The 53,822-nt window shown below is 40.9% G+C and overlaps 3 protein-coding genes across 5 annotated transcripts; all 3 read left to right on the forward strand.

Annotated features, from left to right (window-relative positions):
• The first annotated feature begins 7,898 nt into the window (after positions 1 to 7,898).
• On the forward strand, positions 7,899 to 9,681 carry LOC142379343 (cysteine-rich protein 1). Its single transcript, XM_075464486.1, has 4 exons — positions 7,899 to 8,089; positions 9,042 to 9,136; positions 9,234 to 9,288; positions 9,394 to 9,681. Exons 1-4 carry the CDS (start codon positions 8,047 to 8,049, stop codon positions 9,402 to 9,404), a joined length of 204 nt encoding a protein of 67 aa, XP_075320601.1. The 5' UTR covers positions 7,899 to 8,046; the 3' UTR covers positions 9,405 to 9,681.
• A 3,154-nt stretch (positions 9,682 to 12,835) lies between these two features.
• pi4k2b (phosphatidylinositol 4-kinase type 2 beta) lies at positions 12,836 to 26,909 on the forward strand. The gene is made up of 11 exons (XM_075463545.1): positions 12,836 to 13,393; positions 19,471 to 19,622; positions 20,096 to 20,176; positions 20,546 to 20,665; positions 20,910 to 21,041; positions 21,740 to 21,893; positions 22,106 to 22,170; positions 22,491 to 22,593; positions 24,301 to 24,434; positions 24,537 to 24,596; positions 25,592 to 26,909. The coding sequence occupies exons 1-11, from the start codon at positions 13,039 to 13,041 to the stop codon at positions 25,763 to 25,765; spliced, it is 1,530 nt and encodes a 509-aa protein (XP_075319660.1). The 5' UTR covers positions 12,836 to 13,038; the 3' UTR covers positions 25,766 to 26,909.
• A 6,302-nt stretch (positions 26,910 to 33,211) lies between these two features.
• On the forward strand, positions 33,212 to 48,905 carry epn3b (epsin 3b). 3 transcript variants are annotated; one of them, XM_075463569.1, is made up of 13 exons: positions 33,214 to 33,636; positions 33,715 to 33,764; positions 39,122 to 39,349; positions 39,534 to 39,692; positions 39,809 to 39,892; positions 41,696 to 41,987; positions 42,302 to 42,420; positions 43,161 to 43,247; positions 44,322 to 44,445; positions 44,570 to 44,740; positions 44,882 to 44,977; positions 46,891 to 47,184; positions 47,286 to 48,905. In XM_075463569.1, the coding sequence occupies exons 3-13, from the start codon at positions 39,281 to 39,283 to the stop codon at positions 47,576 to 47,578; spliced, it is 1,788 nt and encodes a 595-aa protein (XP_075319684.1). In that variant the 5' UTR covers positions 33,214 to 33,636; positions 33,715 to 33,764; positions 39,122 to 39,280; the 3' UTR covers positions 47,579 to 48,905. The 3 variants fall into 3 exon arrangements, with proteins under 3 accessions (XP_075319685.1, XP_075319684.1, XP_075319682.1); XM_075463570.1 differs by lacking the exon at positions 33,715 to 33,764 and having other exon boundaries at positions 33,212 to 33,636; positions 44,573 to 44,740; XM_075463567.1 differs by lacking the exon at positions 33,715 to 33,764.
• The last annotated feature ends 4,917 nt before the right edge of the window (positions 48,906 to 53,822 follow it).

Here is a 53,822-nt window from a genome sequence, read left to right on the forward strand (position 1 = left end):
TGTGTGTTTGTTCGAACAAGAAAGGCATGAGAAAGGGAGACAAAGAGGCAGGCTGACCAATATGGACAAACACAAATAATAAACCAGAGACAAAAGTGACACATGAAAAAGACATAGTGACAAAGAGAAACATGAAAAGATTGAGAGTGGGGTTCATACTGTAGTCATACACAAAGACTGAGAGAGAAAGGGAGAGCAGAAAGAAGAGGAGGCCAAGCTTTCTGTGGCTTAGCCAGACTGGAGCGGTGGGACTTGGCTGCCTGTGGACCCTTGGCTTCTGTATTAAAGTAAGGAAGGGAAAAAAAATCACAGTCAGAAAATGAAAAGGGTAACAAGCTATGCCAAGAATGCACAGGCAAGAAGCAACACATTAGGTTCTTTCCTTCAGCCTGGCTTTCTGTTTCCCCAAGCAGATCTGAACAATAGGTGAGAACCAAGCATTATAAAGTCAGAGCCCTGCTGAGTGGCTCATGTTGACTCTTGAAGTTTGAAACCAAGTATAATGATTGTATTATCCCCTAATATACAGTTTGCTCTTTTGTTTCCTCAAGAGCTTGAGAGTTGGTAAAATCATTATATGCTATTTGGCCTTGCTGTATCATCTGAAATCAAAAGGAAACTTTAAACACGTCTTGCATCTTTTTAAGCCCATTTCGGTCCATTACAAGTGTTACTAAACTATATAATGAAATATAGATCTGTGTAAAAATAATAAAAATCAACTTAATCTGTATTGCACCGTTAAAAGCACAGTGACAAAGTATTTCACAGAAAAACATTAATCAGATTCACAGATCAAAAGATACATGGATAGGACAGCGAAGATATACGAGGGCACTCAAGAAACTTGACCTTTAATTACAAAAACGACAAACAAAATGCAGGGCATTTGATCTATTCTGAATTGAATGGTCATTTCTGTATCAAAATCAGTAAATATCCATGAAGCAAACACATTTCACTAAATCAAAATTGGATTCCTCTGATGTGCCTCAACTAAAACCTCCAGATTTCATAGCAGGCCATCTTTGATATATCTCAATAAAGCAGTAATGATACAACAGAGATTAATAACCAAAGGCATTAGGACTATCGTCTGGGAACTTTAGTATCAATAAAACACTTCATGGCAAATTATCTAACATCTTTTGGGATATTTCTGTTTGGAACAAAATGACTCATCATTAGGATGGTAAAAATCTGTTAAAAAATCTCAGTAAGTCATCTATTGCTTTTGCTCAGTTTTTATAAACAGCTGTTGAAGTTGAGGGCATGTCATGTCATCATTGTATATCAAGCTGCATTAAGTTAAGGTTTTGGCACACGTTTTAGTAGCTATTGTAAATGTGATGGCGACAACATATCATCTGTAGGGTAAAACTAACCTGTCTTAAAACAGTCTAATTCCACCTCACGTTCCCAATTAGTGGGTGAACACTCTCTGCTTCAAAATGACAGAAAGACAACACTGAATGCAGAAAAGCAGCATCACCATGCATTTACAGAGGCTATATTAGATTGTTAGTGCACAAACACAAACAAGCTGACACAAATCCTACATTGCGTTAACTTCTGTTCATTAAAGGGATAGTTCGCATCTTTTGACATGAAGCTGTATGACATCCCATACTAGCAATATTATTTATGAACATTTTCTTACCTCCCGCTGCGTCCTCTGAGCCGAGTTCCAGCCTCGTTTTGGCGTTGATGAAGGTAGTCTGGCTAGTTGGGTGGGGCCACAAAAATAAAGCGTTTTGCTTCTCAAAACAATATGCGTTCAAAAGAGTAATACATTTGCATCACAAAATCGTTCATCCAGAAAAAGTCAGACCTCACAATCGCTTGGCGCTATTTTCTCTCTCCCTTCGTATCACTGCTTGCTGTGTAGACAATGCAGACCGAAGTGCACACCGAGCAGTCTCCTGCTTCCGAGCAGTAAACACCGTAACAGGTGCGGCTATTGGCAGATGGCAATCACGGAGTGATACAAGGGAGAGAAAATAGCGCCAAGTGATTGTGAGGTCTGACTTTTTCTGGATGAACGATTTTGTGATGCAAATGTATTACTCTTTTGAACGAATATTGTTTTGAGAAGCAAAACGCTTTATTTTTTAAGTCCCAGCCAACTAGCCGGACTACCTTCGTCAACACCAAAACAAGGCTGGAACTCGGCTCACAGTACGCAGCGGGGGGGGGTATTAATAAATAATATCGCTTGTATGGGATGTCATACAGCTTCATGTCAAAAGAGGCGAACTATCCCTTTAAGACAGCTTAACCCAAAACCAACCGTAACCATAACCAGTTCCCTAAACCTTGGCTTAACCTCAATTCACACCTTACCCCAAACCCAAGGACCTGCAAATTGTGCTTTGCCTCCCATGAGGTGTACTGGTCCCAACAAGGTCGATGATTTTATTGTACAATATCCAAAGAAGGTAACAAAGGGTAGCACATACACACACACACCAATAAACAATAACATGTCTCCAATGGCTTTAGCACAGATCTCACAAAAACAATAGAATATCCCATAATGCAATCTCACTGACCCAGCCACTCATGGCTACTAATCATGTAGTAATGGTTGCCATGCTATAATCATATCACTACATAGAGGCATGAGAGGATTTATGGGCTTTGCTAGCTTAATAGAGAAAAACAAGGAATTAAATTTCTGACTGTTCCATTCACTGATACCCTAAGTAGAGGATTATAGCCTTTAGATCGTCTGACTCCAGGAAGGCCGTCACAGAGGGGAATATTTGTGAAAAACACACCAGTGAAATGGTTCGCCACACATCAGTGCACAGCTCTCTCAAAAATATTCATTTGACTCTCCCTAATTAGCACCCATAGTGCTTGTAATAGCAAAGATTGAGACTTAGCTTTTTTGTGGTAAGTAAGGTGTAAACCCCTTGTTTTCCCTTTCTTGGCAACCTGTGGTTATCACAGAGGCAAGGACACGCAATGCTGAAAACTTTCTTTTTTTTTCACTTCAGCAATAAAAAAATAAGAAGAAAGTTTAGAAAAAGGTGTTTTCTCTGTACCTCAAACAGATACAACAGTGTAAATCACCATGTGGTCCTTTGGTTATCTTCAGCTGTCACATGTTTGAAGTGTTGCTTGCTTTTCTTCGCCATATGTCTTGTACTGTGAAGCTGACTGTGAGTATGCAGCTGAGATGCAGACCTAAAGCCGTGTCATATTCTGGGCTTGGAGGAGAGAGGAGGATGCCAAGAGCTGAAACGTGATGACTGGTGACTGTGAGAGAGTGAGCGCGAGGAGGGGGGGGGTATCTTCCAAAGGCTTGTTGTTGCGGTGTGTAGTGTATGTTCATGTGCATGCACATGTGATCAACAGTGCATTTACAGTATGTGTGGGAAGACAGAATCCTTCCAGCCGTTTTCTTTCTCCAGCCTCTTCCTGTGTTCCATCCCCCCCCCACCCCTTACCACCACGCATACAGCTCTCAAAGGAGGCGTCGCACCAGAGGACACAGAGGAGAGGAGCCAGTATTTCTCTGTCCTCACAAGCTTTGACTCCTTCCACCACTCACTGAATGTTACTATAAATCCTTCAGCTCACGCAGACACATTTTCCCATATCTCTCCATCCACTGTGTGTTGGAGCTCTTCGTATGACTTGGCAGAAGTGAACCATGCGTAAGTGCGCGCCAGTGCGGGAATGTGTCTGTTAAGAGTTTTGGCAGTTTTCTCAACACGGCCTTACCAAAAGATCCACTGGGAAATGTGGTTTTAACGCCCCCTCTCTTCTCTCCTCTTGTTTCCTTGCTCTCTCCATTTCACAATTACACAGCCTTTGTTTCTCCATGTTCATCTCTATTTTTCTTTTTAATATTCTCTAATTTCTCTTAATTCAGTTACATTTTCCTCTGAATCAACCTGTGGAACTCTTTTACTGCTCCTCACTCTAATGACACAAGTCTCTGCTTTCGTGTGTGTGTGTGTGTGTGTGCTCTCTATTTAAATCCCAACATCATAATTTGCATCAAAAAATCATTGTGAGCTGTGCATGCATACAAGCCTGTGATTCAGTATGTTACTCTCTGCTGTCCACACACAATGAATGCTGATGGAAAGACATGATAGGTTATCCTGTGGGGAAGGCTGGTCAGATGAAATAGCTACTTGGTATTCCATTCCTCTGCAAAGCATGACACACAGGAGAGGGATGCTGGCAAATATGCAAATGAGGAAATACTTTATATATTTAATAGCCCTGTGAAGTTCATCAGCTTCAGAAATGATACGCACAAGTCATTTTGATGAGGAACTGGGAAAATATACGTCAGAACATGACATTGAAACATATGTGAATGAACTGTATGTATATTTGCACATGTATCATCTTAGTGATGAGATTAATTGACTACTCAATACTAGAGGTGCAATTTTAACTTCTACTTTACTTAAAGGAGAAGTTTGTTTTTTTTAAACCTGTGAGTGATATAAATATCATCCGAAGGACGCCGACTTTCACCAAACTGTTATCGGTGAGAAGATGAACGTATTTTATGCCAGAAATAAAGTCCGTCCAGGTTTAAAAAAAAACAAACCTCCCCTTTAAGTAAAACCCTATTTCCCAACGTGCTGAGATGCTGTGTAAAATGTACATGAAAACAGAATTAAATTATTTTCAAATGTCCTAAACAAATATCTTATTCACAATAGAACAATGAAAATATACCAAAAGCTTAAAATCAGACAGTTATTATTTCATTAAAAATATTTTGACAGCAGTTACACGTCTCAAAAACAATGAGCAGGAAGCAGCAAAGGGCAGAGAACATAAGTGGTACTAAAAAAAAACAGCTGGAGAAACATATTACAACTAATTAGGTTAACTTGCAGCAGGTTAGTAAGATGATTGGGTATAAAAGGAGTACCTTGGAGAGGCAGAGTGTCTCAGAAGTAATGTTGGGCAGAGGTTCAGTAATCTGCCAATTCTGAGGCAAATTCAGAAGAATGTTCCTCAATGTGAATATTCCATTATCTGCTATACATATTATCATCAAAAGATTCGGAGAATCAAGTAACATCTCTGTGTACAAGGGACACTGCCGAAAATCAGTGAATGTGTTTGTTGAAAATTTGTGGAAATCAGACATGATTCTGTCATGGAAATCACTGCATTGGCTCAGGAACACTTCCAGAAATCATTGTCTGTGAACACAGTTCACCGCGCCATCCACAAATACAGGTTAAAGTTCTATCATGCAAAGAAGAAGTCATATGTGAACATGATCCAGAAACGCTGCCGTCCTCTCTGGACCAAAACTCATTTAAAACTTACTCAAAGTGGAAATCTGTTCTGTGGGTAGACAAATCAAAATTAGAAATTCTTTTTGGAAATCATGGACACCACGTCATCCAGACTAAAGAGGAGAGGGACCATCAGTGCTCATTTCTGATATTATGGAGGTGGATCAGTGCCTGTGGAACTGTCAACAGGAAAGTCTGGAAAGGCACCGTCAGCGCTAAAAGATATGTACAGGTTTTTGAGCAACATATGCTCCCATCCAGATGGTGTTTTTTTTGGGGAGGCCTTGTAAATTTTAGCAAGACAATGCTAAACCTCATACTGCATCTCTTACCACAGCTTGGCTTCAGGATAGAAAAGTCCAGGTATTAGACTGGCCTGTCAGTCTAATACTGCAGTTCAGACCTTTCACCACCTGAAGATATTTAGTGCAACATGAAATTCAAAATACAGTAAATAAGGCCCAGGACTGTTCAGCGGTTAGAATCCTATATCAGACAAGAATGAGACAATATTCCTCTCCCAAAGGTCCAACAACTGATCCTGTAAGTTCCCAGATGTTTACAGACATGGTGAACATGGTCCTGAGCTTGCTTTCTTTTAGATGTGTTGCTGCCACTATAAATATGAAATAGTAAACCGTCTCACTATCAGCATGTGATATGTTTTTTTTATGTTCTATTGTGAAGAAGGCCACCCTCCCTGAGTCTGGTTCTGATGTAGGTTTCTTCCTGTTGAAAGGGAGTTTTTTTCTTTCCACAGTCGCCTTGTGCACGCTTAGGATTGGATCGAAGAGAATATTTTTTAAATTGGCTCTCTATGAATGTGACCAATTTGGAATTGAATTAATTTGATTGGATTAGATTATAATTGTATTAAAATTAATTGGATTCTAATTGGCTTCAGTTGGAGTTTATCTCTAAAGTGCCTTAAGATGACATTATTGTGATTTGGCACTATATAAATAAAACTGAATTGAACTAAATTTAATTTAATTGAGTCCCAAATTATTTTGGAATTAGGGTTGTAAAGTATTTTTCATTCTGTCTAACTGCATTTCAAAAGCAAATATCAGACTTTTATATTCCACTGCATTTACTGGGTTAGATGGTTAGAAAGTAGGTTAAAAGGGTTTATAGATTTTTATCTTTTTGCAAAACATCATTCCTAAAATTAGCCATTAAATTGCTTGTTCTCATCTATCTATCATACAAACACCAGCCTTTAATCGTTGTCATTCATTTTCAGGTTTGTCCCTTTAATTCTTGTTTATAAAGGCGCATCAATCCTGACTTGAAAAGGCAACTGACTGTGTGCAAACATAGCCATGAACTGAAAATATCAGGTCTGTCATCTTTACCACAAGAGCAAAACATACCAAATAGCTTCTCCTCCTAGCTTGGGCTTCCGCTCATAGTTTGTTAGGGTCTCATTTCATTGCTTCCCCCAACATATTAAAAAATCAGCTATACATTCACACCCAGCAACTAGTCAGGACTGGTTCTTCCGATGTTCCACGTGAAACATACAGGGCACAGGACGTCACCTTTGTGACGCTACAGGTGGTGCTCTGGTGATTTTAAACAGAAATCCTCAACCATAGCATTGGTGGCTGATTTTGCTCACGATACGTCTTGTAACACATTTAAACACATCTTATGGACATTTCTTTTTGCAAAAGGGGTATTTTTTTATTACTATTTATTTTACTTAAGTTCAGCATGTTAAAATTGTACTTCCCCTCTGTTGTATACTCTGTTTCAGTCATTCCACGGACGTTGTTGGATAGAACCAAACAGACATTTGCCTGTCTTCCACAGTGACTTCAGCAGCTCTGTTCTGCCCTGTGAAGTTCATCATAGTTCATCCTCATTGTCCTAGCTGAGCTGAGGCTAGCTAGTGTCTCCAGCCTTGTCTCTCTTGTCTCTCATCACCCCCACCCCCCCGTCCCACCCAAGGTCTGCTTCCATCACCTGTCCCAAGGGGATAACTGTCTCCACACCCCCCCCATCTGTCCCTCCGCCAACCCGGCCTCTCCCTGCCTCTCCCTCTGCTATTTTGGATGCAGCTTCGTTTTGTGATGTCACTGAGGAGAAGTACAGTTTTTGCATGTGTGTAAATGGGTGTGTGGTGTGTGTCAGTGTGAGTCAGCGAGCGGGAGGTGTGCATGTGAGTGTGAGTATGTGACAGGGAGACAGAGAGATAGGGGGAATAGACAGGCAAAGGGAAAGAAAGGCACAAGTGTTAGGTTTCCATCTTCAATTCAGAAGCTCAATTCCTTGTTTTTAATCTAGAAAAGAGGGTGAAAAGAGCAGGAAAGGGGAGAAGATGGTTGGGAATCTGAGCTGCTGACAGCTGTTTTTGTTCCTGCTCTGCTCACCCCTCTTTCTTTGCTCTCTTTAGTGCTGGGTACAAATACTAGTTGTAAAGATATATACGGACTGTAAAATAATAGCTGTTTAAAAGGCTTTATATCTTTTACAGTGTATAAAGGGTGTGATTGGATATTCTACCTGGCTCTTTTTTTTTCACTTATGATGGTATTCAAGCCTCAAATCTCAAATTTGACTCACTTCCTGTGACGTTTTGCCCACCACATCCTGGATTGACTTCACAAGATGCTGACACTCTCACAGTTTAACGGTTTTCCTGTCAATTTTCAGTTCATACTCATATGCTCTTGTAGGGTATATTTTCTCACAACACTTACTTAAGTGCATACACACACACACACATTCGCTGTGTGATAAATAATTACATACAATGGTAGGCTATTGTCCAATCTGTGGGAAGCCTGTCTACTTTGGTGAGTCTGACCTCTTTAATTTTTTACGCTCTGTCTGTCTTCCTCCATCTGTCTGCTTCAGTTCTCTATTTTTTTCTGTCTTTCTTTTGATTTGGAGAGTTTTGTCGTCACCTGTAACTTCAGTCAAATAGAATGGAATAAAATCAAAGTAATGAACAGATGAAAAAGGTATTTAGAGCACTGTTCGAATGCATTTTCAGCAACGAATATTTTTAAGGTGCAGCTCATATCATCAAGTGAAACCTAATTTGACCTGACAGTGGGATTAATATTGTGCTCACAAAAAACACCAAAATCACATTCATGTTAGGAATCACACCTGTGTTTCTTCTGCTGTAAAGTAACAAAACCTTGTGCAAAAAAGAGCAACAATGTCCGATTCATACTAAAATGTTTTTTTTTTATTCATGTTCTGTTCCTAAGAAGAGAAAAGAGGGCATTTCTCTTTCTCTTTCAAGCACACACACACACTAATGCACGCACTTGTATCCATGATGGCAACAGGATGTGGGTCTAATCAAAAGACCTTGCACGCTGCTATCTGGGTTTCCTCCTTACCTACTGTTTCTTTTAGTTCCACGCACAGAACTCTCTGTGAGCTGCACAACAGCTATAAGTCAATTTTATTCTTTTACTGCAAGTTTCACTTGCCTGCCCATGTGGAAGATTCAAATTTTCTAATGTGACCTGGCCTACTTACCTCTTTTCTCCTAGTATCACAGTATCTGGCCTATTTTTTTGCTGGTGAGGGCAATGGTCTGTATATTCTGAGCCAGACACCTGAATTCCTTTAAATTTGGCATTTTTTAGAAAAAGAAATTAACTTAATTTTTTAAATATAAATCTTGACATGAAGCAACTGAAATACAGACTATGTATGTGCATATACAAAATCCCTCTCGCATTACAGCTAATCTCTAATTCACACCGTCCTCGTTTTCATTCGATGCAGGTGAGAAAAAGAGGTCCTTAGGGAGGGACTACCATCCTCTGTGCCTGAAGTGTCAGAAGTGTAACAGACAGCTCACAGCTGGACAACATGCTGAGGTATATAAGGACAGCAAATGAGGCAAAACATTAGGTTTGTGAAATCAGTGAATGAGTAAGGTGGTGCTGTAACCATGTGCTGCTGACTGTGTTTCAGTATGATGAGAAGCCATATTGTTCACACTGCTACATGAAGATGTTTGGCCCGAGAGGTATACTGCCAACTCACTATGAAAACACACATACACACATACACTGGCACCCTTCTGGGCATGCAATTTCTGAATGTCTCTTTCTGTATGAATCTTTCTTGACAGGTAACAGGTGACCTTAACAGATGTCTCCATGGCACGGCACGTCATCTTTGCCGTAGAAACAAGACTGACACCAAATGGACAAATGCTGACATTCAAAAGAGACGGTTCATGTGCCAAAAACGTTCAGGAAATAATACATAAGAGTGATAGACTGTAGTCTATCATGATAAATACATTTTCATTTTTTTTCCTGTTGTTACACTTGAACAAATTGAAATATCTAATGTGTGATGACCACTTGTATATCCCATGTGTTTATTCACTTCTATTGTCCACAATTAATATGAAATCAATGTTACTTTTTCTTGAAATATAACATAAAACCTTACATGTCTCAGTGGTGGAATTTTTGGCTCTGCAATCAACGACCCACATGCCGACATTTTTGGACATTTGGGGAAGTCGCATTTTCTCAAAAACCAACAAAGACTCTAATCACAGACAACACACATTTAAATGAAAAATGAGTTGAGCTTTAGAGCTCTCCTTTTCTCTCCCTCATCAAGCAGCCACGGGGAAAGAAGGCGGAAAGAAGCAGCGATGGATAAGGGTGGTTGCTGTTGGCACAGTAAACCAGATCTTCTGCCAGCAGAATCTGCTGGAATGGGCGCTTCAGTGAGGCAAAGGCGGATCTCTTGTGCTCTCACACATCCATGCATTCATGCAGCGTGTCTGCAGTGTGCCTTGACTGCTGCAGGGGATTGTCGCCCAGTGGTGGATGAAGTACGTAGTTTAGACACACACTATTTCTTTCTATCCCACACACATAAAGAGAGAAGACCATGTGCTGATGTCCCCCCCTGTTAAGTGTCTTACGTCACATGAATAACATTTCAGGATTGTCCTTGAAGGAGATATAGGTGGTGAAATTGGTGGAAATTGGATCAAGAAGACTGAGACAGAAACGGTATATAGCATAGAGGGAATACACTGATGGGACAGGTCTAACATCCAGAAGAGAGACACCAGTGAGATGCATTTGTTTCTCCTGTCTACCACTTGTCTTTGAACCTGTCTGTTTCCCTCTCATCTCATGAGACCCTTCCCTCTTCTATCCCAATCCCACCTCCCCTCCTTTTGTCCCTCCTCCTCTTTCCATGTCTCCTTCACCTCCTAACCCCCCTACCTTGATATATCACATGGCTGCTGTGATACCAGCTGGCTGACTGCTCATTTGCATGTGTTCCAGCTACACTGCCTTATTAGAGGGGCCGATGGTGGCGGAAGGGCCGGGTTATAGTTGGAGACGGGCTCAGGGATAAGGGAGAACATGGTGCTATGGAGACCACTGGGTGATTGTTGGGTACAAGCAGTGCTGAAAGAAAATAACCAGAGCCTGAATAGATGGGGCTGAATGCAAGCAAGCAAGAATATTACTATTGTTAACTGGTGAATCAATGGAAAACTACAGTAATTATGCCTATGTTCAAATCTGCTTTTTATGACAGATTCACCAGTATCCTTTCGGCAGCTTAAGAAAATGTTACAAAAATGGATCCCTGAACAGATGATATTACATTTGAATACTACTTCCTTCTCTTTACATCCTTTGCAATTTTAGGGTGTTGAATCTTTACACAGAAAATTCTCATATGACTTATCTACATTTTAAAAATAAGAAGCGACATACTGGAGAACTGTCTGCTTCAGTGGTCAACTACTCTGACAGGTTATCTTAGTTATGATTACATCCTAACGTTAATAAAACTGTTACTGTATGCATGTTTCTTAAGGTCCGTCAAGACATCAACACCCAGATGTTAGAGTATGGAGAAGACAATCAGTGGTACAAATTTGAAAAAAACGTGCTAACAGACTTAAATTTAACATTGTGAGTTTTAGATAATTCAAGAATAATTTAGAAACTGAGGCCTAATAGTTTGATTATCTTTCATATCAATTACTGTCTCCCCAACTGGACACAAACAGGAATAATTACACTTCAGTCAGTAGATAGACTCTAGCTAGACTCTTGGTTGAAGTCAAACTCATATCATCATTGTAATGTTTTAAATGGATAGGTCCCTAACCTTCGAAAACATGATGAAAGATATTTTACATGTGTAAAAGATTTTGCATGGTTTGATGCACCCTCAATTGAATGAGTTTATCAAAGAAAATCTAAACTTGCACACCAGGACCTAAACCGGAGGGGATTGTAATATAGCCTACAGAGAAGTGCCTTTGGGTAGTCAGTCTTTCTGAGCAGCATGTACCAGAAGTACTATACCCACAGAACTAAGGAACATTACAGTTTGCAGTTTAGACTTCAAATCAATAAAAAAGATAGTTGCTAACTAACGTTTGTTATCATAATTTAGAGTGGCGTGTATAGTCTCTGCCAAAATCTTTTCATTTGTACACGTTTTGGTGTTTTTTTTAGTTGATTTCATTTTGTTTGTCTATGTTAATGAAATATGATCTGGTATATGCTGTTTTTTTTATCAGCTTGTTTGTTATTGTTTTATCAACTACACTCATGTGCATGAAACTGGGATGATGACTGCACATGAAAGTAGCCTGTGTGGCTAAACCAGGCTTTAATCCAGCACAGACGGAAGACAATCAGCATATGACATGACCGACTGAAATACTAATGCAAATCTATGTGCAGCATTCGTCCCTAAATAAATTTAAAAAAACAACAATAACAAAATAATGTAAATCTGGTTAGGTTAATATTGAGGTTTAATTTGCATTAACCCAACTTGGGTTCAACCTAGGAAACTAATTTGAGTAGAAGTGTTCATTATCTTATGGGCAGCTGGAAAGGCCTGTTTATGGAGTCAGTCTGAACATCAGAACATACCATTTGAGTAAAATATGTTATAAATGGGAACCAGAATTTATGTGTCAAAGGGGAAAACTATGAACAGAATATTTTGCGAGGGATTCCACACGCAGTTATTTCAATTGGTGTTTTACTGTCGACATCTAGTGGTCATAGAAGGTACTTACACATCTCTGTTTGGGAGGCAAACTTTAACGTGAATGGGTGAGCTGTTTGACTATAGTGACAATTATTTCTGTTTGTGTGAAATAATTTTAATTTTAGTAACGAATTTGTCAGTCAGACAGACTAGAACCCACTACATTAATACTTAATTTAACTGTTGTAACATTCATCAGTGTTTATTGGTTTAATCTATGATCCAGAAATTTGACAAATCACAGAGAAAAAAACACAGAAAAAACACAGAAAATATTTAAATTATTCTCCCCGGAATTTACATCCTCTTCTTTAAATCTGAGGTGGACAATTAGAACAAGATGTCCATGATAGGAAATGTTTGAAAGATATGTTTTTACCGGGTGTCCTTAGAAATACTAAATACTAAGAAATTGCTGACGTGTTTAAACAAACCCCCAAGTACGGACTTTCCAAGTAGCAGTTGAACGCAACTTTCAACGTTCCGTGCGGAGCATGCGCATGCGCATGAGGTTAAGAGGAAGCAGAGGCAACAGACCTGAAGGATTATGTGGACAAGTCGGTGAGAGGAAGCAGCTGCTTTACAGCTATTTAATTTGGATGTACGTGCTCCTGGAAACATGAACGTCTCTTTAAGTGAAAAACTGAAAGCTTGACGGGAACTCGGTGTATTCTAATGTACATTTATAACTGTATAGATTGAAAACGGAGCGACAATGATGTCAGAGTGCGACCCAACAGATACTGAGAGCATCCAGCCCGTGCTGGACACCGGTGCAACCGCAGTGCCTGAACTGGAGTCGAACTTACACGCCACTGACCACTCAATGGCATTATTTGACAATAACCGAATAGGACTGGGGCTTGCGGCCAACCCCGGAGTCGCTGTTCGTATTTCAGACTCTTGTGAAAGCGTCTTGACCGAGCTGGAGACGGAGGGCTCCGGCGAAGAGGCGCTGTTGTTGCCCTGCTTAGCAGGAAGCTCATCGTCCCCGAGAAGTGTTCGAGAGAAGCGGAACAGGCGAAACAGGCACAGCTCGTCATCGGATAAAGACGCATTGGCCTCTCCAGGTGACTATTTGGAATTAAAGTGGATAATTAAACAATAGGGTTAGGACACTCGCATTTGCAATGCGCTTTATATGTCAGTTTTTAAAGCATATGGCTCAAGGCTACACCTGCTGATAGTGATTACTCAGAGATAACAGAGTGCAACGTGGTCATATTGATATGATGTTATGTAATACCTCCGGGACACATAGACCAACTCATTTACTCCCACTTCGGTTGGCTCCTACAGGACACTGACCTGTTGCCCTTATTGCATTAAAAAGTAGACTCCAGTCAGCTTATTTTGCAGTGGCTTGACACTTTGACCCGGTGACCTGACACAGTATCAGGCTATTAACTGCGTGATTAACTTTAAAATGTCCTCTCTCCGAAGACTTGCATTCTTGTATGTTGCCAATACACAGTCAGCATGAAGGTGTCTTCCTCCGCAGAGCAAAAACCAAAAGACTGACTTCCTGCCTCTGTGTGGTTTATATAACTTATCTATTGTCAATATTGCCTCTTCACTGATAGGATTTATTTTGGAAGATATAAAGAACAGGCTGATCCAGTCGCCATGGAAGCAGAACATGCTGCAAACTGGATTCAACAACACTCCCCCCTGATATCGCCCACCGTTTTTACCTGCAATCCTCTGTATTCATTCTCTTTGTGTTGCTTCTGGCTGCTGAAATCTAAATTTGGATCAATTTTAATCAGTGGCAGAAATGTAGGCCACACATTTTGCAACATCAAACTTTTAATGGCAGGTATTCGTTTCCACATTTATGTGGCCCTTCAGCACAAATGGCGTTTAGATCTAAATGACAAAATTCCTTCAGAAAGTAACAGTCCTGTACTCACAAGGGCTCACATTTTCTTAATGGAAACATTAACTTCCACACAACTGAAGCTTCATTCAGCTTTGAGTCCAGGTACCGTTGTGGTAATTTTTTTACCAAAAAGGGTCAAAAGAAGCGAATAGTGTTTGTTTATTGCTCATTTGAATTCTTTGAGCTTGCTTTGACCTAAAAAGCTGATGTGTCAGTGTCTCCAGACATCATAGATGTGACCTGATTCATACTGACATCACACTTCTGGTGTTCAGAGCTCTGAGTGTCCTGACACACCTGCTGTGAGAAGCTTTCTGAGTCCCATTAACCGACCTGAACGTCAGAGAGGCAGATATTAAATATGCATCAGGCCACTGTGAAAGCAGACACACAGACACTGTTGTCCAGTATAGTGCTTGATGTCAAAGAGGGAATTTGGGAGAGAGGAAGTACCTTGTGTGTGCTTTTAGTCTGGCTTTGTGTGGATTTTGGTTAATGGAGATAGGCAGACGAGAGCCCACAATGATATCAGAGACTCTTCTCACCGGTGTAATGAAGTGGAAGCTTGCATTCGTCACCACACACAGACAAACGGACTCAATCTATTATTGGATATTAGATTATGAGGGTGAAACACCTCTGCTTTGTACACACAGAAATCTTGCTGTAAATCTGTCTGCAGAACTTTATTACAGTCCCATAATGAAACTGTTTTATAAGTTTATTTTAGAGTTGGCTTCCCTATAGAGCACAAAGTTGCCTTTATGGCCAACCATAATGTGACAGGATGTCATTTATTCACATTGGCCCTCATTTATCAAGCCGTCGTAGAAAGCATCATTGATATGAGCGGAGAACTCGTCGTACACAGAGGCTCAAGTGAGATTTACAGAACATGCGTACCACACCAATCCCATCGTAAGACCGAGCGGCTGTTGATAAATCCGGCGGCTGAAATCCATCGTAATGATCCTAACCACGCCTTCTACAAAAGGCCGCACCTCTAGAATTTGCGACATGGATAGACGAAAGGCGGCAAAGAAACGCTGTCAACGCTGTTGACAGCTGGGACGGCTGTCAACAGCGTTGGCGATGTAAATCGCAGACCGGACGAGTTATGTATTTTCCCCTACTGTGATGGTCAATAAAATGTGATAAACTCCAGATTAAATGAAATCTAAAATTGAACGATGTTTTACTTTTTCTCCAATAAGAACAGGAAGAAGTGGTCCGATATGAAATTTGCCACCAAAGAAGGTCGCAGCTCTCCGACGCAGCATGTCACAAACAGGGGGGGGGGGGGCTCCGATCCAGGTTTGGATTCGAGTGCCTTGGAGGAGAGGGTGGCTGGCCTGATCGGAGCTACGTCTTTTTTCCTTGAATAACAGAATGCTTACCAAAAGTCAGAATAGCTGAATACGTTCCTCTCTCCTCCTGAGCGCTCTTGGCTGTGCAGGCTGGTGGTAGGGATCTCTGGGTACGGGGTCCTCTGGATGTACATCTGGAAATGGCACTCCATTTTTTTGGGCAATGTATGGAGAACCCCGCATGCAATAATAATATTGCATACCTTTTCGGGTGTATATAGAAGGGTTCCCCCCGCAGCCGAGAGACAGATCCACCTGCCCTTTAGGAGCCCTAACCTCTCCACAGTGGCACGCGTACGCGTATGCGCAGTGTTAAAGCGCCTCTCCTGTACGGCTCATAAGCCACTCATCATTTTCCCAAAAGAAATCCTGCCGGTCCCGGAACACTCTCTCGCGCCTGATGCACGCGTTCAGGTCCTCTAACAAAGCCAGATCTGCCATCGTTTCGCCATTACCGCGCCGCTAGAATCACCTCTTAAATAGGCGGTTGAATAATGAGCCATCACTCTTCCAATTACGGAGTTGTACTTGTTTAATTTATTTAATTTGCGTTTATGTTTATATTTATGTTGAAGTCAAATAAAACATGGGCCTTCTTTGAAGTGATAAGTTTGTAATTTTAACCTAGAGATTTGTTGCGACTCATGAGGCACGCACTAGTGACGCTGCTGTCTATGTATGCTATTGCAGTCACCGCAAGTCAAAATGGAAAAGTGCGTACACGCCCTCAGACCTGTCGTGGCGATTTCATCTTTACTGCGCTCACGATGGATTTGATAAATGCCAACCTTTGCGCAGAAAAGATCGTACACACGACCTACGCATGTTTTTCGTCTTACGCAAGTTTGATAAATGAGGGCCATTGTGTTGCTCCAAATCAACCTCAGTGATTTTTTAGTTGGAATCTTGTTGGGTGAAATCAGAGGCTTTCACAGTGAAAGATGGACCTCCCAGGGAGGCAATCAAATAAAAAATCAGTAAGGACTCAGTGAAAGAAAATCAAGAACCAAGATTATTTCGGGTTAGAAATAGCTCAAAGATACACTCACCGGCCACTTTATTAGGTACACCTTGCTAGTTAAAGCTGCAGTCTGCAACTCTTTTTCAAGCATAATGCCTGGAACTGTCCGGGGATTCTGAAAGTAGTACATTAAATACCCCAATACAAAAAAAAAAAGAGTTCTCTAGGTCCCCTATATGTCCCGCTAGGTCCCTCCAAAACCAGCAGGTTTGTTTACAAAATTGCAGACCGGACCGGTATAAGGTAACCAATCAGGTTATGAGCTGGGCTCTGCTGCCTGTCAATCACCGATTGTGCACGCACGATACAAGGTAGGCTCATCCCCACGCTTATTTATCTGGACTATTGAACTTCATTACGGGCTTGTCTACTTACTGTGTCTTCCATGATCGCAAATGACAGGTGAGTTGATGAATGAGGAGTCGTGTAAGCGCATCTGGCGTGCACGTCTACGTGCACGAGTTCTCATGTGTTTTGATGGGGCGGGACAGGAAGTTGAATAACTTTTTATTTTTTCGTTAAAAAATAAGCATTTCTTGCATTTTGCGACTACGGAGGTCACCGTTTTCAACTTCAAGCGTTCTGATAGATCATGTAAACTCTTAAAATGCCAAAAATTAGGACTTTACGTATGACAACAACAAATCCTGTAGACTGCAGCTTTAAAGGTTGGACCCCCTTTTGCCTTCAGAACTGCCTTAATTCTTTGTGACATACTTTCAACAAGGTGTTGGGAACAGTCCTTCAGAGATTTTGGTCCATATTGACTTGATAGCATCACGCAGTTGCTGCAGATTTGTCGGCTGCATATCTATGATGCAAATCTCCAGCTCTACCACATCCCAAAGGTGCTCTGTTGGATTGAGATCTGGTGACTGTGGAGGCCATTGGAGTACAGGGAACTATCATCATGTTCAAGAAACCAGTTTGAGATGATATGAGCTTTGTGACATTATCCTGCTGGAAGTAGCCATCAGAAGATGGGTACACTGTGGTGGTCAAGGGGATGGATATATCTATATAGATATATACATTAACACGTTAGATTTAAGATTAAGATCCGCTTTATTATCATGTATACACACAAAATTTGTCCTCTGCTTTTAACCCATCCAGGTTGGCATCTGTTGACACACACACACATGCACATGGTCACACACTCGGAGACAGATGCCAACCTGGAGCGGTGGGCAGCCATGAAGCGCCCGGGGAGCATGGAGGGTACGGTGCCTTGCTCAAGGGCACCTCAGCCATGACAAGGAGGTGGACTGACACCCCTCCAGCTATCAGTTCCACCAATCTTTTTGAGTGGCGAGAGTGGGACTCGAACCGCCAACCTTCCGGTTATTGGACGACCGAATCTAACCACTGAGCCACGGCCGCCCCGATTTGACATATTTATAGGATGTGCGTAATTTTGCGTAAGACGGTTGAATTTCCATTAATTTGCGTTCATTTTCATTTCCATGTCATTTATTGCGCTTTGGTTTTTATAACCATTATCTGACAAAATCACCATTCAAATAACTTATGACGGTTGACATCAATCAATAACCCGATTTCTCTCAATTCAATTCAGTTCAGCTTTATTTATATAGCAGAAAAAAAGATGGTGGTCCAGTTAATGGCCCAGTTAAGTGGAAATCATGCTTATAGACAACCAGGAGTTGAGCAAACTGAGCTCTCAAACTAATGGAGTGTGGAGCGTGTCTCCAAGCTGTGCCTGAAATGTGAAAACACCTGGTCTAAACCATGTGTGGTAATAAATCAGGAGAGCAGGCTGTTTGTTGGGGGTTGTGTCAGAGACCAGGTAAAAGTTCTGACTGAGATGCTAATGTTCTGAGGGCTTTAGTTTTGTGTGAATGACAAAAAATGCTCAGTTTTAAGTAAAAGTCAGAATTTCATCTGAACAGATGTCTTTGTTAGGAACTTGGTGGCCATGTGACTAGGATCAAAGGACCTCTTTAATTAATCCACATTTCCTCTGTAATATTTGCATATGTATTCTCTTCTTCCTATTTTTAATTTGCTTCTCCCCCCCCCCCCTCAAGTGAATTAGCTTCAAAGCTATCTTTGTCTTTCCTCATCTTTCTGTGACGAATGGCACATAAACTGTTCGCCTGTCCCTGAGCTCACCCTCCTCCCTCCCGTGCCTGTTCTTTCATGTCTTTCTGCACTTTCTGTAACCTAAGTGTGACTGATGCAGAGCATATGAAGCCTCCATCAGCTGACTGTTTCTTGCAGGACTGAGAAGTTGGAATGTATCACGTCGTGTGATTGGGCCATGAAAGGAATAATTAGCGCCCCGTATCCACCAGAAAGCTGTCATTACACTGGATCTGCAAGGCAATAGAAATGTACATTTTGTGCCAAGTGACAGGATCGCTCAGTCGCTTTCACTCCAGAAAGGTTTGGATGTGCTGACCAGGTGGGGCATCTCTGTGAGGACTTGGGGAAAACATGCAGGTTTAAAGAAAATTGGGATTTTCAGTTACCCACAAATGTGAATTAGTTTTTTGAGTATTAGTCCTGATGGAGACTTGTCACCCGTTCTGCCCCTCAGTGTGCGATGGGAACAGCTGATGTGTAACATGACATTGCTGACTATTATTAATCCTTATAATTTGTCTCATATTACAGTTTTTCCAGGATGCAATATGTGAACAATTTGTTTGAACAATGCATTTAATTGATGACTGTCTCACGTCTTTCTGTAGGGGCTCTGTGGACCACATAAAGGTCACAGAAACACGTTAATGCCACATTTTACATGAAGTTTCATGATGAAGCAGAGGACATTAAATTGCTGTTTAAATGCAGCATGCAGCGCTTGTGTACAGAGTGAACACAGAAAGCCTAAATATGTTTCCCTGCCAGGTACACACAGTGGAGACTTCAACCATTTCCCCGACGATCCCGAGTTTGCAGATATTATCCAAAGGGCGGAACAAGCTATCGAGAGTGGCGTCTTTCCAGAGAGGATTTCCCAGGGTTCCAGTGGGAGCTACTTTGTCAAAGACCCGAAAGGGGTGAGCTGGGGATAAAGTAATGGCACTGATAACAGAAAGGAGAGAAGGAATTTACGATGGACTTCATTTAGAGGGAGGCTATGATTTATTCGAAAAAAGAAAATTAAACATTTAATGCCTTTTTTTCCTCAGAACTCTTAATATACGAAATGGCAGCCATTCAAGGAAAATTGCTTTCTCCTGATCTCACATTTATACCCCTAAATCAGAAATCCTCATGTTTAATTTTGCTAAATGTGTGACATAACAGATAGTCAGCATGAATGATTAGCCTCACAAGTGACTGAAGGGAAAGTATGTTGACCTCTAAGTTGTTGGCAGCATCTCTGTACCTTTTCATTTGTGGCTCGGTGTCCTTTGAAAGAACATTGAATGGTAGTAAAAAGTTTATTGCTGAAGTTGTGTCGTGCCGGTTATATGTATTAACAGTGATTTTTATTCTATTTTGTCACCGTTCTCTTTCCCGCCAACAGAAAATCATCGGTGTATTTAAACCAAAGTCAGAGGAACCGTATGGTCACCTGAACCCAAAATGGACCAAATACTTTCACAAGGTACGCTGTGTCCCATGTCCCCTGTCTGTTAATACTGTTTGTGCGTAAGCAGGCAGATATACTTTTTACAGTTTTTGTAATTTGATTAAAGGTTCTGTGCTTGCTTTGTCTTCTTGACCCATTTTTAAATCATGAGTCAGCTATCACAGTTTGTGTGTAAGAAACTCCTGATATGACATTTATAATCCTTTTTTAAATACTGGTGTTAATATAATTTATGGTGCAAAACATCCTGTTAAAACGGACAAACACATGATCTGTATTAGATTTCAAAATGCATCAGATTTTATTTCCCTTTCTTGTCAGAGCACACCGTATGTTTGGAGTAAAGCAGAAGTGATGTTAACACCTCCTTGTCTCTATCATTAGCTCTGCTGTCCGTGTTGTTTCGGCCGAGGCTGCTTGCTTCCTAACCAGGGTTACCTCTCAGAGGCTGCTGCCTCTCTGGTTGATACTAAGCTTGGTCTTGGAGTGGTGCCAAAAACCAAGGTGTGGCTCAAAGTACATGCATGGTGTTTTTTTTATTTTTTATTTTTTAGTATTTTCTATCCGAATATACAATTACTGCTTTCTACCAGGATTCAGACTGAAATGATGTAATCAACCTGAACGAATCTCTATGTGAAATTGATTTGTTCTGTGTCTTCTTTGTTTTTATTACCAGTTAAAAGATAAATTATCACAGCTAATCGAGTGTTAACGGCTCTTTTTTCAACATTTTCTTTTATTTTAGGTGGTGTATTTGGCGAGCGAGACATTCCACTATAGTGCTATCGACAGAGCAAAGTCCAGAGGGAAGAAATATGCCTTAGAAAAAGTCCCCAAGGTGGGACGACGCTTCCACAGAGTTGGCCTGCCTCCCAAGGTAAGAGACTGTTACACATTAGGTGTCTAATGTCACCAACCTTTACTTTTTTACTTTGAGCCATTAATGAGGGAGATGAGAAATTAATCACTCCTTTTTTTTATTCACTCCTGTGAGGTGTATTTCCTTTGATTTTTGTTTGTATTGTGTAAAATGCTCAGTAGATATATCCTTTAGGAAGGCCTGCGCTAACACAGGATAAATGTTAAACCTCTGTATGACTGACTGCTCTGTTGTTGCTGTGAAATCCAAGAGTTGGTATCTCAGTGAGCTGCTGCAGATGCAGCCCTGCTGGTTGAGGAGAGTAACAGAGGTTTGACCACAATGTGTTTGTGTCTCTGGAACAAACAGGGCTGTTGAAATTAAATGGTCAGAGGAAGCACAAATGCCAACGCTGCTTTAAAATGTGCTGGAGGATGCTGAATGGATACATTTATCTCTTAGTATTAGTTTAAACTTAATTGTGCAGCAGTCTCACATGAGATAACCTTCTGGGTTTTCTGGTTGCTTTTTTAGATGTTGTGAAAAGGTGCCTGAAAAGAAAAATCTGCAGGAAGTGTATGAGGACTAATATTTCAGCCTATTGACATCAGTTTCCCTCTACCATCTGCCTGTTTCCTGAACAATGAACATCTTAGTACAAGTTGAGCATTTTTGTTATATTGGTGTATCACATACGCGTGTATGTGTGTTTCCAGATGGGCTCGTTTCAGCTGTTTGTGGAGGGCTACCGTGAAGCAGACTACTGGCTGCGGCGCTTTGAAGCAGAACCTTTACCAGAGAACATCAGGAAGCAGCTGCAGTCACAGTTCGAGCGGCTGGTGGTGTTGGACTACGTTATCAGGAACACAGGTGTGGGTGTCTGCTTTGACACAGTTGGTGTTCCTGTCTTACGCCCCCTGCTTTGTGTTAATGGAAAATAATGATCATACAGGGCATTTGCTGTCGGTGTCACACGTGTTTGAACTGTACAGTTGCCTCAGGCACAGCTCAACATTGCCTCCTCCCACATTTTTGACTCTTACCTCTTTGTTATTTTATTTTGTGTTTGTCTTCCTCCTCAGACCGAGGGAATGACAACTGGTTGATCAAGTATGAGAAGCCAGGAGAAGGAAGTGAAGGGCAGAAGGTGAGTTTACATTAGCATATGATTAAGTGCACACACAAAAAACAAATATTCACATTAGTATTCATATGTCATCATACTGTCAACTCATATTTTGTGTCGGCAATGTGATGGTTTACGATGACCTCTGTTAACAGCAACAAGAATACCATCTATCATCAATCATTTAGTCGTCTATTGACAAATGAGTTGAGTTATAATTGATCTCTCTAATTAATCAGTCCCTTGAACAGTGATCAATAATTAGCCCAGCCATTATTTGTTAATAAGTCACTCAGTTAAAGGTGCTGTGTTGCCTGACCCTCTTTGCCACTTCGCTGTAGGATGCAGAGTGGCCAGAGAACAGTCCAGACTCCTGCATCAAGATAGCAGCGATCGACAACGGCCTGGCCTTCCCCTTTAAACACCCAGATGAGTGGAGAGCATGTATGTTTGTCTCCGACTTGACTTTTGGTTTCTGTCTCTGATTTAACTCGTTTGAAATATCCTCCATTTTGTTTTTTTCATTGCTTAAAAAACCTGAGTAAAGCATATTAATTAGTGACCTTTAAATCTGCACCCATCAGTTTTCTTATGCACAGAATCAGGCTAGTGAGGCTTCATGTTTACTGTTATCATTGTTATCTAGTGAGTAATACCAATAGTACTAATATTTTTTTTTTTGTTACCCGTGCTTGTTCCTTTAGTGTTCTGGCAACAATTGAAGAGCTGGTAAAAATACGTCAAAACAACAACTGGAAAATGTACAATACAAACTAGTTTGACACGCAGATCATCTACACAGTTTGGAGAATACAGTGATAGTTCAAGGCAGTTGTTTTGGAGTCTGAAACTGCATACAAATACCATCTTCCTGTGTGTATTACCAGTGCACATTTAGCATGCAAATGTCTTCCTCTGTAGAGCTAAAAACCACAGTACTGCTAAATGGGTTTTATGTTTCTGTATGTTTTTATTCAGTAGTTTTTGGTACTTTTCAAAGTGCTTACTTTCCAGGGATATATCACAGTATACAAGCACTGGACTTTACATGGTGGTGCACGTTCCTCAGCTGCAGTTACTATGATAACAATTCAATAACTTTTATTAAAGGGACACTATGTAATTTCTTCCCCCATCTAGTGGTGCAATTTTATTTTGCAAAGTCGAATGAATTTGCTCTCTAGCGCCTCGCGTTTTCAAATGTCCGATTCAGGCTCGGGGTCCATACAAACAAAAAGACATCAAGACACACAGTACAAAGGATTACATAACACACATACAACTACACTATAAATACAGATGACAGATAACATGTCAGATAACAGAAGTTGACATAGCCTTTGGTGTGCAAGCAATGCAATTAGCCATATTCCGGGAGTTATCGGAAGTGACGTCGACTTAGCGTTAGCAGCAGTGTGTAGTTGCTATCTGGAAAGTGTTCTTTTAAATAAACTCCATGTAAACTTACAAACTTTCTAATGCCTCGTTTTGTGAGTTGAGAGCCTATGTGTACTACGGCAGAAGTTTGGTAACAATCAATGCATTATTAGTGGGATAATTTACGAGATAAAATCTATTTACCATTAGCGCCAGTAATAAGCCATTCGGCGGACGTGACGTCAAAACGACGTCATTTACGCTTGCAGGCCTGGCGTTGGGGAAAACGTGATTCGAAGTGCTTTATGTCCCTCTCGGCACTTCTTCGTTTTTCATAGACCGGAAGGACATGGCAGCCTCCATAGAGCTTGCCCGCTCTATGTAGATACAGACAAGTTATTCTTCACTCAGGAGGATAATTGAGATTTTTGACAGAGATCATTTTACACCAATGAGGACTAATTTATGAATGAATATGTTGATTTGAGCTAATAAATGACTTAATATATTACACAGTGTCCCTTTAAGTAGCCACTTTCAAAGATTTAAGATCTAATAATTTGTTTTTGTCATATCAGTGTAGGTGGTGGGTTACCACAATAATGTGACGGCACACACTATCAAGTGTTTCACAAATGATACTCAGTACTGTTTATTCACTCAAATGTATGTTGGACGATGGTGCACACCCCTTTGTTGCACGGTAGCAAATTTCAGACTCACTGAGCATGTTGTTAGATCCGGCAGCAAACTGTGCTCTTGTCCTGTCATCAGACCCTTTCCACTGGGCATGGCTCCCTCAGGCCAAAGTGGCCTTCTCCCAGGAGACCAGAGACCTGGTGCTGTCCCGCCTGTCTGATATGAACTTTGTCCAGGACCTCTGTGAGGACCTCTACGAAATGTTTAAGGTACCGATCACCTCATAGATATCGCACAGAGCAGCTGTGTGATCCATTACAATTTCATGGCTCAGGATTTCTGTTAACATCAGTCATTTTCTTTGTCTTCAGACAGATAAAGGGTTCGACAAAACCATGTTTGAGAGACAGATGTCTGTTATGAGAGGACAGGTGAGTTTATTATCCCATCGCTCCCAAAATCAGCTTAACCATAATGTTCCCTTTGTTCTCGTTGTCTTCTCTACTTTCTGACTGTTTCCTTTTACATCCTACCTTGCCTTTCTTTCCTCTCTTATGGCCTACTTTCTTTAACTGTGTGTCACTGTGTGTTCTGTTACCTCAACACCACACGTCTTAACCTAATTTTGTGTCCCGTATCCCTGTTACTCTTCCTTGTCTTGCCTGTCTTTCTATCCTGCACTGACCTCTAACCCAGCTGTCACTGGCCGAGAGGCCGTGTACACCGTGGACAGGTTGCCAATCCATCACTGGGCATAGATATATCTATGTTTATCGATATATTTATCATTATGTGCAATACAGTGTCTTTTAATGTCTTAATTATTCATATTTTTCCTTTTGGATTAATATAAATCGCACTAATATCAGAGAGCGTGTGCAGCTTTTTTTTTAAAACTCTTTAAAAAAAAAATAAATAAATAAAGATAATTGACTCCTTTCTGCTTCCGGTTGTTAGGATCTGTCTTTCCATTCTTTTTGTGTCACATTTAAAATGACATGCAGGAAAACATCATAGCTTAAAGCAATGATGTTATAAGATGAATGACTTATTTGTATCTTTCACATCATTGTCAAGTCATTGCAACATAGGTGATGAGCACTCTGTACTTTAAACTTTGTTTAAACGCATGAGAATGATCACGTCTGTCAGGTTGGAGCTGAAGCCAGTAGATAACCACAACAGCTTTTTCCTCTGAGGACAACATCTTAGTGTTTTGTTTTTGTTCCTTTTTTTGTACAATGTAATGAGTTGTAATTGTTTTTATACTTCCTGAAATTCTTCAGTTTTAAAATGGGAAACCGCTCAACATTTGAACTGAAACCATGTCATTATGTTCCATTGGACTGTTCCAATTAAGTTGTCATTAAGTTCCATTTCATTGGACTGTCTATGCACCTCGTATTTGAATCCTGTTTGTTTCCAGGTGTTAAACCTGATCCAGGCTGTGAAGGATGGGAGGAGCCCCATCCAGTTGGTGCAGATGCCCCGTGTGGTGGTGGAGCGCAGCCGCTCAGGCGGTCAAGGACGAGTCGTCACGCTGGGCAACGCATTCACACAAACCTTCCACTGCAAGCGGCCCTTTTTTTCTTCTTGGTAGTAAGAGAGTGCAGCAGAAGGGAGTTAAGAAGAGAATGGGATGCATTCTTTTTTTTTTTTTGAAGCAGGCGAAGGATGAAATAAGGGAGAAGACACGTTTGTCATGCTTGAAATGGTTTATATTTGTCCTTGCAAGGAAAATAGAAAAAGTGGAAAAACAGGTTACAGAAACCTTTTGTGAGGTAATTGAGTTTAGCATACCACTGGATCCTTGTGAGGCCTTTGGGCTGTTTGTGGTTACCATGGTGACTTGATTGAATAATCAGCTTTTCCACAGGGGTGGACCTTGTTTATTAATAAGGAGAAAGGATTTTTTTCTTTTTGTTTCACTCAAAGTATCTACTGGAGTTTAATGCAAGCTCTCTTACTGGAGTAATGGCCAAAGAATAGGCACTTATACACCACCAACTAACAAATATGCGGTCAGGTAGTGTATGGTAACCCATAGAGCTGCTTCCACACATCTGCTTAGAGAGGGATTGATTCTCCAGGTCTCAATTGTTTCTCATCTGGGATGAAGTCCACAAAGATTTGCTTTGCCTTGTAGGATCACTTACTGAAATGTAGATGTGCGCTGGCACTGTGGGAGGTGTTTGTCTAATTCCACACAAATGGGTCAAACCACTCTTTATCCAGTGTTAATGTTCCAAACTACATCTGTTAACAAACACAAACTCAGTGTCTTCAACTCTCAGTACTGCCAAAAGTCTTTGTTAAAGTAATATTAAAAAGCCTCACGCAAAGAATATTGTTGAAACTTGAATTTAGAGGGGGGTGAGGGGCAGTTGCTTGAATGTAATGTGTTTACGATTTATACACAAATTCTTGCTCCTTAACATTTCAATACAAGAGAATGCTGTCAGATATAGACTTCTCATAACAATGAATGTATTTGTTGTTTGAAATGTATTTAATAGCTGGCAAGCAGCTTTCTCTTGGACCTTGTGGCACAGGGGAGGGCAGCTCCCTTTAAAAAAACAAAAAATTGAAAAAAAAACAAAATTGAAAATGATATTTCACTCTTTGCTCGATGCCGTTGTGTTTTCTTATGTATGAATCTTGAAATTTTTATTCAAATTCAATGATTGTATGAGAGAAGTTGTATATTTAACAGATTAAGAAAAATAAAATTTGGGAAATTTGAATCTTTGTTGTGAATTGCACATGTTACATCTTCATGGAAATGTTGGCTAACTGGTGGAATCAGCTTTCTGAATAACCGCTAAGGGAAAATACCTGAAAATGACGGTTAGACTTTAAGATTTATCCATTTAAACAAGACAGCAATAATTATACCTGCCGATTTGAGATGCACACAAACCAGTTTCCACCTTTTTTTTTCTAATTTTTTTTTATTTATTTGATTCTTGAGAGTCCTTTGCAAAGCAGTGTATCGGCATCAGTATGTCGTACAAGTCAAACCATCCGCCAGGTTACAAAGCATTCCTCTCTAATTTTCATCAGAACATTTATGTGGCCCAACAGTAAAGTCACACCCTCATTTATCCCCTCAGGTCTGTGACATTTATGAAATCTTCTCTGTAACAAATTATTCATCCAGAGTTTCTATAAAAAAAAAAAGTCTCCCTGTCATGATGTAGTCGTCTCCATTTGGACCATATTCCACTAAATCCTTCTGTTTGCAGTTTTAAAGAGAATGTTTGTCCTTGTATAGATTTGATGTTGGAACATCTGGATGTAACCACTCCCTGGCTAGAGCCCTTTTCCTGCCAATAAGCAAGATTCTCATCAATTACCTTTTGAGCTGCACTCTGAGCATTCAGTATTGTAGTACCCATGTTTAATGTCATAGCAATAAATAGAAAAGTAATCTGGAATACAGTTTCCAAGCAATAATGTATTTCCCTTACTGATTTGAGAGTTAAGATGAATTTAGCTTCGTTTGTACTAAGAATACATCAGTGTGACCTTTAAATATGCAGTTATGTGCAACCGCAAATGTATTTAAAGAGCAGAACTTGCTGCACTTCTGACGGGTGTTGCTAAGTGATCAATGTTATCGGAAGATCTTGAAGATTTCCTATTATTAAGTGTCTTTCCTAATTTGCATCTACAGCTGCTGTTAGTTGTTTTCACTATTGCTTAAGCCCCCCCCCCCAAAAAAAAAAAAAAAATCTACACCTTTCAAATAATGTCAAATGGTTTTCTTTTTAAGCTCATCACATTTAGTTTTTAAATAGACAAAAATGACCAGTTTTAATCAATAACTTCCATGTTTGCTTGATATATGACATAATGGGTGAGTTTTTGATACATTGACTCGCGGACTAAATATTTCGCCGTACATATTTGCAAAAGAAAAACTTAGACTTTTATATTTCATGCTTGCACTTTTAATGAAAACCAAAGGCACGCACATCCACGAATCCACTGCAGCGGGTGATGGGTCAGAAGGTATCTATGGGGGCAAAAAGATGGATTTTATGGGATTTTATTTTCTACTGTGTGATGGTCCATGCACATCCTTCAGGCAGGTACTGAATGAAAACATGCGGATTTTAAATGGGGCTCAGAGTAATGCATAATTTACCTGCACATACACTCTACAACCAGGATAGCATCAGCAATGAGTTTTTAGCGTGATGATCATCATCATACATATCTTCTGGGATATGGCACACTCATGCAGAGGATATAAGGAGGCCTGCTGCAATAATACCAGCATGTGACATCACCGAGTCCTTGGGTGTTACAGGGTCTGAGCCAACACTGCCATCGTGTGGAAAGCTGTCCCGACGTCTGGAGGTGAGTGGGAACAAGTCACCACACACAAAAAAGAAAAAGATGATAAAACTTACTGACACTGTAGAGGTGCAGCAGGGAAGCTATAGGTCTGGGGGCGTCATCAGTGTAGTTCTGAACTAAACCTCTGTACACCATCAACTTCCTGTTTCGGTTGAAAGCTTTTCTATACTGTATCAGACAATGACTTGTGGAAAACCTGCAATTCAAACATTAATTTGTTATTATATAAGCAACTTTTCCCAGGACCGAATGAAAGAAACTCTGTCCACACATAAAAGTAGTGGAATTTCTTTCTGCATGGACCTGCAAGAAACGGATCTTCAATGAGACCTCAAAATGTTTATTCTATTAATTACCCATATATTTCAACTATTCATAAACTATTTCTTAGTCGGATTGTTTTATGTTTTGAAACTTCAGAACAGAAATCAGAAGCTGCTGTGATCTAATAACCATTTTTGATGTAATACTTCAGTGCAAAATACTTCGGCCTACCTTAATCTGGCTTTTGATTTTTAGGCAGTCTTTTCCTTTGGAGAAAAGGCGTGAGCCCTCATCTGACAGCCTGACGCCCTCAAAGGTCTCCATGTAACCTCAAAGGTTAACCAGGAATATCAGTTACGGCAGGCTTTCGTTGGCTGTACAGTTTGCAATAAAACATAAAATATTTTACACGTGTCGGAAAATCTTTCATTGCTCTGGTAAATATGGGGGAGTTTCATCTTTCTTTGTTAAAGGTAGAGGGGTCTGCAGATTCTGGCGGACTGGATTGATAAGGTTTCAGAGGGTTTCTGCTGTCTAACTTAATGGACAGATAAACCCGGATATCATCAGTGAAGCAATAAAAATGCACATTATTCTTACTAAACATAATACTTTTAGGAAACAATTGTTTGCCAGAACTGGAGCATGAAGGCCAGAACACATCAGCGGTGCAGAACTGCAGCAAATCAAACGACTCTGGACAAAGCCAGCACCAAAAGGAAGCGTTGTGAAGCGGACCGCATCCGACTACACAGATCATGGGATGTTCTCAGTTGCAGTTGTCAGTTTTTAAATGAATAAGTTTAAACATGTATGTTTTGATCAGGGATATTATATATTGAAAGCAGAACAATCTACATAACTAGCAGACCAGTAGTTGTTAGCCTAAACTTTCTATAATATTCCTACATTTTCTATCTAACTGGTGAAGGTATGATGCAGGTAGCTGCCCAGTTTATATCAGCAGGGGGCATAGTTGTACCATCAAGTGGAATCTAACATAAACCTCATCTATAAAACACATTATTATTTTTGAACGACTAAAAATATTTGTATTCTACAATAAAATGTTGAACACGGAGCCACGCTGAGACATTAGTTTCAAACGTCTGTGTGAATACACACTAATTCAAATTTGGTGACTTACCAGAGGAGCAATATTTCTGACAGGATTTAAGGACTGGAGTTTTTAATGCATTGCTCTGATTGTTTTTTTTGTTTGTTTTTTTTATCTTTCCTCATCCATTTAACAAACACATCTGATACGTGACAGCCAGCTATAAAAGCTGTTCAAGCACCATAGAAGAAGAGCTGCTGTGGGATGGGAGCCAGGGTGGACCTGCATGGAGTGGGCATAATTGAAAAATGTGTTTTTTTCAGGAGCAGTGAGGCTTGAAAAGAGGACAGTATTAAGACATTAAGCAGGGCGTCACAGAGAACTGTTGAGCAGCCAGCCGCTGACAGTGTGGGGGGTTTGAATAGAAATCAACGGAAGCGTCTACTTTGAAGCGTGTTGTTTGGCGCTGGTGCGTTCTGGTCTTAAGGCCTTAGCAATAGGACAAACCTCTTTATTCCCCGGTGTTACTTAAACTTTATGTGGACCTTTAGAGACAAACGTAAAAAAAAAGAGGTCAGCTCATTTTGTAAGAACAGACCAGTGAAGTGAAGTATTTCAATCCTCTGGAAAGAATCAAAATGCACAAGCCAGAGCGCCCTCCTTTGTCGAGTCAAGTGGTTAACTTCAACTTCCAAAAATGCATAGGGACATTTTTGGTAGGCTCCCTATAAGAAGGACCACCCAAGGAAGGAAAAAGCCTTCCCAGATTTAAACAGTTGTTACTGTATTTGCAAAAAGGAGAAAAGAGTTATCCAGACCAGACTCAAGGTGGGTAAGTAGTAGCTTATTTTATCTGGCTTCATGAATATATATGCTCCACAGGAGAGAAAAAGACTTGAGCACTTTTAACACTACTGTCTGTTTAAATCTACACCACAGGGCTACAAAAATGAAGATTTAAACTGAAGCCATTTGAGTTCAGTTATCTGAGGTTAAACTCTAAAAGGGAAACGATAAGCACACTGGTCTGTTTCTGGCTGCTTTTTAAAATTTATTGAGAAGTTTTGTGAACTATGTCCTCTGTGCTTAAAAGGTTTAGTCTGAAAATCATGTGATCCCACTTTCCTGGATATTTGCTGCATGTTACTCAGGTTCACTCTCTCCTCCTCTTGGATAAGAATCCACGTGAGCAGGTTTGCTGTTATCAGAAATATATCGATTTGTGGACTATCTGATACCAAACAACTTGATGTTTGCGCCATGAGAAGCTGTGATAAATGAACTCAGGTAGGACATCCCCTCATTGTTTCTTTCCCAGAACAGAGACGGTGAAAAGTTTCCCGAGCAGATTGATGTTTAAATGGCAATCACATTCAGTTTTCACCAGTAAGTCCCTTTACATTTCCTTCAGCTTTTACACCAGAGATTCAATAATCAGGGATTACCGTGAAATATGAAATATATAAACAGGTGGCTAAGTGCTGCCTGTGTACCTGCTCATCAGACTGGTGACAATGGGACATGCAGCACAAACAGCTTGACTGGACAAGGAGGATGAGTTTGTCCGTAATACCCAACCTTGAGGCTGTACTGTGGTCTGTTTAGATAAGGCAAGGCAAGGCAAGGCAAGGCAAGGCATCTTTATTTATATAGCGCATTTCATACCACAGGCAACTCAATGTGCAGATAAGCTCACAGCCCTTTCTGCTGTGTGTTTGTGGACACTACAGGAGTAATATTTTACTCATCTTTCTGTGCTTCTCAACCGTATCTTTCAAATAACTCATCACCTGTTTCCCAGATATTATTTCCTATCCTAAAAATTCCCAGAGATTAAAGGAAGTTCTGAAGAACTTTCTCATTTTCCCTCTTGGTGATGTCAAAAGTTTTCTTCCCTTTTTTGTTCCCATTAGGACAACTACCTCTTCCATTGTATTTCAACCATGACCAGCGTGGCATATACTCCCACCCTCTGGCAACACCAGGCAGCCCTGTTTCTTACCTTTAAACCAGTCAATGGAAACTTGCGTGATTCACAATTCTATTTGGCTGCTTTTATATACACATAAAATATAACATAAGCTGTATTTCTCAGTCTTCTACAAACTGTATCCCCTCTCTATACCTCACCATAAAATCTCTTATTTTGCACGTAGTTCTCATCATGCTTAATTACCTTGGTAGAAATGGAAAACCTTGTTTAATCTACTTATAAAATGAAACACCAGATGATGGGACATAATGTAGGCTATGCAAATGGAGGAACAATTTCTGGCAGACTGAGAAATCCGGCCCACCAGAATCTGTATCCCCCTTCTGTAAAAATCTGTAAAACATATTTACTAGAGTTATTCAGCATGATACAAAGAATTTATAGATTAAACCAGCAGATGCTGGTTTACGACGTGTATTAAGACAGGGGACACAGATTCTGACAGACTGATAAATCTGCTGTCTGCTGGAATCTGTGGCCCACTCTACCTTTAACAAAGAGAGATGAAACTTCCCCATATATACCAGAGAAATTAAAAATTGCCCAACATGCGCAAAATGAAAACCTTTAGGTTTTTTTTTTTTTTTACAAACTGTACAGCCAGAAAAGCATAACAGAACCGGTCTTCCTTGTTAACCTTCGTGATGAAAGGCCACACCTCTCCATATTCACAAAAGTGATGATCTGACATACCTGTGAAATAAAACACTTCATGTTTGAACACACACTATCTTACAGGAAGGGGATACTTTTTTTTCTGACAAAGGAAAAATACAACCAGAAACGTCTGCCAGGGTGATCTGAGCAGGCTAATGTGCAAGATGAAACATGTGATGCTTGAAAACACGCTGTGCCTCAAAGAGAAGAGATACAAATGATGTCAGACTGTGGGAGCAGTGGACACGTGGACTCAATGAATGAAAATACTGTGTGCAGATCTGTCTTCGTGTATATTTGACACCAGGTGATGGCTGAGCCCACAGAAGTGACTTTATGTTGACAGGACAGCAGCGGGTTTTGAAACTTCTCAGCTGATGTTGAACCCAGCTGCTTCTCAACAGCGACCGACTGTAATCGACGTCATCACAGGTCAACATTTCAATCCTTTTAAATGATCATGATACCTGTTCTTCTGCAGGAGGGAAAGTAGTTGTTTCTCAGTGTTCCGTTCTCAATTAACTGAAATAAAGAGGCTTCAATGAGACGTTCAGAAAATAATAAGTATATTGCTACGAGCATCAAATAATCTTTTAAAACCTCCCAAATAAAACAACAAACCTTAAAAAATCAATAAAAAGGTCGAAATTAGCTTCTTTTTTTGGTCGACGTTGAGGGAAAAAGGAGCCTAGTACTGTGGATCCATCTCCAGGAGTGAGTGCGCGCTCCCGCGCATCTGGGAATAAGATTTCTGGCGGGGATATCTACCTTGGCACGACACCGGTGCGTGAGTGGACGGGGCTTCCTCTGCCAGAGAGGAGGAGAGTGAGCCGTGTGTTGTCGCTTACCACTTTCCTATGCGGATGTTACCGCTGGCTCTCTGGTCTGGAAGGGCTCGCAGCATCCTGCGCAGGCCAGAATTCAGGCGCCGCTGACATCCCGATTTTAGGATTTCTAAAACCCACACCGTCCGGCTCCCACTCGCGATCCACGGGAAAGAGGTGTGGGGAAGGATTTTTGTGCTTGTCCCGCTTAGCAGATCCAAGCGGGAGGGACTTTATCGACGGCGAGGACCCGGAGATGAGAAAAGCAGAGAGGATGCTCGGTTGACGAGGCAGGAGATGAACACGGCATGGTAAGCTCTCGAGATGACAGCTCGTGGCCTTTGACTGCATCTGTTTCTACTTTAATGCTGTGGTTGCTCTCTTGCCAGTCAACTCCAGCAGTGGTTTGCTTTGCAGAAGGGACTCCGTACTGCACATGGTAAGCCGCACTGGGGAAATCACCGCATGAGGGGGCGTGTGTGACGGTTTATCGGGGGGGGTATGCAGACCCTCTATAGGGTGACTCCTTCTATTACCACCTGAAATGTATGTCGGCTTTAAGATCCAGTGCTTGCGAGCAGATTTTGAAATGCACCCTTTCTAACTCCAACTGCAGCCTCAGCCTAACCAGTCATCTCTACGACCTCATGGATTGTGGTATTTGATATGCGCCCTGTACAATACTGAAGGGTACACCTGCTTCTACAGCACGCATGCGCATTTTGGACGACGGGTTTGCATGAATTCTTGAAGAGCGGCGTGACGCATCAGAATCTCGAACTTGAACAACCTCTTGATTTTTTTTTCCTTTTTATTCTGTGTATGTGTGAAAAAGGAATAGCAGCCATGCTTAAAAGCAGCTGATGCAGCAACGTGTTGAAAGTTGTGAGTGGTGTTGTGAAAGTAATTCATACACGGTGTGTTAGGGCAAATGCATCCCTCAGCATCACAACTGGAGTGGGCGACTACATCAGGTGACTCTTCCTTGAATTGGTCTTGATGTAATGAGTGTCGCTTAGAGATTTTGTTTGAGTATTTGCACCCTGATGAGTCATATAAATTTGTTTGAATGTATTCGCAGAGCACCTCAACAGTTTATCCGTTCAAAGACTTGATCAAATACTCACCTTAAAAGTGAGACGTAGGCCGGAGATTCCTCTGAAACATCTTGTTAGTTATACTTGAGGATTTAATATACTCTTGTGGTTTTGTTTAAAGAACCACATTGTGGTGCTGAATTCACAATCAGTTTTATCATTGCCCTACCGGTGCAATGAGCTGGTGTGTGAACATATCTGTCAGTTTGATGGGATGGATTCGTATGCACAGGCTTGGTCATGGGCTTATAGTAATGCAGAAATTGGTATATTTCACTGTATTTCTTGCCCTGTCAGCTCTGAGAATCATTGTACACACAGAAAGGTCACGTTACTCCTACAATGTAAAATATTGGCTCTGGTGTGAAGCTCTGATAAGATGGTTCAGTTGACAGCACCAGCCTGTTATAACCTTTGTGTGTGGGGGGCCTCTGTGCTTGAGCTGAAGATGATTGTGCAGAAAGGTGATACTGGTTGCAGTTGCTGAGCATAACTTTTCTTTCTCCCTTTATGCCCTTCGTTCTCTATCGCTCCCTGTTCATCTCTCTTGCATATACGCCATCACTCTCAGACCGTTTGTCCCCTCAGAGTTTCCTGCCAGCGCTGCATGCATCTCAGATCCTTGGTGTTTCTGCTGATGTTTGCTTTTCAGCAGGAAGAGACATCCTGTAACTCCTTTCAGTGTGAACTGTTGTGGAACGCGAGTGAAAAGTGAAATAAAAATCAGGATTTTTTTTGAAAGGAATGATTATAGCAGTAGCAGCGAGTTAATTATGTTCTCATACTTAGAGGCAGTAGATGGATGGTTTACATAATTCCCCTTGTCGGCACATAAGGGCCTAGATTGAGGGGCCTTAATGTAGAGCCCTGGATTACAAGTATGTCCTTTTTTCTTTTTTTTTAAATCTATCACCAATGTTTTTTAACTGTGTAATAGTAATGCTATTATGATAAGCTTAAAGGAAAATTCTAGTACTTTTTAGAATGAATCTTGAATTTAAATGGAAGATATTGGTTGTCAAAAACACTTTGCAATCAGACCAAGAATGCCATGTCCATCAACCACTACAAAGTACATTCACGAGGCAGTCCTGTGCACAGCAAATCTGTTTGTATTGGCAAAACAGTTTTAGATTACTGTTTGACAACACTATGGAAAGAACCTCTACAGAGACAGACCTTCTTGATTGCAATCAACTGGTGGTTGAGCGACGAGTGCTTCACAAACGAAGCTAAAATCACAGATGGCGTGCATTGTCTGCCTTGGTACATAACACAGCAGCAGAGAAACAACGGTACAAAACAGCATGAAGGGCTTTGTCTGATTCTTGATCAGATTCGTGATCTGATCACACAATAATCCATCTTGCCAGGCCCCAGACTATTGTGGCTGCAACACAAAGGTTCAGACCTATCACAGACCTGTACAGGTAGGTATGGGGGGGGGATTCTAGGTGTGATGGAAAGTCGTTTTCACACAGTAGTTGCTTCTTATTGGTGCTGGTGTCCTTGTTAAGCCACCGCTGTGTTCATTCGGTAGTTCACGTAATTAAATTGAGGGGGCTCAGCACTATATTATTGTATGCTTACACACAGCGAGCCGGTGTCTTGGACTCATCTGGGTGACAACAGTGTTGATGATTAGAGTGGCATGTTCAGAGCAGGCCCGCTCTTTTTTCGTACACCCACTGTTTTGCCTCTATGACTACATCCATTACTGGCTCAGAGGTTATATAACCCCTTAAGTTCAACCCCCCCACCTCTATTCTCACATACAGGATATGATCCCCCTTAAAATGGAATTAATTTAGTAATGGCAGCTCCTATGGACTTACTGATTTTGAGTGTTACTCTTGGCTTATTTCATTGGTTCAAGTGGCAGTCCTTTTCCAACCAATTTATAGAGAAGATGTCCAAGATGGTTCTGTTCTGAGACAAGGAAATAAGGCTCTATGGCAATTTTGGGATTTTTCTAAGCTGTGCTGGTCCATTTACAGGCTTAGTTTGTTCAGTTGTCATACATAGTATCTTCTCTAAGGTCTTTCCTCATTCCCTGCCTTAAGTTTAGTTGCAACTACGGTTCAACACTTATTAGCTTCCCACCAACTCAGAGAACCAGAGTTACATCCAGTAACATCTGGTAACATCTAGTCTCCCTTGTTAAAAGCACATGAGGAAACTCAACATCACAGCCTACAAACCCTTTTTAACAAGAAGCGCTTTTAGGGTTTAACACAGACAACCAGTTTGAATGACGTCCAGTTGCCGTCTTACGATTAGGTTGTGGTATGTCACATGATTTTTGCAAGGAGAGGTCACACTGATTTCAGTCAAACCTCACCCTTTATTTTAGCAATAGTCTCAGACTAGGACAAACTGCAAGCACTCGTTTATATCCAGTTGCCAGAGCTGTATACTGAACTGGATTTGTACTATTTGGATGAGGGATTTGCATTTCATGGTCAAAACTATGAATTTCAACCCAGGTGTACTGAAGTGCTCCTACAAACACTCTGCAGCTGATGCTTCTGCCCTTGAATAACACTTTTCTTGAAGAAAATCTTCTTTAAAGTAGGATTTCTTTTTACTGGCAGTTGTCATCCTAGTTATCACTGCAGACACAATGGTCTCTAAGATGCAGTTTATGGACAGTTTACATCCATTTGCAGCACAAATTGACCCGTTGATCCTTCTTATCACATTTGAGCTGTTTAGCAGGAAAATTCCTTTATACATATGTAAAACGAGTTAGTTATAGAATTATTTAAGTCTGTTTAAAAGCATGTGATCTCTGTTTTAGCATAACATAATCTATCTTTTAGAGCACTGTATTTTCTGCAGTGTGTAGAATTTAGTGTCATAAGTGGTGGAGGAGCAGGAGGTAGAGGCCCAAATGCAGGATTAGCAGGAAGAAGGGGAGGACAGGCAGTGTAGAAAAACAAAAGACTTTATTAAATAAAAAACAGACTAAGGGTGCTGCCAAGGCAGGAACAAGAAGTACAAACTAAATTAAAACAGAAGAGGACTGAACGGACAAGAAAAAACACAGAGGACAGCACTGGGAGAACAAAAACAACACACATACAAACAACAGTCTGACACTGAACAAAGGAAAACCTGAAGGATATACACTGAGGGATAACAAATGAGCATCAGGTATGGCAATCAGAAACTGAAGACCTGGTGTGAAACAAGAGCGGAAGTAAAATTGATAGAATCTGCAAAGGTGCAAGCTCAACAAAATAAAACAGGAAGTAAAGAAACTGATATACAAGGTGAAGATAAATAACTGACAGAAACGAACTAGAGACAAAACACAACAGGACATAGAAACTAATAAACCAAAACACAAAAGCAAGGACAGTGACAGTCAGTGTGCATCTGGAAGCTCTGGAAAAGATTTAAATGATGGCTAAACTGAAAAATGTTGTTGAAAACAAAAAGACACATTTTAGTCCCTTTATCCCATAGTTATAATATGAGATAAACAATAAATTGATTTGTGGTGTTAATGCAATAAACTGATTAATAAGAATAAACACTCATTCTCATTAGTTCAGAGCACCATTCTTATTAGATCCATTAGCGATCCAATAGAGTCATTAAATACCACACTCTTTATGAATTAATTACCTAACAATAATTCATGTTACTTAACTTATCTGCAAAGCTGTTAGAAAAAGTGTCATCACAGAATTTGTTTTTTTTTACTACTCCAAAAAAAACAACAATATATACAGTAAGTCATTTTGCCACTCTCATCTTTTTCCTCAAATAAAGCAAAATGTAAGTACTTCCAAAATGTTGCATTCACTGTCCTAAACACACACACACGTCCAAGCATTTGTATGACATACACATTGTGTGATTAATATAGACTGATGTTGGGCAATATATTATAGTTAATCATGATAGGTTTAATTAAATATGAGGATGGTTCATGTCTTAAATGAAATAAATATATAAATGATCAAATTTGTAAATAGCTGTCTGTGAAATAAAGGACAAGGTCATGACGGGAGGGATAGCTGATTTGAAAAGTCTAGTAATTTCCAAAACGTCTGACAGTTTGGTTCGCAGGAGACTGATGAACAAAAGTTTTGTTTTGTTGGGTCACACCAGTTTAGGTTTGGTTTACTGGGTTAATTAGCTTCTGTGTCAGTGAAAGCTTCTAGTCGTAGTTATAGGGAGGGGTACAGTATCACAGGAACAGTAATGATCAGTTCCCATGTGTCCTCTCTGAAATGTGAATTTGGAAAAGAAAAATGGGTTGCTGGCCTGAATAAAATAAGCTTTCAAGAAGCTTCATCAGACACCTGAGTGCCAGAGCTGCTGTGTGACCTACTTTTTTGTGATGGGGCACCAGTTATGAGCAGCTCACTAAGTCGCTATCATCAGTGACTGTTTATGTAGCTCAGTATATTCCGACACTGAAAGTAAAGAGGACAATTAGGTTTTACCTTATTATATGCTAGCTGTATTATTTTTTAGAAATAACTCAGTTTTTCAGTCTACCGCTTCCGTCAAAATTTCAGCAAAGTTACGATCTAAAGGGACGATCCTTGTAATAATGAAGATTACCGGGAGTTGCAGGTTAACAGCATCAACAAATGAAAAGAGCAACATTACGCTACTTCTAGTCTATTGATGTCTATAATATATATTCATATACTATACAATCTCTATCTCTTTCTTACAGGGGTATGCTATGCTAACTGCTGACCGAAAAGAGGAGCCTTCTGTGGTATAGCTACCTCTCCCCTGCATCTTCCATTAGCATCTCCCCTTTCATCCCTTTTCTTAACCTGTTGAGCATTCGCTTGTCACTCTCCCTGCACATCTTTCATCCCGTGTCACCATGACAACATCAGCCCTGCGCCGGCAGGTGAAGAATATTGTGCACAACTATTCAGAAGCGGAGATCAAGGTATTTATAATTGAACTGTGTTCTCTTTAAGCGTTTAGTTCTTATACAAAGCCTTTACAAAGAGTAAAGGGTTTGAGTTCAAATGTCACGTTGAGTCACATTGATCCCTTCTCGTACAGTTCATGTGCACTGATACATTTATTAAATAAATGGACATCATTGCGCTTTCTTTGTCAATGTGTAGGTTCGGGAGGCCACTTCAAACGATCCATGGGGCCCATCCTCGTCTCTTATGTCAGAGATCGCTGACTTGACCTTCAATGTGGTGGCGTTTGCTGAGGTCATGGGCATGATATGGAAGCGCCTCAATGACAGCGGCAAGAACTGGAGACACGTCTACAAGGTGTCGTCGTGTTTTCTTCCTCTCTGTTGGGTTAAATGTAGATTCTCTCAACGAAAAGGTACACTCTGTGTCTCCTTTTATTGGCATTCACGCAAACAATCTGCATTTGACTCCAGGCCCTGACTCTGCTGGATTACCTGCTGAAGACTGGATCAGAGAGAGTGGCCCAACAGTGCCGTGAAAACGCCTTCTCTATCCAGGTCTGGCAATCTGAGCTGCTCTGTGGCACTGCTGGTTTGTTACCGTTTACAGTTCACTGGGGTGATTGTTTGTTGTTGCCTTGACAATCACTCATTATCCTGCCACACCATGTTACACTACTTATGCAAAAGTGAAAATGCGCTCGACACAATATGATTACAACTTGGATTATTATTTAGATGACAAAAAAAGCAACTAAATAAAGTGAAGGTATAAACTGAGATATTTGCTAATATGTACCCGGGTTTTCTTTTGGAATATCAGATTATTGATCAGATCAGATAAATTACATTCTGAATACATTGTCTAAAAGAGGTATAAACATTTTTCATGTATCTGTGTCTAGAGACTCAAAATATGAGAGGTCTATCTTTTTTTTTTTTTTTACCTTTGTCTGTGGTTGTGTTTCTATCAAATATTCAAGTGAATTTCAAGCTAACCTTTGAACCTTTTTGAAAACTACTCACCAAAATTTCCATTACCCAGGTTTGCAGTGCTTAGCAATGGGCCTCACTGCTAGAGGGAGTCCTACAGTCCAAAAACACGCCTGTTGGGTTGATTTGTGATTCTAAATGGATTGCAGGAGTGAGCGTGCATGATTGTTTGACTCCGTGGTGGACTGGCGACCTGTTCAGGGTGCACCCCGCCTCACAACCTGAATTATCTTAAGCGGGTATAGAGGGTGGATGGTTTACAGTGAATAAAATGGGCTTTGTAATTGTAATAGGCATGATAAAATGTAATAACTCATCATACTAACATCCCTCCCTTGCTTTACTCACTTAAGTTGTTTCCTTGCATTAAAGCACCTTCCAACGTGAATGTAAAAGAGAGCTTAGAGGCATGAAGAAATCCTTGTGTAGCAGATGTGGAGGCATGGGCCAAATTATGGCACACAGTAATGTACATTTAAAGGATTGGAAATTCAATGAGGATGTTTGAAGGGGAGCAATTTTGCATTTGTGCTCCATTTGAAGTAGGAACATTTTTCTGGAACGCCCTCACAAGCCCAAGGATTCCAAATCTGAAAGTTGGAGGAACTTCACCAACCCTCATCTCAAATCCAGCATGGCTGCCAAGCACATAAAAAGTGCTGATAGCTGCAGGAATGAACTGTTTTATTCGCAATAGTATCAGTTTGTGTCTCTTTATATCAGTCGCACACATAGTACAGATTAGTCTTTCATGAAGTGAGAATTGGACATGCTTCTTCAGCTGATCACTGTTACAAACAATGTTCCCCACCTCAAAACTTATTTACAAAAAGTGTGTTCATTCCCTTTAATGCACATTTGCTTATTCAGAAACAGAAAGAGCCATCTAACGTGTAAGTTGAAACTTATTTGCAACATTGAGGAAGTTTTGTGACTTTTCCCTGTACTTGGAAAGCGCTGTTGGCAACAGATTTGAAGCTACACACACTGAAACACGACAAAAAGCGGAGGTTTTAAAGACATCGTTTAATTAATTACTTGTGGTATATTGGGCCAAAACTTGACAGACATATTCTGGGAATGTGTGAAACTAACATTAACTTCGATTATTCAAATAAAAGTGAGTAGACTTAATTACTTAAGTTGGTACCAAACAAAATTAATTAATTTAATCGAAAAAGACAAAGTAATTTTTTAATGATTTGTTAAATCCACAAAAGTAAAATCTGAAACCTAAATAAGGTTCGGATAAAAAGGTACTTTATATCAACTCTCGCTAAAAAGTCTTTTTACATTGTACGCCCCTTTTAAAGTCTCGTGTTTGTTTCTGAAAGCCCGTGAACCAAATGCCCTTTGGGTGTCTTACAGACGTTACGTGACTTCCAGTATGTGGACCGTGATGGCAGAGACCAGGGGGCAAACGTGCGGGAAAAAGCACGCCAACTGGTTTGTCTCCTACGGGATGAGGAGCGGCTCCGCCAGGAGAGGAGTCAAGCCCTAAAGACCAAGGAGCGAATGGCTGGGGGAGGCACTGGAGGTGGTGTGAGCGGAGGTATTCCCCCATCTTATCACCCAGGCAGACGCACAAGTCAGCCAAGCATGGCTGTCCTGTATGGGGAAGAATTCAGCCGCTCCAGAGGCTCTCCGTCCTCCTTTAACTGTGAGATTTTAAAGTCTAAAGTGAATTTTTTTTTTACTTTTTTGTGCATGTATGTTGGAAATGTATTAACAATTGGATCCAGTGTTAAAGATACACATTTGTATTCAGGATTAGTACTACATGCCTCATGAACAGCAGTTGGACTGCCAGCGCATAGATTATCAATACTGCTGTGTGGGCCTGAAAATATTCAAATTAGCACCTCACTTCCTGTGCTCCATGTCTCAGAGCATCTGCTCATGCATTCTCACATCAATCTGACGGTTTCTCTTGTACCTTCGATCCAAAACCTCCCTCGCTCGTTCCCTCTGCAGCCTCATCCTCGTCTCCACGTGCAGCCTCCGACCTGGAGCAGGCTCGACCTCAAACCAGTGGGGAGGAGGAGCTGCAGCTCCAGCTGGCGTTAGCCATGAGCAGGGAGGAGAATCAGAAGGTAAAACAACACACGTACACATCGTGTAATGATCTTCAGCTCCCAGTAGTGTGACAGCATAGCCTCTGTCTTCTTTCCTGGAGCCACTCATGCCTCATTGATCTCTTGACGATTCTTATCATAAAAATGTTACAAATGTTTTAAACATTCGCCCACCTTCATTTAGCTAGCCCCTTCTTCCCCTGTTACCATAGAGATGGATGAAGACAGACTGCTTAAAGCCTTAGCCAAAAGGAACATGAGCAGGTACACACACAAAAACATAACTCACACCTAACAGCTCAGTGTAAATGTTTATGAGCACTTAGCTGTGTGTGTTTTATGTTATATAAAGATATGGCTCCGAACTAAAATATTTCCCTGCAGCTGACTAATGACGTTCCTCCAAACCCTTTTCTTCCTTTTGTCCTTCTTTAGCCATCTTTCTCCTTCTCAGGCTCTCTGTTTTGCAGATTTTGTTCCTCTTCCTTTAACATCAAAATCGGTGTTTCTCATACTAGCAATGCTTTTCAAATAACTTTAGAGAGTTTTTGCTTTGCTTTGTTCTAAAACAACAACTGCTTTTTTTTTCAAACTGAATATTCCTGCAGCCCAAAAATAAAAGCCCCTGCTGTTCATTCATTCCGCTGTGCCAAGCCAAAGAGAAGTGCTTCACTAATGGCTGTGTGCTCGTATGAGCGTGTGTTCATACTCTGCGCCATGACGGTAATGCTGATGATGTCACAATGCCACCCCTGCAGGAGCAGCGCTGTCGCCAAGGAGACGACTCATTGTTACAGAAGGCACTGGATGAGAGCCGGCGAGAGAGCCAGTCAGAGCCATGCGAGGTTGGTTTGAAAACGTGTGTATGAGCTGGGTGGTGTGTGTGTGTGGGCACATGCATGGTACATAAGTACGCATTTGCATGGAAAGGTGGGCGGGCATTTTTGTAGGTGGCTGCTTGCAGGCATTTAGAGAATTAAACTCAATGTAGACTGAGAGATAGAGAAAAATTAGACAAAAAGACAGACAACAGCATAATGAGGGTGGTTTTAGAGAGGAGAGAGCGTTGCATGCTGAATGATAATGACCTGTCTTGTCTAACCTTGAGCTCAGCATGATATTTCCCTGAGAGCACAGTCCTTATCTTGAAGCACATCAGCTCTTTTATTCAAAGCTCTGTCAACAAGCCAATTGGAGTCACTGGCTGTTCTATGTAAAGGTCCCCATGGCTTGTAATTGGTCACATTCATATTATTCTTATCATAGAAAGCCAGGTGCTTTCAGATGCATCAAAGAAAAGCCATGGAGATTTGGGAAAAGTGAGCGTAATGCTGGTCTGGCTGACAAAATACACAACATGTCCACCGAAATCATTGGCCATCGTGTCTGGCATCATCACACAGGAACTCTGATTCATAAAGGCACAAACTTGCATTTGCATTTCTCTTGCCAGAAATTGTATGACTGTACATTAGCCTGGTTTCCACTGCATGAATTGATGCAGACATGCCCTTAATTATCCATTTAGATATATAAATACTAATGACAAGTTGTTGTAAAAACATACTGACCTGTTGTGTTTTTATAGTGCTTGCATCCTGATTCAGTACAAAATTAAGCAATTACATGTTTGGTCTGGTGGTAAATGCACTGGCTTGTCGATTCATGGATGCTTTATATTGAAAGGCAGCCTTTTGAAATGGCAATAAGGGACTTTATGACAGATCTTCCTATAAGTAGAGAAAAGTTTGACTACTGCAGAAACTGTCACACAAAGCAGAAAAATATTCACAATTCTGGAGACTAAAGCAAGTGTTTTGATCTCTGAGTATCATTGTCGATAGCTTTACTTTATGTGTGCTTGTGTTTGAGTCTGGAAAAAACATACAAACCTGGAAGCCCTTTTGCTTCCTCTGTAGTCTGCTATGTTGGAGCTTGTGGACATATTTGGAGCCTCCTCTGAGCCCAAGCCTTCCCCCAGTGACCCTTGGAACTCAGCTCAGCCCTCCTGTAACATCGCCTCGGACCCCTGGGAGTCTGTAGGTGGGTGGTTTATCACAAACACAAATATTCACACGCAGGCCAGTATGAAACCTATATCTTCTGTAGTCAATACAACAGCTGTGTACCTCACTATACTCGGAGCAAATAATTTTTGTCTTCACAGCAGTCCACTCCAGCACTCCTGTAATTGGTAGCCCCTGGACAGCCCCTCCGTCGTCCTCTAACACATCCAATCCTTGGGCACCATGTGCCAACTCACACACAGACCCCTGGGAAGCCACCCCTGCACCCTCCAGTCCTCTCAACAATGCGTGGGAGAGCCCAACAGATGGGGGTTCTGTGACCGTTATAAATACTTCGTATCATAAAATCCCATCAGAATATATGGCACACTATAGTTTTCAGTCAATTTAAAAAAACTCAAGCATTGCTTTTTACGTTTGCAGTTTAATTCATTTGTCATTTCACCTTGCAGACGGTGATGAGACAGATCCATTCCCTGCACAAGAAGAGGAGGAGCCTAAAGAGGAGGTTCCCCAGGTGTCCTCTCCTCAACCTGCCAGCCCAACAGGTAGTGAAGCACGGGTCAGCGCAGTGGGTTTCACTGCACATAAGGACATCACAGAGGCAGTGCTGAAATGATATCAAAAGTTTTTTAAATAACTCTACAACAGCATATATGACCTTGGTGAAACACAACCATTTTTTGTTTTGTGAAAACATGGTCAGTGTGCTATCGACCAAACTCTGTAGTTGGGTCGATAGCACATAATGTAAACACATAATGTAAACATCACGAACAAAACAGTTGGAAAATAAAAAGTTAAAAAAGGAATAGATATCACCAACACAAGACTTTGACACCAATAAATAGAAATGTCTTATCCTAAACAAAAACACCCGGTGCAACGACTAATTACATCAGTTGGCAACGGGTGTCTGAAACACTTCCAAGTGTATTTTTGTACTCAAGATAGGTTACGTCTGTTAGAGGGAAATAAGGGGAGGGGCTTTGCCACTGTGGGAAAGCTTGTGTTGGCATATTTAACATATTAGGAAAACAAAGGCATTTTTCAAAACATTTCCTCACATGAACTCTTGAGAATTTCAAGAGAAGGGGCTGACAGTTTGGTTCAGACTTTTTCCACAGAGAGACATTTTCTCACAGAGGTGGGCTCTCACAGCTATAACAGTGTAAGAGGGGATACTGGGAAGCACAAAGGAGGCAGGACATCATGCAAAAGGTACACTGTGGAAAAGTGGGGGTTTTGTTTACACCACCTGAAGAAGACCACAAGAGACCCCTCAGTGACTGTTATGTGTTGATATCAGTACCACGTGAATTTAAAATTTACTGTAGTGAAGAGTGAGTGTAAAGCAATGTGCAGTCGATAGTAAATAATGTGCGCCAGACACTATTTTCTTCTGGAGCATTTACTGTTATCTCACTTGTCGATCTTCTGCAGATTACATTAGAGATGAAAATCTCTACAAGAACCTGCAGTGATTGTGGTTTTTGCTTTTGTGTTCTATATGTCATCCTGCTGGAGGATCTCTGAAACCTTTTTAGGACCGAAGTGCATGTGTGGAAAAAGGCTTCAGTGTAAAATTGCAGACTGCAGAATGTTTGTGTTTGAATGGTGTGTGTGGTGCATGATATCAGTAAAACATTTAGAGAATCTGGTGAAATCTCTGTATACAAAGGACAAGGCTGGAAACCAATTCTGAATGGCCGTGCTCTTGAGGCCCTCAAATGACACTCCATTGAAAACTGACAAAATCCTGTGGATCCAGAGTCACTGCCACCAATATAGGCATGAATAACTTGCAAACTGTGGTGGGAAATAATCGATTTGAACTTTTCATCAATCCAATTGTTTCAGGGCTGCAGCTGGTCTTGTTCTGCTTATGTACAATCTGAGACCATGGTGACCCTTAACATGACCTTGGCCAGAAAAAATGACTGTTTACCTATCTCTCTTAAGCTCTCTCCTAACACACAACATATGCTGCCATCCAGACAATATCCTTTTCAGTGAAGGCCTTATTTTTTGCTGCAATATTCTTTGCATATTGCAATAATACGTTTTAGCTTACTATTCTAATAGCAGCTAAATCAACCTGCCTGCAGCCCAGACCTGTCTCCCGTTGAGCAGCCAGAATCGCACCTTTTAAACGTTTTTTTTAAGTAGAGGTCTCGTTAGTTTCCAAACGCTTCCAAAATGTTTTTAAAAGAAGATATGACGTGAGAAAAGACAGAGATGCCCCCATATAAACGTTTTCCTGACAAAAACATTTAAAGTACAAACCTTTAAAAAGCAGCAGCAACTGATGTTTTGTCTTTGTAGTATTTTCACTCAAATTAACTTTAAGGGATTTTTAAGTCTTTACATTCTGCTTTTTATTTTCCATGTTTTGAGAACTGGACTGCACACAACCTTGCATCTTTCCTCAGAATCTACTTTGAAATTCTCGTTTTTGCAGATGCAGAGCTGTTTGGAGTAAAAGAAGAATCTGACCTGTTTTCTGAACAAAACTCCAAGCCAGATCCATTTGGGCCAGATCCACCTTTTAAACCGCAGGTAAATGGACGGGAATCGAACAGCCCGGAGATGTTTGACCTGTCCCGGCTAGCACCCCCTCTCAGTGCCCCATCTACACGTGTTTGTCGGACTCCAGAAGCCTTCCTGGGCCCTACGGGGGCATCACTGGTCAATTTAGATGCTCTCATACCCCCCACACCCCCTAGCAAGATGCACAATAATCCGTTCCTCTTAGGTAATGTGTGAATGCTCAATAATTAAATTACATACTACCAGAAATAAAACTGGGATATTATTAGATTTATGTTTTCCAACTTCTACAATCTTTTTTCGCAGGTCTGAGTGCACCATCTCCCACCAATCCGTTCCACTGCGATCAGCCGCGTCTCACCCTCAACCAAATGCGACCGTCCTCCACCTCTCCGCTGCCACCCCATATGTTGTCCTACAGCCCATCGTTGCCCCTTCCTCTGCTCCACCAGCCATCCGTCCTCCCCTCATCCCTCACACAACCTCCTGCTGGACTCCTGGACCTTCCCTCTAACCTTCCTCAGCCCTTGCTCCCCCTTTCTCCCCGACCGGGATCTCGCACTCAGACACAGACACACAGCCACAACCCTTTCCTCTGAGACGCCTGCATCTTTCTCCCTCTGGTCTGCGAGAGAGTTGACATAATGGAGTCTTTTTGGATTCAAACTATGCTATTTACACTGAGACCGGTTGAAATGAGCTTGAGCTGGATCCTGGTCTGATGTCATTGTACACACCTGAAGTGGTTAAAACTTGGATAGGATGTATTTGTGTCTCTCTCAAGACACATCAGCTGCTATGTAACCTAAACTCCTAAAGGAAGAAGCTCACTAACTCATGCACACACAAAAACATGCTCTCAGGCACAGTTCAGGATGCACAAACACAAACATTTCCACAACACCAAACTGAAAGGATGTATCTGAACAGTCCCTTTGATGCCTTTTCCTCATCAACAGTAACAGCTCCAAACACCCTTTGACCACAGAGACAGGACTTGGAAGATTGGGAAAAGCCACATACCAAGGTTCACCAGGATCCTTACTGCTGCTTCACCGACAAGAGCATGAATGCCCCCCCAAAGACAAACTAATTTATTCTTCTGAACATCTGAGATACAGTTCCTCAAATATTTATTTTTCTTCTAATGAGTCAAACCGTATGATGGGCTTTTTTTCTTTAAAGAAGGTCCAAAACTGTGAGACTCAGGAAAGCACAGAGCCCTGCTCATAAACTAATTGACTCCTTCTTACATATACATGATGATGTATAATATGCATTGCCATGTTACCTTGCAAGCTTAATAGCATCTGGTTCCTGGTTAGTTAAGTTGCAATTCTTTCCAGGCAAGTGGATTACTTGCCTGGAAAGAATTGCAAGATATGTGATCCAGTTGGATTCAACACTGCACTAAACCAGTTTATGATAGATCTTATGGTTTCAATCTGAACTTACTCTGATCTCTGATTGTACCCAGTTAGACCCACATGCCTGTGTCACCATCTGACCCCAGATTGCATTCCCCACAACGTTCAGGAGGACCTCAGGGAGTCTGCTCTCTGTCCTTCAAAGAGATTAAACATAGTTAATGAAAAGTTGTTTGACTACAAAAAATTAGAAACAAGGAAGATCAGTGGCTATGTTTCAGATAAAAATGCAGAGCGAGCAGAGAAGGTAAAAGGATGAGGAGTGAAGGGATTACAGATGGTTAACAGATGTGAGTGTTCCTCACTCACTTCTGTGTTGTTGGGGATCTGAGATGAATCAGATGACTTGATGCTTCATCACTGCACTGAACCCGGACATGAATGTGAAATGCCTGCCTATAGATACACACAGGCTTAGTACATATGTACTTAATAGAATTATATTGCTGTATTATGAAGTATTATACCAATAAATGGATGGTGTTTGCATTATAATTGATATGGTTTTCATTGATTCTTAAATAATTCATTTTTTTGTCCATTGCAGTGAAAACCCACTGAATGCACAATGCCACCATGCAGCTATGTTCATCTGTTTAATTACTATGACATATTAATATATAGGCAATGAGGAAAAGCAGTACAACGCTGACCTGCTATAGTTGAAAGTAAAAAAAAAAAAAAAAAGATGTCACAATGTCTCGTATGTCGTTGAAGGAAGTGCCGGGAGTTAACACAAGGTTTGGTAGTAAGAAAACTGATCACTCCCGTGATGTGAAAAAGAACGTACACCCTATTTTACCTACCGGGAGATGATAACAAATCATCTGGTCCTTACTGCAACTTAAAGTGAGATAAATACAATTTCAGATGAATGTCAAATACTACAGTGCTGTGTATTCAGCAAAAATGCAGAAGCACTGTGTCAAAGACTGAAGACAGATTACAAAGAACTAGAGCTGGGCGAGTGAACTCGTTATCACGTTAACTCATTGATTATTTAACGTCGACAAATATTTTTATCGCGCATTAGCGCAAGTTTTATCATTTATTTTATTATTGTAAAAGTCTGTTGCTCACAGAACTTTTACTCGGTCATTTTCATTTCAAAGTTCTTCCAGACGGTGGAGTCGACAGAACCAAAGTCATCTGTAAACACTGCCAAGTTGAACTGTCTTATCACCGTAGTAGTTCCAGTCTAAAATATCACTTAAAAGGCAAAACACACAATTGATACCAGCAAGTCATTCAACGAAACAGACAGTGGAGCGAGGCTTCTACATAATGTTGTGATGTTAAAAGTGTGTTTGCACAACAAATGTTATGACACTTTCATTCATATGGCAGTACATTTAACATAAAACTAAATGCTAAAAGCTATACACTACTTTTGAATTAATTTTGGGATTTTGCATACAAATGCTATTAATCGTGCTTAATCAGGGAAATCATGTGATTAAAAATTTTAATATATATATACATATACACAAGGGTCTGTATTTACATACAAATGTGATCTGGAAATGTGTACACGCATGGTGTGTGGGTGTTACAGAGAGAAAATAATATTGCACTGAGATGAAGAGAAACCCAATGTGGTGGACACAGACATGAATACTGAAAGATACAGAGCTGACAAGACAACAAAAACAAGTGATTCATAACCACGATGGTTAGATTGTGCTACTTTTTGAAAAGTCTGATCGCTGTTGGGATGAATGACCAGTGGCAGCACTCCTTCGTGCACAGTGGGTGAAGAAGTCTGTTCTGATGCAGGGGGGTGAGAGACGTTGGCCATGATCAGAGCTAGCTTGCCAACCATCTCTTCTCAACCGCCTCCTTGATGGAGGTCAGACGACAGTCCAAGACCGAGCTTGCCCTCCTGACAAGCTAGTCTTATTCTGTCCTGCTCTGTACATCCACGACCCAGCAGACCGCAGCATGAATAGGGCTGCCACTGATGCTACCACAGTATCACAAAATGTTTTTCACCGGACCTGTCTTCTCTGTCAAAAACAAAACATGACTGGGGTTAAACAAAACATGGCTATGGCTTAGAATAAACAAGAAAGGTACTTAACTTTGACGTGACAAGTGACAAACTATGATCTGGCAAAGAACATGAATAAACCGAGAGACTAAATACTATGGAGGGTGATTGGTGAATGAGTACAGCTGAGGGGAAAACACAGGTGAAGGAAGTGAAGCTGATGGCAGGGCAGGAGAAAGACTGAGGAAAAAGGTGGCATAGCATGGAAAAACTAAAAACAAGACTTAAACCTAAAACTTAACTAAACTAAGACATGAAAAACTAAAACATGGCAAAACTAAGAACTTAAACAGAAACTAAAAACGTGGCAAAAAACCCACAATAAGATGACAACAAGATGTTCAGATGTATATAAGACAAGACAAGGGAAATATGAATGAATAAAATAAAATATGAATAACACAATTCACAACAAGGTGATTCAAAATACTTTACATCAAACATAAAAAAATCTAAACAAAATTTACAGTGAAAAAAGGAGAAAGAGGTAAAGTGAAGTTAAAGTTCTTCATCAAAGTCCATCCATCCATCCATTATCTATACCGCTGAATCCGTCGATCGGGTCGCGGGCGGGCTGGAGCCTATCCCAGCAGTCAATGGGCGAGAGGCGGGGTACACCCTGGACAGGCCGCCAGTCCATCGCAGGGCCACATAGAGACAAACGAGACAAACAACCATGCACGCTCACACTCACTCCTAAGGACAATTTAGAGATGCCAATCAACCTAACATGCATGATTTTTTGGACAGTGGGAGGAAGCCGGAGTACCCGGAGAGAACCCACGCATACACGGGGAGAACATGCAAACTCCACACAGAAAGGCCCCAGCTGGGTTTCATCAAAGTCCTTCATCTAAATTAAATTAGTTAATTAAATGCAGTGCTCAGCAGGGAAATCTTGAGGTAGTATTTAAAAGAAGGAGTTGAGACAGACCAGCAGTTATCCGGGAGTTTGTTCCACATATATGGTCAAAAGAAATAGAAAGCAAACGTGTTTCTGACGACCTGAGATGTCTTGAAGGTTCACAGTGTGTTCAAAGTTATCTGCCTGGTCTTTGGTGCTAGCTGCTGAAAAGGAATTTATGTGAGATTTGTCAAATTTGTAGCACTGGTTGAATAATTCCTGCTTTCACCCGAGTGGGATGTGGGATGCTTTCCTACCGAAGTGTATCACTGTCTCCTTTGTCTTGCTGGTGTTTATGTGAAGATGGTTGAGAGCACACCAGCTGACAAAGTCCTGGGTTCCAGCTCATTCCCCTGTGATTCGCATCCAACAATGTCTGTTTCATCTGAGAACTTCTGGAGGTGACAGCTGTTTGTGTTGTAGCTGAAGTCTGATGTGTACAGATTAAACTGAAAGGGAAATGGCACCTTATCCAGAGGAGCCAGAGGAATACCCAGTTGGTCCCCCAAATCACAGGTAACTGTACTTTAAAATGAAATACTTCCATTATTTTTACAAACTCCTCCCTTTGCAGCTGCAAACGCCAAAAAAAAGAAAAAGAATTAAAGCCACCTACCCTGTTCAACCACTAGATGGTAGCACTGGCAGATTGTACAACTTAGTGGGTCTGCTGCAGTTTTTCTTTCCGGCTATTTAAAACTTCACACAATTACCTGCCTGGTAGTCAATCAGTCAACAATACACTCAAGGACCTGAGAAATAGATTTGACAACAATTCCACCGAAATTACAGTGCTGATTGTTACACAATTAGATCTCAAGCCTTGTATACACAAGCAAATAATTCAGCCTCACTCATAACAGACCATTCTCTGAGAAAATGCTTAAATCCATCAATCATCTGTCCTCCTAACATGTTAAAACTATTTCAAATGTTGCAGTTTTATGCTGGCAATAAGACCAACATAAGAAAAATGAACGAGTGTTGTATTACATTGTTCACACAGCTCTTTATTTATATTAAATTCCACAGTGATATTAATGTTTGTGACTCTATGTTCCCTGTCAACACATAGGTGCTGTTAGTTGCCAAATTACAGTGCCTGACCTACTGTGTGTCTGCATGTATTTCTGCACCAAATTAATTAAAACAACTGCAAACTCTGTCCAGCAAAACTCAGGTCAGAAGTCCACATTTCCCAAAGCAAAATGAAATTATTCAAGGAAGTCCAATCATGTCCCTACACCCAGACACACTCCCACACTTGTTTTCCCTTTCATTTCTGACATTTCTGTCCAAACAAAATTAAGCGCAGTCTGATCACAGATCTAAACAGCTGCAGCCTCGACCTCCTCATACAGTGAATCAACTGGTGTGCGCACTTGATAGGCAACATTGCCATGTGGTGTTGATTTGACAGAGGAGGGGACATAAACAGGCAGCAGTGAGTTATTGTGGGAACAGTTGTGTTAGTGAGTGAATACTATTTTCTACTGCAAAAGCGCCCATGAAATCATTAGAGGCCTTGTGAGCCTGCAGTGCAAGCAAATTAACATGATTGCTGAGAATAAACTCTTAACCTAAATCTGAACCTCTTAGATGGAAAAATCTGAATACTATAATTGTCTGTTTGTTAATCGTGCATGGCTCTGAACAGCTATCCATCTCTATTAGTCGGAAATTAAAACCTGGTTCGTTTCACAGCATCAGTGCAGCGACGAGATCTCCTGTGTTTCGCAAGACTATTTTGTGGCACACATACACATGAGAAACATTCTTTGTCCCGTTCTTTTAAGCAGGTATTTGTGAACCAGTGCATCTGGAGAAAAGGGTCAAATTTTCTCCAGATTTCACTCATCATGCACTCAAGCATGAGAGAATAATTCCAGGCCTTAGCCCCCCTGGAGCTGTTTTTACTGGCCTGCAGTGGGGCAGTCATCCAATTTAAAGAGGTATTGAGTGATAAATTAATCTTAGACTGACCGAGGTGCTGTAACAATGTGGGAACAATTAGTCCGCTGGAGAAACTACACATTTTGTTTAATCATTCAAAGCGGCTTCTAAACTGCTTCCTGAGAGAGATTAAGGATTTTGTGTGTGTGTGTGTGTGTGTGTGTGTGTGCATGTGCATGTAAAGAGACTAAGTGTCAAATCAGATTTTTATTGTCATGCATACACACGAAATTTGTCCTCCGCTTTTAACCCATTCAGGTTGGCACCTGTTGACACACTCATGCTCACGCACAGGGTCATACACTCAGACAGATGCCATACACTGGAGTGGTGGGGGTACGGTGCCTTGCTCAAGGGCACCTCGTCCGTGACAAGGAGGTGGAGTGACAGTTTCACCAATATTTTTGAGTAGCGAGAGTGGGAATCGAACCGCCAACCTTCGGTGTTATTGGAAGACCGACTCTAACCAACTGAGCAACGGCCGCAAAATAAGACACAAAATCGAACAA

The sequence above is a fragment of the Odontesthes bonariensis genome, chromosome 4 (genome assembly GCF_027942865.1).
Source record: "Odontesthes bonariensis isolate fOdoBon6 chromosome 4, fOdoBon6.hap1, whole genome shotgun sequence".
Taxonomy (NCBI): domain Eukaryota; kingdom Metazoa; phylum Chordata; class Actinopteri; order Atheriniformes; family Atherinopsidae; genus Odontesthes; species Odontesthes bonariensis.

Coding starts and splice junctions, on each gene's coding strand:
- LOC142379343 (XM_075464486.1), top strand. CDS start 8,047: ATGGTAGGCTATTGTCCAATCTGTGGGAAGCCTGTCTACTTTG. Junction 8,090..9,041: donor TGGGAAGCCTGTCTACTTTG/GTGAGTCTGACC, acceptor CATTCGATGCAG/GTGAGAAAAAGAGGTCCTTA. Junction 9,137..9,233: donor CAGCTGGACAACATGCTGAG/GTATATAAGGAC, acceptor ACTGTGTTTCAG/TATGATGAGAAGCCATATTG.
- pi4k2b (XM_075463545.1), top strand. CDS start 13,039: ATGATGTCAGAGTGCGACCCAACAGATACTGAGAGCATCCAGCCCGTG. Junction 13,394..19,470: donor AGACGCATTGGCCTCTCCAG/GTGACTATTTGG, acceptor TTTCCCTGCCAG/GTACACACAGTGGAGACTTC. Junction 22,171..22,490: donor AAGGAAGTGAAGGGCAGAAG/GTGAGTTTACAT, acceptor ACTTCGCTGTAG/GATGCAGAGTGGCCAGAGAA.
- epn3b (XM_075463569.1), top strand. CDS start 39,281: ATGACAACATCAGCCCTGCGCCGGCAGGTGAAGAATATTGTGCACAAC. Junction 44,741..44,881: donor GGAGAGCCCAACAGATGGGG/GTTCTGTGACCG, acceptor TTCACCTTGCAG/ACGGTGATGAGACAGATCCA. Junction 44,978..46,890: donor TCAACCTGCCAGCCCAACAG/GTAGTGAAGCAC, acceptor TCGTTTTTGCAG/ATGCAGAGCTGTTTGGAGTA.